The sequence below is a fragment of the Sprattus sprattus genome (genome assembly GCF_963457725.1).
Source record: "Sprattus sprattus genome assembly, chromosome: 19".
Lineage (NCBI taxonomy): Eukaryota > Metazoa > Chordata > Actinopteri > Clupeiformes > Clupeidae > Sprattus > Sprattus sprattus.
Genome location: NC_137917.1, coordinates 3,298,543 through 3,366,816, shown reverse-complemented (window position 1 = coordinate 3,366,816; position 68,274 = coordinate 3,298,543). Strand labels below are relative to the sequence as shown.

At 43.1% G+C, this 68,274-nt stretch overlaps 2 protein-coding genes across 2 annotated transcripts in view; one reads left to right on the top strand and one right to left on the bottom strand.

Moving 5' to 3' along the window:
- Window positions 1-12,173: 12,173 nt before the first annotated feature.
- On the bottom strand, window positions 12,174-41,931 carry emc2 (ER membrane protein complex subunit 2). Its single transcript, XM_080857507.1, has 11 exons — window positions 41,891-41,931; window positions 38,991-39,104; window positions 36,588-36,652; window positions 34,940-35,025; window positions 32,876-32,933; window positions 24,930-25,015; window positions 24,530-24,589; window positions 19,781-19,862; window positions 19,277-19,387; window positions 16,980-17,084; window positions 12,174-12,656 (listed from the first exon to the last, which is right to left on the bottom strand). Exons 1-11 carry the CDS (start codon window positions 41,928-41,930, stop codon window positions 12,570-12,572), a joined length of 894 nt encoding a protein of 297 aa, XP_080713633.1. The 5' UTR covers window position 41,931; the 3' UTR covers window positions 12,174-12,569.
- A 17,151-nt stretch (window positions 41,932-59,082) lies between these two features.
- eif3ea (eukaryotic translation initiation factor 3, subunit E, a) overlaps window positions 59,083-68,274 on the top strand; it is a 51,330-nt gene continuing 42,138 nt past the window's right edge. The window contains exons 1-3 of the mRNA XM_080857613.1: window positions 59,083-59,182; window positions 59,733-59,850; window positions 66,869-66,986. Of these exons, the coding sequence (XP_080713739.1) occupies window positions 59,093-59,182; window positions 59,733-59,850; window positions 66,869-66,986 (326 nt within the window). The 5' untranslated portion in view covers window positions 59,083-59,092. The remainder of the gene's footprint in view (window positions 59,183-59,732; window positions 59,851-66,868; window positions 66,987-68,274) is intronic.

The following is a 68,274-nucleotide window of genomic DNA, read 5'->3' as shown; positions in this document are numbered from 1 at the left end:
AGATCACACACACACACTCCTGTTAACACAGTGTATTATGTACACAAATTCTTACTTGTCAAGTGCTTATGTTGTGGCTGCATTTATTCAAAATTGTCCCACTATGTGCTCCAATATTTGTACATATACAGTTCATACGTACATGCCACACATATTTGACCACGTTTTGCCCATTCATGCCAAATGCTAACACACATGCTGTACACACAACTGAATTCCTAGTGTGTTGGTTAAGAAGACCCTCACCATGTTGAGAGCTAGTGGTCCTCTAACAAAAGCACAAAAGGTTTTATATTGTAATATAATGGTCACAATGTATGCCCATAGGTCTTTAGATGTACTGAGGTATTACTTCCATTCTACATTTTCTTTACTTTTAATAGTTGATATTAGCACGCATGATCATGGTGGTAAAGTCTTAGTCTAGGTTTGTCTGTCACATAGACGTATCTGTTTTAAATATCTGGGCACGCTCATATTATCCTGCTTACGTATGCTGGGCTAGCAAATATTTAGTTTAATGTTGGAGTTAAACCATCAAAAGAATAATTATCCAATCAAAGATGAATCAACCTACAGAGTACCAGAGGACACCTTCAAAGATCAATACCCATGTTGGCATGTGTCTCTGGCTGATCCCGGCTCTGAAGATGAATAATTAAGGCAGTAATTTATCCGATTGGGCACGTGGTGCTGCTAGCTCTGTTGTAGAGACGGAGTGGAACCCATCACTATTACCTTGTCTGTTTGTGGTTACAACTCAGCCATTTCTCCCTCCCCACAAACAGATGGTAGCGTCTGCCGCCTGCCAAGTATTTAGTGAAAAGAGAGAGTAGAGACCCACAGTGTGTGTGTGTTTGTGTGTGTGTGTGTGTGTGTGTGTGTGTGTGCGCGCACACAACCAATATTTTAGCATTAATCTCTTGAGAAGCTCAAGAGAAACAAAGTCCGCATCCCTGTCAGTCTGCAACCTTTTCTCTTGGATCAGGCAGACAAGAGGAGGAGAGGTGAAGGCCTCAGGGCTCACTGGCCTGGTATAGAAATAGACTGCAGCATGAGAGAGAGGGGGTCTGGACACATCTGATCAGGCAGCAGCAGCACGTTCTTATTCTCCTTTCACGTCTTCCTTCAGACTGAGCGAATTGCCGACATAATAGGCGATGACAGGGATTGTATCGGTGGGCCAGCGTTAGAAGCCATCCGCAAAATCTCAACGCATGACATTAAACTATAAAAGCCTTTTTTTTCTCTAAAAGAGAACAGCTGTAGCTGTAATTTACCGAGAGATCTTCAGAGCAGAACACGTGTGACAATTTGATGCAATCGATCTATCTTTTATTTGACCTGCACAACTGAGCAAAAATGGGCAGTCATCTTCAATACATTCAGAGTTGTTCCTCTGCAAAAACACACAACATAAAAAGGTCTCTCTGTAACCCAGACGATGATCGTCTGACAGCACTGGCATGGCGCACAGAGAAAACAGCCAGCGTGACCGTACAGTCAACTTCAACTCTTGCTCTGTGCAGTGTGTGTCTCTCAGACGTGAGGATGATCAACTCTTGCTCGTTTCAGTGTGTGCCTCTCAGACGTGAGGATGATCAACTCTTGCTCGTTTCAGTGTGTGTCTCTCAGACGTGAGGATGATCAACTCTTGCTCGTTTCAGTGTGTGCCTCTCAGACGTGAGGATGATCAACTCTTGCTCGTTTCAGTGTGTGCCTCTCAGACGTGAGGATGATCAACTCTTGCTCGTTTCAGTGTGTGCCTCTCAGACGTGAGGATGATCAACTCTTGCTCGTTTCAGTGTGTGTCTCTCAGACGTGAGGATGATCAACTCTTGCTCGTTTCAGTGTGTGTCTCTCAGACGTGAGGATGATCAACTCTTGCTCGTTTCAGTGTGTGCCTCTCAGACGTGAGGATGATCAACTCTTGCTCGTTTCAGTGTGTGCCTCTCAGACGTGAGGATGATCAACTCTTGCTCGTTTCAGTGTGTGCCTCTCAGACGTGAGGATGATCAACTCTTGCTCGTTTCAGTGTGTGTCTCTCAGACGTGAGGATGATCAACTCTTGCTCGTTTCAGTGTGTGCCTCTCAGACGTGAGGATGATCAACTCTTGCTCGTTTCAGTGTGTGTCTCTCAGACGTGAGGATGATCAACTCTTGCTCTGTGCAGTGTGTGCCTCTCAGACGTGAGGATGATCAACTCTTGCTCGTTTCAGTGTGTGCCTCTCAGACGTGAGGATGATCAACTCTTGCTCGTTTCAGTGTGTGCCTCTCAGACGTGAGGATGATCAACTCTTGCTCGTTTCAGTGTGTGCCTCTCAGACGTGAGGATGATCAACTCTTGCTCTGTGCAGTGTGTGTCTCTCAGACGTGAGGATGAATCGGCTTCTATGCCTTTCGGAAGATCTCTCAAATCACGGTCCAGAGCTGTTTAGATCATATGGGTGGACTTTATTTAACCCTTCTTCTGTGCGTCTGTGTTCATGGTTCTTTTAATTAACAGTGGCAAATAAAGCCCTGCTTCAGTATCTGCTGCATGGCGGAAGCTCCTCAATGTGGAGAACTAAATATCTTACTGGCACATCAAGCCATGCATGGCCATAGATCTCCTGGACATGTGGATGACATAAATAACACAGTTGTTGGTTTGAAAGCCAGGGGAGCAACTATCTGAGCTATCTCCAAATGAGGTAAACGCAACCAACTGCTATCATTTCAACACAGTTGGTAGAATGAAAACCGCACTCTCAAGCTTTTCTCTTTTAACAATAAGACCAGTTTATTTAAGTACAGACGCGTTTCGGCCTTACGCCATCGTCAGTGTGTGACTCATTTCAACACAGGCCATTTGCCACATCATTAAAGAAATCCAGGGAGGGAAGATGAATTACTGGCAGCTCTCTCTCTCTACTGGAATGATAAAATGCTTTCCTATCTTTCTTTTTTTTTGTCAAGTCATGACTGAGAGGACTGTGTCACTCTGCATGCTTCCAGATGACTTCCACTAGTGGGAAATGTCAACAACAACGGGAGACGAGGAAGGAACGTGGAAGGGATCCTGTCACCTCCATGGTGGCCGTGGAGACTCTGAACTTGGCTCTCGTCTGAGGTCTGTTTTGTTTACGAACTGAATGAAAGCATTGTTTGGAAGACTCGGGAGACGGATAAAAAAACAGTTATCTGTTGTGAGCATTCAAGATGAACACAAGCCTTGCACCTGAAACCAGAAACACAAGCCATCTCAGGGAGAGAGATGGTCTTAGGGGGAGGCAGGGGGATAGGGGGGACATGCTGTAACATGAGGACCATTCATAAAACTCTGCCGGAGGCTTGCAAGGTTGTGACACCGCATTTCCCTCTTTTTAAAATCTTCTTTCCTCTAAGCAATTTGAGGTTGAAGATAACTATAAATAATAATAATCTGTGTGGTTGTCGATGCAACATTCACCGGCTCAATTGCAGCCAATCCAAACCCAACCCACCCTTTTTGTGATTAGGTCTTGGGCATTGTGTGGGGTCGGCCGCACGACATTCTGGCTGAGAAACCAATCTGCAAGGGGGATCTGCGGTCTCCGAGGGACGTGGCTGGAAAGAACAACTGTCTATTCAGGCTGGCTCAATGCTTGCCTTGCTCGTCTCTCTCGGATAATTTGACACGTGCCACGCACTCTGACGGAGCGAGCCGACAGTATGTTGCTAACTGGGGTGGATGGTAGGTCAGCCTGGCAAAGGGTAGGCAGGACTCGCGTTCGCTTGGGATGTTCTCCAGTAGACCAAAGCACCCGGACAGAGAGAGTGCATTTATTCATTTCACTATATCAGATACCCCTCTCTTCATGACCGTACCTGTTCCTGTTCAAGTAGGAGTACAGTCAAGCCAAGAGGACCTGTGCATAAACCGCTGATAAGAACAGGGATCGCTTTCATCATGTTGGAGTGGTGTACACAATTTCACGGCACTTGAACTAATTAGCCTAAAATATGACAGTTGACAGCTAGATGACAGCTGGTTCCTTTTGGGTGAACAAAGTTTTATTTTTACAAACCACCACACTGAGTAGAATTTGAACATTATTTACAGACTGTAACCGTGAGCCCACCACTACACTCACTAAAAAAGAACATATTGTGTGAGTTCTTCAATAAGGTTACAGCCCTTTTGAGGTTTCTCTCAGACTGTATTGGTATTTTTAGAGCGATTCATTTCCCCGTGTTTTTTTTCAATTCGAACCCCAGCCATGGCTGTTTTAAATCAATTACAGTCAAGAAATTGCTGCGTTCTTGAGCAGTCAATATTCTGTGGTATTACATGAATGCCTGGACGGCTAGGTAAATGAGGAGTAAAAAACCCTGTTTCAACAAACACGTTGTGTGTTTTCCATGGCATGCACTCTTCTTGGAGGATCATTTCTTATGAAAACAGATTGTTCCAAGAAATGATGCACTTCGCTTTTTTAATAACAAAAGCAGCATAAAGACAATGGATTATTGTTCAGAGAGTTCAACTTAGGTTTGTGTAGGGAGAGTGTGTGTGTGTGTGTGTGTGTTTTGAGGGTGGGGGATGGATTCAGGGAACCTTCTAAAATTGTTAATGTTAAGCCTGCTTTTCTTCCCTTGTCTTGCATAGAGGCAGACAGGACGACATGGAAAAAGGAACCCCTCCCACATCAAACCCTGAAGAGCTACTGGAACAGATATTACCAGTCTGGACATATTTCATATTTAGGCTTATCTGCCTGGCCATGAAAGAGAAACATTTTTGATCCTCATCTTAAAATGCATCATGTAAAAGAAAACAGATGCACTTTATTTCAGTAAAGAGCAGTAATGAAGCAGGTACACATGTACCTGATTCAGTAGTGTAGGCCTGAACCACAAACATCTCAAACTCCAGCCATACATACTGTTTAAGACCCCTTGCAATGAAAATGAACTAGGCTTCTAATGCAAATAGCTCTGGGAAGCTTTTGTTGTTTTCTATGGTTATTCCACATCTCTGAACGTTTGCCTGATATCGTTTTCTACGGCCTACCCCCTGTCCCATACTACAATAGGTCATGTTTCTTGTAGTTTCGGGTAGGCATTACTGTCATTTTAACAGTCATGACTTGAGATTGTGATTCAATCCTAACTCTACACTGGATATCTATGTCCTCATATGTCTGCAGTTTCCCTGTTCAAATACTTGGAAAGAGCTGCACAGCTTCAGCCTTGATCCAGCCAGAAGAGAGGGGTAGGGGGACAGACGACCACAGAAAAGATGCTGTGGTTTGGTACCATCTTCACTCCAGCTTAGCCGCTGCGTGTGAACCGCTCTGCATCCAACCAAACCCCACTTCATTAGATTTGAGATATTCCGAGATTATACCGCTTAATTTGGTGTGCCGAAATGAAATTCACATAATGGGCTCTGAAAAAAAACGTGACGCATATGCAGTGACTTGCTCGGCGGTTCTCTTTTCAGCCCTGGTTAGACACTCTGGACACAACGTTAACTTCAACATCCCACCAGGACAATTCCAGCACGTCAATTGATAAAGGCTTAAGCTAGAATGCATCATACCGGACAGTGCAAACCAGAGTTGTATGACATATATACTTAGTATGTATTTTTGTGTGTGTGTGTATGTATGTAAGTCCAAGTGTGTGTTTGTAACGATGTATGTGTATGATCCCTTGCCCAAATGATCTGCCCTGCACCTTGATTAAATTCCCAGAAGGGATCGGGCTCAGGCAAACTGCTTCTCATTCAAACCACTTTTTCCTTCACGAGGCAGCAATCTGTGACTGGGCATGGCAGATTTACCACCTAAGGCCTCATCCATAGTTCTATCCAGGGGTTCTACAGCTTCCAGCAAGTTAGATTTAAGACTTGTAAAGACTTTTTTTCTATTCAGAATGAAATGTAAGACCAACTTCACAATGACCAAAATTAAAGGAAAGAAAAAAGGGACAACTTTTAGGGACAACATTGCCCAAATTGTAACATAAAACATGACATCTTTGGTCCAGTGAAAAAGTTAGATGATCTACTTCAAATGGCGAAAAAAAATTGAACACCTTCTAAAGTGGAACACATGGAAAACAATAACCTAAAATAACTTCAAAATCATGATTTATCAGTAAAAAGGCACAACTGGCTGAGAACTATAATTCTCATGCATATCCCATCCATCACTCTGACAGTCATGGAGAGAAGCTTTCTGTGAGCTTCTTTACCATTCAGCTGCAACTGTAGGAGCGAGTAAAGAGAATCAATGAGTGAGGCTAAAATAGCAGTGCATCAACACCATGCTACAATATAAAATAGAAATAAACGACATGCACCTTCACGTTTGAGCCCATTTGCATTTGAGTGGGTCCACTACTGCATTATTAATAGAGAAAAGAGTTATTGCTTCAGTGAGTGATGGGCGGTCTCTAGGTGAGGGGAAGTGTGCATTTAGATGTACAGAAGTGCACAGAAAAAGTGAAGCTATTTACAGTCCAATTACACTGACATTTGCAGGTATTAAGGATAGTTAAGTTAGGTTGAGGCTCTCATCAAACATTAAACAAAACGTGTCCTTGGTAACATCCACAACAAGCTGATCTGAGATGTTTGGCTGATCCAAACTTACTGATAAAGGCAGTCTTGTCAGAACTGCATGCAAACATTTTGGCAATTTCAGACTCCAGGAACGTTACTCGGAATACGTGTCCTACTCACTCATTTGACTTGTATGAGTTGTTTGCAGCTGTGAACTCGGTGTCCTGCATAATGTTCCACATTCGGCCAAGGGGGGGCTCATTGATGTAACGGTTCAGCCCTGCCCGAAGTCCAGCGTAGCTGCTAACGCTGTACTGCTCCCCCTTGCTGGTTCTGACAGCTGCGTACAGTTCCCGCAGTATTGCGCCGAATTCTGATTTACTGATGGTTATTAGATTAATCTCGATCTTCCTTTCGCTTAGCCAGGTTTTTAGGCAGTTAACGGCCCACAAAGTTTGTTTTACGGTGTTGGCTTCATGTCTGCTCCTTTCGCTGCGCTGATGGAGAGGAACCTGGACACAGCGCTCTCCTCCCGCTTGAATGAATTAGGCCTTTCATTTTTCTCGTCATCAGACAATTCATAAAATAGATCAAATGTTATCTTTGATAAATCGATCTCCATTTTTTTTTTCTAATAGCAGTCCTACTCAATTTTTTTTAATAATGGAATTTGAATTAACGGTAATTGCTAAATTGTATCAACGCGCTATAGAATGTTTCATCATTAATTTCAGTTAATTAACGGTTATCGCTACATTGTATCAACGCGCTATAGAATATTTCATCGCGGAGTGATTTTTTATTAGCTGTGAAAAGTCCCGTCCCGTAACTGTGGGTATGTTGATGAATAACCTATAGTATGGAACGTCTCTCGTCCAATCAGAAACAGCTAAATTACGCTCCAGAACCCAATTGTTTTATAAGACTTTTTAAGGATCCGTGGGAAGCCTGCTATCCATACCCAACCCCCTCAGCATCTTGCCAAAAGCAGACAGAGACGGATGGACCCTGGAACTCCAAGAGCACACCTCCTTACCACTGCCAGCTCACCCTCAAGATCACCTTGGGTAATTCTCCCAATCCATCCCTGGTGTGGCGTTTGCTTGTCTTCACCCATTTTTTCCCCCTCGCCGCTCACCCTCTGAAATGAGAAACAGCTCAGGCGCTGAAGCGTCTATTGCGAGACACCCCTTAATGCATGATGGGGCTTTTTCCTTCGTGCCCTTTCAGTGCTGCTGGCAGACACCGTGATTGCCATGTGGATTACCAATGATATATACTGTAAATGGTGCCGGGCCGACCCTGAGCCCCGTGGGAACGGCTCGCCTTGAGTAACACGCCGCGGCAGAACGTTACTCTGTGACCCATGAGCCTCGGAGGGCTCGTCCAAAAGCTCACATTTTCCCTCGTGACGGACGGAGACGTATGGAGGGGAAATTTCACAGTGCAGTTCTGGGAAGGCTGAGAGAGGCTCCCGAGGTTGCTGACTGATTTAGGGCACTTCGCTGGCACGGATTGCTTGTAAGGCAGAGGTGGTTGGGTGCCAAGGGGGGAGGGGGGGGGGCAGTGGAGAGGTGGAGGTGAGGCAGTCCCAAGCTCGAGGCATCCCATTGGCGACTCATTGACTTCTTTGGCTAAGTCTCCCTGTCGGGAGGCTCCTCTGCTCTCTGTAAGGGCCGAAGTAAAAGCCAGTGAAAGGCAAAAGGTCCTACCGGTGTTGTATAATCTCCTTGGGAATCGAGGATTAGAGGCAATGCTAAAGACTAATCCCCAGCACACTGGAGAGAGCTCTTTACATCCCATTAGAGCTCTCTCAATCCCTACGTTTCAACGGTGGTGTTCACCTGATGATAGCGGGCCAGTTCCTTGTGAGAAGCTGTTGAAGTAGGCAAGGTGAATTTAGCCAATTCATCAGATTAATTTACACCCACCTGCATCACAAATGAACAAGGGCATGCAGATATAAGGCAATTCATGGTCAACCCTTGAGATGACTAAACAAAAAAGAATCCCATAATATACAGCCGCGGAAAAAATTAAGAGACCACTTCAAAATTATCAGTTTCTCTGGTTTTACTATTTATTGGTATGTGTTAAAGTAAAATGTAAATTTTAGTTTTATTCTATAACCTACTGGCAACATTCCTACCAAATTTCAAATAAAAATATTGTCATTTAGATCATTTATTTGCAGAAAAATGACAATAGGTCAAAATAGCAAAAAAGATGCAGTGTCTTCAGATCTCGAATAATGCAAAGAAAACAAGCTCATATTCATTTTTAAACTACACAATACTAATGCTTTAACTTAGGAAGAGTTCAGAAATCAATATTTGGTGGAATAACCTTGATTTAAAATCACAACTTTCATGTGTCTTGGCATGCTCTCCACCAGTCTTTCACATTGCCGTTGGGTGACTTTATGCTACTCCTGGCGCAAGAATTCAAGCAGCTCGGCTTCTTTTCATGGCTTGTGACCATCCATCTTCCTCTTGATAACATTTCAGAGTTTTTTTATGGGATTCAGGTCTCGAAATTGGGCTGGCCATGACAGGGGCCTGATCTGGTGATACTCCATCCACACCTTTACTGGCCTGGCTGTGTGGCATGGAGCATTGCCCTGCTGGAAAAAACACTTCTCAGAGTTGGGGAACATTGTCAGAGCAAAAGGAAGCAAGTTTTTCGTCCGGGACAACGTTGTACTTTGCCTGGCTGAGGTTTGTAAAAGACCATAAGGATTGAGCCAAAGCGGACTGGAGGGTCTCCTAGTTCGTCTTCTCTGATGAGTCCAATTTTCAGCTTTGCCCAACACATGGTCGTCTGATGGTTAGACGGAGACCTGGAGAGGCCTACAAGCCACAGAGTCTTGCACCTACTGTGAAATTGGACTCATCAGAGAAGACGAACTAGGAGACCCTCCAGTCGGCTTTGGTTCAATCCTTATGGTCTTTTACAAACCTCAGCCAGGCAAAGTACAACGTTGTCCCGGACGAAAAACTTGCTTCCTTTTGCTCTGACAATGTTCCCCAACTCTGAGAAGTGTTTTTTCCAGCAGGGCAATGCTCCATGCCACACAGCCAGGCCAGTAAAGGTGTGGATGGAGTATCACCAGATCAGGACCCTGTCATGGCCAGCCCAATTTCGAGACCTGAATCCCATAAAAAAAACTCTGAAATGTGATCAAGAGGAAGATGGATGGTCACAAGCCATGAAAAGAAGCCGAGCTGCTTGAATTCTTGCGCCAGGAGTAGCATAAAGTCACCCAACGGCAATGTGAAAGACTGGTGGAGAGCATGCCAAGACACATGAAAGTTGTGATTTTAAATCAAGGTTATTCCACCAAATATTGATTTCTGAACTCTTCCTAAGTTAAAGCATTAGTATTGTGTAGTTTAAAAATGAATATGAGCTTGTTTTCTTTGCATTATTCGAGATCTGAAGACACTGCATCTTTTTTGCTATTTTGACCAATTGTCATTTTTCTGCAAATAAATGATCTAAATGACAATATTTTTATTTGAAATTTGGTAGGAATGTTGCCAGTAGGTTATAGAATAAAACTAAAATGTACATTTTACTTTAACACATACCAATAAATAGTAAAACCAGAGAAACTGATAAGTTTGAAGTGGTCTCTTAATTTTTTCCGCGGCTGTATGTACGATTTATCAAGTGATGCCCTGATCACTCATCAGTTTAATGAGTAGAAATGTATTAGTGGATCAAGTGACTAAAGTTTGTTTTCTTACAAAGTTTTCCATATTGCTTTGCAAAGTCATGAACAATGCTATTTTTGTGTCTGTCAGCAACCAAGGTCTTAAAAAGTTGTCATAACTTTAAAACATGTTTGATGGTTGTGGGTGCAACCATGAAGTTTTACCTCCAGACTACAGATGGCGGTGTTGCATTAAGTTGTGGTGTTTGGGATCTATCATTCACACATCAAAGTGATTGACATGTTCTTTTACAGACCATTTACAAGCATTTAATGACCTTTACAAGAAAAGGCCCTACTTTTGGTTCCATCCACTGGTTGTCTAGGAGACCGTCATCCACAAGTAAACGATACCCTTCCTCAGATCTAACATCCTTGATGGCTCCTCAAAAAGCTTCACTTCAGCTCAGCGGTTCCTGTAAAAATAACCACACTGTCAGCTTCCCTTCAAATGTACCTCAGCTTTCATTGGTTACGCAAGTTTGGAGTTAAAAATCAAATGCAGACACATCCAAGGGCCGGGGCATTAAAACTGATGAGCAAATGGCTCTCTCCGCCTCGGCTTTGAATTCTCGACCCTCTACGACCCCCTCCCAGCCCCCTTCATTTTTTTACAACAACTGGGTGTACCACTAGAAAAGAGCCGTAAAGTCAGCGCTCAACTTTTCCACCGGTCTCAATGTGAAATGAGACAATTGCCGCGACTTAATAAACAAAAGGAGATGGAAGTAACAGCTGACCCAGTACGTGTGAGCGAGAAGCAAGACATTCATTTAGCTCAACCCTATCAACAATTACCAGCCAGCACTGTAGGAAACCAGACGTCCCTTTTCACGGCCACATGCACCTCGCACTCTCTCAGTCCTGTCCTATTCCTCGTTTCATTGCTTTTCTCTACATATTCTTTCTCTCCATTTCCTCCCCCCTCAACTCTACAGTTGCTCTGCAGTTCTTATATTTGGTTCTTTACCCTCTGTGTCTTTCTCACTGTCCATTTTCTGTTCTTCAGGTCTTCTATTTGGGTCTTTACCCTCTGTGTCTTTCTCACTGTCCATGTTCTGTTCTCTGTGTCTTTCTCATGGCCTGCACATCTCCATTCTTTTTTCCCCGTCTTGCGGTACTCATTTGTCTCGGCCCATTTTCTAAATGGTCCCAGGTTTATGTAGGGGATTTGCCCGTTTTAATTAGTGGCAGTGAGGCGGTGCTCTGATTGGGATGGTGTTTCTGTAATTGAAGGGCAGCAGTCCCAGCTGGATGTGTCAGAGACGCGAGAAGCTGGGCTCTCACATGCAGGCCCTCCCTTCATTTTCTTTTTTTCTCTTCTTTCTAATGAGCCTTTACTTCTCGGCCACCCCTAAAGTGTTTCAGCAGATTCTTGCACTGCCTTTGGGGCGAAATGGAAATGGGGGCTATGCCAGTTCACACACACACACACACTCACACACTCACACTCACACTCAGTCAGACACGCACTCACACCCACCCACCCACCCACACTCTCACACCCACCCATACTCACACAGAGTCTGCTGAGGAGGCATTCTATGGAAGCAGTGATGGCGTAGGCAGACATTATTATCATCTTCATCATTATCATTACGATAAGTACTTGCAGCGCTGGCTAGGTGGTCTGATACCGTTGTTCCCTTTGGATGGAAGAACTGCATCCAGCTGCCTGACCGCCACTCCACACAGCCTTGTCTCAACTGACAGCATCTGACGCACTAGGCACTGGGGGGCCATGTCAGTTGGGCAGGCTCTGCCAAACACCCAGACAAAAAGCAGGGTATAATTAATAAATAAATAAATAAATAAAAAAAGAAAGAAGAGGAGCAACCTACAACATGCGTAAAAGAAGATTCCTTGTATTCAATTACGCAAAAGGCCAGAAAAAGTTTTGCACATTCCACAGTTTATTTTTTAAAATCATTATTTTATTATGTTATTTTCTAATATAACTCTCTTTATTTAGACGGGCAGTTGACCGACCCTGGGGTCGGCCACGATAAAAAGGTCACATCATTCAGACAAAGGTCAAACAGGTCACACACTCGCAGCCTCTTTCTTTTAAATAACATTTACAGTCATCTATTAACATTCTAGTCCCTGATTTTGCACTGTGGGGAGTACTCTACCGGCTTCTGCTGTAGAAGACCTAACAAACCTTACAAAAACAAAACGAGAGGGGGGAGCGGGTGCTGGAATGGCTGACTCCCACCTCCCAATACACCGTGGTGATGGAGGGTGGGTGCTGTACAGTAGGAGCTGCCTTGTAGAGATGGTGTAGCTGACGGAGAGAGGAAGGCCCTACAGACTGCAGGTTCAGGACATGGTGATCTGCATGGACTCCAGCATCTCCTCCACCGCCTTCATGGAGCACTTGCTCTCCTTTGCCCCGCGCCCTGCCAGCTGAAGAGAGAATGGGGGAGGGGGGAGAAAGGGCACGTCCAGGTGTTAACACAGCTTACTCAGGTGTCAAAGTTCAAACTAAGAGAGGGAGTACACAAAAGGGAAGCAAGTGCACATACACATACTGCCACCAAATACTGAACGCTCTCTTATAAAGATAAACTGTTAGAGCTACACAACCAGAGAGAGAGAGAGAGAACGAAAGAGTGAAAGAAAGGAAAAGAAAAAAAGCATACGAAAATCCCTCCGTTATGTAAAGAATCCAGTGCTTAAAAACATGGCATTTTCCCTTCCTGTGTGTTTACTCGTCCATGACTGAGGCAGCTCAGGCCGTCTGAACCCACGGCTTAATTGACCTAATCAGAGCAAAGGAGTCATCAGGTATTTTCTCGCTTGATTTGTTCGTGCGTGTAGGCGTTTTTTTTTTAAATGTGCTTAATGAGTCACTCCCTCTCGCCCCCTGGAACTCCAAAACCTTCTCTTTCAGTCCACTCATTTACTCTCGATCCTGGGGCAGGAGGCCCCATCCGGTGTGACTCATCTCCACTGCCCCTCAGCATTCATCCCCTCAATTAAAACAGGACAGCCCCGCCAGGCCAATAAAAGGCAACCACGACAGCCGTGCACACACACACACACACACACACACACACAGACAAACGCCTAACCCACTTCTCCAAAAACAAACTATTTTCTGACTCAGGGAGGTCTTCATCTTCTACACTGTTGTTTTCTTTTTTTCTTGTGGCTTTCGTTTTCAAAACGTGGCCACATTTCAAGCTTGAAAAATGACTCATCCAGATAAAGAGGGGACATCGGAACAACTTTCATGGACTACACCATCCGATTGATCGGTATGTGTTGTCCAGGGATTGGAGAGAGGATAGGCGAAGGGAAAGACAGAGAAAGGATGGAAGCAGGTGAGAGCGTTGCCATGACGGGCCCTAGAGCCTTGTTCCACTGAGTCATCAGCCCAACGGAGTGAGACAGCACAGCACAGCAGCCGAGACCACAAAGAGCCTCTTCACAGGTGGGGGATGAGCCTCATTGGAGACACCCAAAGCCCTAAAGCCACCTCATTGCATCTTCCCCCTCAAGCCACCTCATTCCCTCCCTCCATCCATCCAGAGGAAGCGACCACAGCTCCTGCTCTAAACGCTCCTGTTCTGGCCTTGTGACTCCTGGCCTGCTGGCTCTGGGGAGCCGTTAGTCCTCCTTGCCATTAGGAGCACACGAACATGCAGTAGCCCATCATTTAACCATACACAATCACCTCTCCTGTTAAAGGTCAGGCAGGAGAGGCCAGACATAAACACACATAACCATTCCGTGTGTGTGTGTGTGTGTGTGTGTGTTTGTGTATATGTCTTACACTGTTGCCATGGTTAAATGTGTTTGCATGTGTGCTGGCGAGCGGTTGGCAGGGTGATTGCGGTGTGACTCACCCATAACCAGAGGTGGCAGACGGATTAGGGGACACACAAGAGCAGGGTCGAGAGAGGCATCCGGAAATAAACTATTTCTCTTTCCCAGGAGCCGTGACACAAGCCTGTGGCAAATAATTCAACAAGATGCACTGCTACCGCAACTCCTAGTTATTTACTCAACAACCCTTCAGTAACACCAAGGTTTACCAAACCAATGGAGCGCCCAAGTCTCTAACAACCACCACCACCGCCACAGCATTCTCCTCCACACTCCCTTCCACTGCCTGCTCCACAAGTGTTCTGCTGTGCAGCTCCCAGTCCGGGGGCCTCTGTTCCAGCTCCGCTCCATACTCCATTGAGCTTCCATGGGCCTGAGAGGTTATCTGATGAGCCCAGAAGAGCAGCGGGAGGCTCCAGGTCTAACCGGGCCTGACCTCCTTGGGGTTACACAAGACACCACATTTTCCAGGCAACCTCGTCTTACAGACAGTGCTGGTGTCAACTTCGTATTACAGACAGTCACCGTGTCACGGTGCTGAGAGCCCTCATCAGGGGAAAAAAGGACGGGTTGAAAAAAAGAGCAGCTTTTTTTTCCTTTTTGCAAAGTGTTCTGTTCTGTGCAACAATCCTTTTCCCTTGGTGAGGTGCATAACTTGATTTGTATGCATACTCACAATTTCAGCATGCAAACCCCGCCCTCTTAACCACACGTCGACAGAATGAGCCAATAAACCATACTTGATTTCGACTGAAGGGGAGTGAGAAAGTGCAGATGAGTGATCGAACAGTGCGTGCAGCAAGGAGTGAGTGGCTTTTTAAAATGTTCCTCGTCATGCACCTAGCTGCCGTGACCTCCGGATGACCCGTCATGGCTGCCGGCCTCTGCCACCTGCCTCCCTATGCGTTAAGTTCAGGTATGATAAGCACCAGGTACGCCGTGAGAATTCACCGCTGACACGACCAAAAGCCTTTAAAGTCACCATCAATCAGCTCGCACCACTCTGGAGTGACAGGCACTTCACCTTTAAGAGCTGCAAGGCTCATTACTCAAAGCGTCTGACTCGCAACCGCTGCAGGCCTAAGATGCTTCATGCCGACACGGTGAGCCAGACTCCCTCTGGGCCAGCGGCACTAACGCACTGTATTTCTCAAGACAGAGTGCTGTACAGTCTACTTACAGGACAAAGCAGGCATTTCAGACAAAAAAGCACCATGTCTTAAGACTAGCTAGCAGTGTAATTAAAGGTCAGTTTTTGATGTGGTTGTTCAAGTTGACAAGACCGCTTATGTAACTGTTCTTGAACTGCGTCACTGTGAGTAATCCCAAGAGGTGAAGCACAAGAATGCATCTGTACATGCACCTTTTTGGGTGTTCATGTGCTTTCACTGCATTGACAAGTTAACTGATCTCAGTGCCTGACTGTTCCACCAGCCGGCTCTTAAAGACTGAAGATCAATGTGGTTCCACACAAATCTTCCTCGTATTCTCTCCCTCATGGACAAGGACATTGCACACTAGCAGCTCTGAGTCCTGCACCCCCCACCCCCACGTCTACTTGTGTTTTTGATTAATCAAAGTCTTGTCTCATGTATCCACACTCATGCATGTGGAAGAGCCTGGGATGGTGCGTTTACATCCAACATTGTTCCAGGGTTCTGTCTTGATGCAGGGAATTAGTGTGGCTTTGTGAAGGATCAGAGGCCAAGGGAGACGAGAGGGGGACGAGAGGGAGACGAGAGGGGGAGAGAGGACTGCTGCAACTCGACCACCTCTGGGATGCTAAGGCTGGTCACATCAGTGACAAGGACTGAGAAAGACAAACAGAAAGCCAGAGTGCTGGAGTGAAAGCGAGTTGGGTGTATGTATTTAGACACCTCTAAATGCTTGGAGAGATGGCACTGAAAGATTAAGGCAAGCACTCAGGAAGGAAGGAGGGAGGGAGAGAGAGAGAGAGCAAGACAGAAATCTGTCTAAGGATCCTACAGTGTGGTGTGAGACTGCTGTGTTGTGTATTGATGTATGTGTATTTAAGTGTGTGTGTGTATTTAAGTGTGTGTGTGTTTGCCTGAGCGCTCCAGAGCAGATGAGTATGTGTGATGGAAGAGGTGGAGCGCAGGGGATTTTTTGATGTACTGTGCTTGCTGACTAAGGACCCTCTTATTATGTGTTTAACTGTCAAGGCTTAAATAAGCAACGTCTATCGTTTATTGGCAGTTAAGATTTCTGTTAAATGTGCATTTATGCTGTGTGTCATGGCAACTGCGTAAACCATGTTTTCTCTTAGCGATACCATCTGAGCAGCACCTCAGTTTTTCCCCTCCCTCCCTCCCCTACAGTAACAGTCTGTCTCCATCAGCCCCTTCATCCCTCACTCCTTCTCTCCACCTAACTCTCCAACCATCAGCGGTGTACGAGCCGCATAGTTTCCTCTCACCATCTCCTGACGCCTCTATAACACACACACACCCACACCATGCACACACACGCACAAACACACACGTACAGGGTGATGATTCATGCGGGCGGAATCGATAGCTCTAGTTTTACATGCAAACATAGAAAACAGCTGTGAAACACAAGGACTGGCCCTGTGGGCTTAAGTCAACACATTAGCTGAAATGTACCCAAGCGAGGCCCAAACACAGCCAGCAGCGCGGAATGAACACACAAACACACACACACACACACGCTTAGACACAAATACACTTCTACGCTCATGCACGCAGACAGACTTACGTATACTCAAACATACACACGTGCACACAGCCAAACAACAAGCACATGCCGTGTTCTATCACAGAGCTGCGTCACCACCAGTGATCATCAGAGCCTTCAAAGAGGGGCCCTGTGATTGGAAGGTGTCAGGGGAGGCTTGACAGGCACTGGGGGACTCACCTGATAGGCTCTGTTGATTTGACTGGCAGCCCAGGCGGCATACTTCACATTGTCCTTCTTCACCTTGGCGCTGACTTTTGGGCTGGCTGCAAGATGACTGGCAGACTACACCCAGGGAAGGGGGGTAGGGGAGAGAGGGAACAAAAAAGTATTAGAGAGAGCGTACATATGAAAGGATAAAAGAAGAGAGAGAGCAGAGAAAGAGGTAACCGAAGAAAGAGGACTACAGCAAGGGAGACCCAGAGGAAGACTAAGTTTCGCACATGAAGAGGGAAAAAAAAGTAAAGAATATGCGGTAAACCAGCAATAAAAGTGTCATCGAGACAAACGCGAAACCGCATCAGCTTGGTCGTCATGGCAGAAACGGCATGGCAAAGAATCACCCAACTACCCCCTCCCCCAAACACACACACACACCACCTACACACTTGCCCACCACCAATTCCCGCAGCAGCACAAGGAAAAGCGGTTTACGGGGAGGGAAAAATTGAGCGCACTCGCCGACTTCAGAAGGCAGAACCCCTTCCTCTTCACTTTCTGTCTCCTTCTTCCACCCCCTCCCATCTCGTTCTCTCACTCTTGCTAACCCAGCATCTATTAATGCTTCCAAATTGGTGTAACACCAGAGATAGCTGGTGATGACAGGCCTGGAGTGCGTCTGGGGGGCGGCACGCCGCGGCGATGTGAATCATGCTCTCCGCCTGGTGGCTCTCCTAACCGCCCGCCTACCCGCCTCACAAGCCTCCCCCTCCCCACGGCTCTGCCAACCACAAATCCACTCGTACTTCATGATGTGGGACTGTTGTGTGTGTGTGTCTATGTGTGTGTGTGTGTCTATGCGTGTGCTGGTAGTGTTCCCCAACTCCACATTCTGGTCCAGGCTCAGCTTTACCAGGCAAGGAGTACCCAGAAGAAGGCCAGGCGAGCGGGCAGCACATGAAAGCCACACACACACACACACACACACACACACACACACACACACACACAGAAACCTAGTCAGTGCCAATAGAGGGGACCTCTTCTTCTTAGACTTGAACGTTGGAGAGGGGCAAAGAAAGAGGCAAAGAGAGTGTGAAAGAGTGACTGAGTGAGTGAGCGAGATACTGAGAAAACAGAATATGTTTCAGCATGTGGATTTAATGGCACAAGGTTTTCTTCTAACCCCTTTTCTTTATCCCGACGTGAGCTATAAGCTAACAGCGCTGCCCTAACTGGCACTTGCTGCATTGGTTTCAACAGCTCGTGCAGGAAAGTCTGCAGCGAGGGGGTCTGTGTGTGTGTGTGTGTGTGAGGGAGATGGTGCCTCTTCTAGTCAGAGTCAGAAGGCTTAAAAAGGGGGTCATGAAAGATAATCACCACTTTAATTGACCATGGCATCAGTGACCCAAGCCAGGGGGTCAGATCTGCCATGACAGTCCCTCTGGATAAAGGGTCTGCTATTTTATAGTGGGAGTCTTTAATTGATCCTACAGAGTTGAGTGGCAGCTTTCCAATGCGAGCTGCATGTGCATTTCAAACACACAACATGAGCCGAGGCATTTGGCCTGTTCTTATGATTTTCTAACGGCCTGGGCTTTGAGGAGAAGTGTAGGTCTGTCTGTGTGTGTGTGTGTGTGTGTGTGTGTGTGTGTGTAGAGGTGGAATGCAGCACACGTGTGTCTGAAAGAGACTGTGTGCTGCTAGGCCCTCACCCCTGCACTGGAATAAGAGCTAGCGACTGGGCCGTTTGTGTTCACATGTCAGGCCTCACTTACAAACGATGCATTGGCGTTAATAGACAACTTCCTGTTGAAATAAATAGGGAGATGAAAGGAGCGTTCAGTGGAGGTGCAGTCTGGGGACCTGGAGAGAGAGCCCACCCCTCCACTGGACGGGGCCCCAGCAGCAGCGGCCCATAACTGCTCTCGGCCTCTTTAACAGCTCCTGGTTTATTTTACCTGGACCGTAAACACAGTCGAGAATGTAGCGGGGGTGGTGGGGGAGAGACCGTTTTGGGTTTAGGTTACAGAGAAAATACCTGTGTTTTCCATGACCGACAGAGAGAAGGGGAGAGAGAATGTGTGTGTGTGTGTGTAAATGTCAGTGTGTATGTGTTTATGTGTGTGTGTGTGTGTGTGTGTGTGTGTTTAAAGTCTGGCTGGCTGACTAAGCAGAGACTACTCATCCTCAAATACAGAAAAAAAAAATCACAATGTTCACTCTATCCACCTCATGAAAAATGTGTAGTGCACAAACACAGGGGCAGGCTGTTTGTTATCCCAACACCAACCCGACCGGAGTGAGGCCCAACTCACCATGTAGAGGCCGAACAGGGCCCGCATGTTTCTGTTGTTCAGCTTCAGTGCCTGGGCGAAATACTTGCGTGCCAGATCCAGGTTATCCATGCCCCCCTGGGTGTACTTCACCTGTAGGGTCACACCAGGCAAAGAGGGGCGTGGGAACAGTTTGTAATAAATACAAGGATATCTCTCCATAGGTATGACGGTTAACAACACCACAAATACATGACATTGCATGCAAGACAAGTTATGTGCCTATGAATTGACAAGTTCATTGAAACGCCCCCTCAATTTGTTTGACAAATTATCCTACAATCACTGAGGGAGAACAGTCGTTTAGGCACGAAAAAACAAAACCCTTCCCTCGAGCTTCTGTAAATTCAATTTGGCAAAGTCGTGACGTGGATATGCCACAAGACACCACAAATTTCCTACGGTGACCACAGTCAGAGAAACGGCTAGTTCAACACCTACTCAGTCACAAGTCATTATGGCGGAGAGCATCGACCTCGACCATACCTCGGCATACTGCTCACAGTACAAGTGGTTGTGCGGGTTGGTCATCATGAGCTCTTCCAGGCAGAAGGCGGCCTTTGCGTAACTACGGGAAGGGAAGACACAGGAGAACAAAGGATTGGTTTATGACACACAGGAACAACTCTCACTTGAAGGTCACAGCAAATGAATCCCTACTACTGTGTGCAACCACTAGCAGTGTCAGCTCACAGGCGGAGTTTAGTTCAGTGGTGCAGAGCACTTAAGGGATGCTTTCACAGATCAAGTCTTATGCTAAACTAAATTTGGCTTTGTGTTTAACACCCGTCAAGGAAAGCAGCCTTCGATATCTATAATTGGAAAAGAAAAAAAGAAAAGAAGAGGAGCATGCTGTGAAAAGAAAAGGCGCTCGACGTTTAACGCAGACTTGTGGTGGAACCGCGGACGCAGCAGGCAGGTTGACATCATCCCGAAGCCGTCTCCGACCCATTCCATCATATCCTCGTTCCTGGGTGTTTACAGGGAGCGGGGCGGCGGGCCAGGGAAGCTGCTCCGAGTGTGAGATCTCCACCACATTTTGAGACGCACAGCATCAATCTGTCTACCTTTTTTTTCCGTCTTCTCTCTCGCCTCCCTCTAAACCTCTTTCTGCCTCTCTCTCTCTCTCTGTCTGTCTCTCTGAATTCACAGAGCGAGCATCGTTCCTGAGGTCACTATTGAGCGCAGGCGGGCGGGCGAGCGGGCGGCTGCTACGTGCAGTCTTCTCTGGATGAGATCTGAATTCACAGAGCGAGCATCGTTCCTGAGGTCACTATTGAGCGCAGGCGGGCGGGCGAGCGGGCGGCTGCTACGTGCAGTCTTCTCTGGATGAGATCACTGCCGCGACAGACTGCTGAGCTGTTCCCCCTCACACTAATCTGCAGTCCACCATGCACTTACACACACACACACACACACACACACACACAATATCCACACTGAGTGCACACAGATAAATGCACATAATATACAAAGTATACATATTAACACAGTTTCCCCTTCGAGGGTCAGACTGAGAGACACCCGAATTTGGCATTAACCCGTTTCTCTGTGTTTTTGCTTTTGTTCGTTCGTTTGTTTTATAGAAATAAAAAAGTTTTTATAAATGCCTCAAGCGGTTAAGTTCAGATAGAGATGAAATTGAGATTGAGCCATTCGTGCAGATCTGTTACAATGGTTAGTGGATAATATTTAAAGAGAGAAGAATTCTGTTCGAAAAAAAATGAGGGTATTGTGCTGTGGGCCGCCAACGTTAGGCTTCCCAGCTAACATAGCATTAATACTAGCTTCACTTATTAAAACCAGAAAAGTTCTTGACCTATTTTGTGTGGCGGTCATTTAATCATGCAGTTGTGCCCTCTGGGCAAAATGTGGACAACAGTGGTTGAAACGCACATTAATTTGCATTTTCATTTGCCAAATGGTCACAAATATGGTGAAGTATTGCAAAATATTTGGAAGATATGCCAGATCCACTACTTTAATAGCAATACACAAGTCACAAGACATTGTGAGTACACACAACATTAAAGCCCCCCGACACACACACACAGAACTGTTGACTTTATCTGACCAAATATCCACTTGACAGAAAAACCATACACTGTTACCATTATATCCAGAGACTCCCCCTCCACCAGCATAAGCTCACGCATTCACTCACACGCACTACCCAAAATGACTGACAGCATCTGAGACCCACTGACATGGAGAGGCCCTTTCGCTCTCCCCTCAGCTCCCACTGGCCTCCGTCCTGTTCCGTTCCCTAAACCACAGGCCACGGAACAGCTATCGAAGAGGGGGTGGAGGTAGGGGTAGAGAGAGAGCGCTTCGCCTGGCACTCGCCTCGCCAGGCACCACGGCTGGACCGTGATCACGCACACATCTGCATCCATAACGACCTCGCCACGTCTGCAAAAACGGCGCAGAGGGGGAGGATGGAGGCATTCCAGCGCGCTCGTTTGTGGACGCTAATCTGACTGCAATCTTATTGTTGGCAGGGCAGGGAGAGACTCTCAGGGGGTAGGGTTGGGGTGAGCTGAGGTGGCGTAAGGGGTGGAGGGCGGTAGAGGCTATGCTCTGACGCAAATGGCGAGAGGGAGCGCTGGAGCGATGGCAGAGGCGGCACTGCTGCCTCGCACGAGATGAAGAGGCTATCGGTCAGTTTGGCGCGCATCTGACAGACATCACAAGCAGGAGACAGCACGAGGCGGAGGGAGGGTGGGAGGGCAGATTAGGGTGGGCCACTGAATGAGCAAGCATGAGAAGGATAGGGGAGAGAGAGAGAGAGAGAGAGAGAGAGAGAGAGAGAGAGAGAGAGAGAGAGAGAGGTAGAGATAGGGAGAGAGAGAGAAAGAAAGAAAGAAAGAAAGAAAGAAAGAAAGAAAGAAAGAAAGTGAGTGAGTGAGTGAGAGAGAGACAAGCCTAGGCCAGTCGGAAGGTTGAAGGCTGCTTACAATTACCACTTCCTCTCCATAAAGACTTTCAGATGGTGCTGCTGCCACCAGGGCCCAGGCTGCAGTGGAGGAGAAGCAGACTCCTGCTGTATCGCCACCACCACCACCACCACCACCACCAGCAGCAGCAGCAGCAGCAGCAGCAGACAGGGCCTCCCAGCAAAAACAGCCCCTCTACCTCTCAGCAATAGGAGCACCCTCACAGTCATCACATGCCAGCTACAGAGCAGCGATGTGAGGGGCACACAGCCAAGCAGGGCCTCAACCACACAGCACAGCAACGCCTCCATAACAATGTCTATGGCAGCACACTGAGAGAGCACAACCTCAGCCTTGTCAGAGATAGCACAGCCTCTCAGACGTGGAGCTAAAAGCCCCAATAAAGATTTAGCCTCCAAACGATCATTCATGGCACACTGCTCATCAAGTGACCTCTTTATTCACCTCTTCTCACTCTCTCCTTTTCAACCCTGTGAGGGGCGAGGCGGGACAGGGGTGGAGAGACTCGTTTCCCCTGGGCTCAACGACAAGTCTGTATTTTCTGTGGGTGTGGACAGGGTGACACTTTACCACCTTAACCCTGTGGGAATCTTCTAGAACCGCTGCCCACTCAATCACTCCCTCCCTCCCGAGGGGAAAAATACGAGTGATAATTCCGAGGCAGGCCGGAAGAGGAGAGTAAAGGAAAAGAATGGGTGTCTGTGACACAAGCGAAAGCGATGAAAAGCAAGCGGGGGATGAGGCTGACCCGTCTTCATATAGGGGGGCGTTGAGAGTGAATGGGGCCATATTGGCAGAGCCTGGCCTAAGCGGTCAGATAATCCGCTCACCCCTGGATTTCCTCCTTGGCCGTGGCAGCGGGACGGACAACAAAACATTACACATCCAATAAGATGGGCCCTTCTCACCGCACTCACACATTCCAGCTGCCACCCACTCACAACCAGGGCGACCCTAGGACCCATTCACTCCCTCATACACACATGCACAAACAAAGAAATATATAATCACATACAAAGGTATTTACAGACCTGTCTCTCTCAATCACACAGATAGATTCTTATGCATTAAGTCATGAGAGAATCTCTCCAACATAAAACTCTCTAAAGAGTCCAATACTCAGTAGAGGCGTGCGCACGCACACACACACACACACACACACACACACACACACACACACACACACACACACACACACACACAGAGGGAATTGGGAAAATCCTCCAACAACTAAGCCCCAAAACAATTACAGAAGGGAGGGGGGTAAGGTATCTAGGGGTTGGGGTAAAGGGGGAAGTATCCCAAAATCATTTTCTAACAAACGTTCTGGTCTGGTAGACAACTATCCTGGCAACAGAGATATCAGCGGGGGAGTGGTTGACGGGGAGGGGTGTGGAGGGGAGATCAGGGGAGTTTCTTTTCATCCCAAACATATGAGTGGAGTCTTAAGAGAGCAAATCCTATTAAAACACCACTCTGTCGGACAAAGAAAAAAGGCTTGTTGGCGACCCCAAGCTGGGATAGGCATTTCGCCGGCCCTCCAAAGTGGTCCTTAGACCAGCTGAGTCAAGCGGCCATCCTACTTGAGGACCACAGACATGGGAAAATATTACCTGAGAGGACACCAAGGGTTTCAAAACAAGCTGTCTTAATGCACTTAATGTAACCACCTCTCCAGCTGAGCGAGTGAATGCCATGCAAGGGGAGTGGTGGGAGAGGCCAGAGTCTTAAGATAGTCAAAGGTATTTCTATCTACAGTATATCAACAATGGGTTGCAAAGGCCGGGAAATTTGTAGCGAATATGTCATCTGTTGTCATTATGTTATTTTTTAATTGCAAATGAGGTGCTTCTGGTTTGCGGTCCAAATGGTTTAGGCATGTGAAGGCAACGGTTACAGATCTGCACCATGAAACAATAACATCAAATTACCAGATTGTGGCAAATTAATTGTACTGTCTAATTTTGCTTTAGGTTTAAATGTTGATTTAAACAATAAAACTGCACATGTATTGCAGCTGGGTAGTGGCTGACATTCCGGTTTTACTGTGCACACCGTCAATCACTGAGCCTTAAAGTTTTTGCATGACAGACCCATCACTTGGTCCTGAAAACAAGTGGAACCAAATCAGAACCCACTCCTAGAAAGTATGGAACTTGCCAGTCACTCTCCCACGGTCACGGTTAGGTATATTTACCACATGACTGTGAGAATGAACAGGGGCATCACTGATTAATGTCTCAGATAAGTGAAGCTGTTTAATATGAAAGCCCATTACTCATGCTCGTTGATGTAGAGTTCCGACAGCTCATGCCACGCTTCCTGGTCTCCAACAAACCTGAAAAACAGAAGACAGAGAGAGAGGGTGAGAGAAAGAACAAGAAAAAGTGACAGAAAGAGAGAGAGAGAGAGAGAGAGAGAGAGAGAGAGAGAGAGAGAGAGAGAGAGCACTTAAGACACTGACAATAGAGGGAAGTTACACAGAAGGCCCAGGTCGAGGGCACACAAAGTGAATGCAAAACCCCTTTTAATTAAAAAACGAACAAGAGAAAGGACAAGGGTTATGGAAGGGGGAACTCTGTGTGTGTGTGTGTGTGTGTGTGTGTGTGTGTGTGTGTGTGTCTCTATGGGGGTGGTAGTGGTGGGGTTGCCTCCAAATCCTCTTGTAAAACACTCACTGCTCCAAATACTCATTGAGCTCGCGGATGGCCTCGGCAGTCTTCCCCTGGGCTTTCAGGATGGAGATCTTGCGCTTCCTGGCCGCCTGTGGAGGGATAGAGAGATTAGCACAGGATTAGAAGCCTCAAGTCTCAAGTGTTTGTCCCAACAGAGGGAGAAGAGAGAAGAGGGGAATGATGAGAGAGAGAGAGAGAAGGGAGGAAGAGAGGAGGGAAGATACAAAGTGTGTAAAAGTGTGAGAGACAGAAAAGGGTGGGAGGGCTTTGTCTGAGCGATATTACTATTTCAAGTTGTTTGGGGGGGGGGGGGGGGGGGGGGGGGGGTGCTGGACTGTTGGCAGGCTTGAAGAGGTTTAAAACAAGGGGGGGGTCCCCCTCCAAACTCACACCACCACTACTCCCAGACCCTCTGCTCCCATTCTTTCTCACCAGGTCTCCTAAAGATTCCTTAGGGGGCAGTAAATCCTCACGCTGGACTACCTCCCCAGGTTTTTCACTACACACACGCACACCACCAATATTACTCTCGCTCACACACACACACCGCAGGAGGCCCTCTCTATGGCTCTGGCCACACAGCACAGCCAGAGTGGAGTCAAATCTTCAGATTAGATTCAAATTGAATGTCATAAGAATGGGTCGTGATCTTCTAAACAAAAAATGATTGAGCCGTGCATTACTTGTAATTCATGGAAACAAAAAGCCATTAAAGACCAGAGTGCCATGAACGCAGCCCTCGAGCTCTCACTGCTCCGCGTACCACGACACCATTCATAAATAACATCACACTAGGCCTAGCCAGCAACCGCCGAAAAATGGCCGCCTTGATCTAGCGTTTGATGTAGAAGTGACCTTAAGGCGGATTAGATGCTCATCAATCTGAATCAGCAGGCATTACGGTGGCCTCTCTGACGCTGGCTTTTTCCAGGAGTGTGGGAAGAGCAGGGGAGTGGGCACTCTACTGCCACAGATGTTATTTCTGCCACTGTCATCTGGTAGAATGGGCCTCCACACACACACACACACACACACACACACATACACACACTAAGACACACACACACACAGACAGGCCTACGCACGCACGCACCATTTTCTGTACCCTCCTTTTCCTACCTTCATGTGCTGCATATCAGAAATTGCCGCAGAAAAGCGAATTAATCTGAGACGGCTCATGTTACCATGGAAACAATAAACAAAGCTAGCTATAGTAGCTGCTGCGTATCAGATATGGCTAACAGAAGTTGACACTTTTCTCAAAGAAGGTCAAGTATAAGTAGTTAGTAGAAGCACTATTCCAGTATTTCAAAGAGAATGAGCTGTGGGAGCGCAAGAACAGTGAGCGTCTAGCAGCAATTATCATAGACATATATCTATAGCGTATTGTAAGGTTTAGCTTACATACTATAAAACAGAACATCTCATGGAGGATGCTTGCTAACGCTATTTCAGTTATGTTAAGTGCAGTGTAGTAAATCAGTGAATTATCAGAGTAACCTGTATTTTCGTTTGTTCTGAATAGTAAACCTCCTCCACTTAGCATTCTTCAAACAAAAGATTGTGGAAAAATATTTCATATGTTGAAGTAATTTGCAGCCCAGTTTTTCTTGAGTTATTTTGCACTTGCAGGTGCTTGATTGCTATTTCGAGTTACTTTTAAAACTTTATTTGCACTTTAATTTGTATTACTATTATATGTATTTATTATGATATTTACATTCAAATTCATAATAGCTCCATTTAACAAATAATGATACTACATACTATAATGTGCCGGCATTGTCGCCCCATATTGCCGTGCGGCTTCGCATACTTTTCTATGTGTGATGCACTAGCGCTCAACGATGTTCCCTAACAATGTTCCTTACTGTTCTTATTGCATGTCGTTGTTCTGTGTTGGGAGTGAATTTATACAGGTGTGTGACGGTAACACAGTCTGTTCGAGATAACTTGTACCAGGGCATAAAGCCCGCGCCATTTTGACACTGAGTTGTGTTTAGTATTTAGTAATGAAAAGCCATTACAAATATAACGCACTGATTTGTTACTAGAGCTGCAACGATTCAAATTCCAACATTTTGAATCATTATTTTAATTTGCTATGGGAAACAATCATTAGATTAGTCGATTAATCGAAAAAATAGTCGACAGATTAATCGATTACCAAAATAATTGTTAGTTGCAGCCCTAGACCAAACCTTACATCATTGGCACTAACACAATCATGGGAACTGACCACAAGGGCCATGATTACTTTTACATAATAGAGATATTTTATTTGAAAGACTTGACTTAAACTATCAGTGTGCAGAGCTGCAAGTATTTAGTGTTTATGCACATATGATAGTCAACTAGTAAAAAAAGTTATGTTGTGCATTTACGCTTTCAGCAAGACTGAACAAACTATTAAACCCCGCTGTGTGGCCACATAGTACAATTTGGTCTATGGTATATAGAATCTAGAGCATCTTTTTAATATGAAGAATGGGCTTAACCAACTCTGCTATGCAAAGTGACAGCCAGTCATAAAAACACATGCATCCACAAACACTGACAAAGGTGCAAGAGAGCAGCTCAGCTTGGCAACACACACACAGTCTTAAGAGTTGCATCTCTCCGTCTCTCTGTCTGTCTGTTTCTCTCCATCTCTCTCCCTCGCTCACAGACACAAACATGCATATGCTATCCGTTCTAAACTGGGGCATACTACCCAGTCTAGACGATCACATACTCAGTAGGGTGCAAGTTGGAGCTCTGCTTGAAGCCTCCCTGCCTGTCCGTTTGTCTTGTCTATGTGCCTCCTACTCCAGCTGCTCTGGCCGTCCTGCTGCACAGCAGGGAGGACAACACTCCAGCCTCTGTCTGGGCTTAGCCATTACGTGAGGGCTGTTCAGCTGGCACGCAGCAGTAAATCAATGGGTGCTGGCGATTATAAATAAAACTTTGAAAATGACTCTGTTCCAAAGGTATGTGAGTAAAATGGCAGTTAATTATATCTAATTTGTCACTTGGGGGCTAAGGTGACATGGGAATGCCGGCATGCTGGAATTTGCGTTCAAAGCGGCGTTGCGTGCATTGGCTGAGTATACGTTTAGACCTGACAAAAGCGATGAAGGGTGGTCTTCAGAGAAATCCTTGCGAGCACTTCTCACATCCATGCCGAATTTACAGAGTGTCCCAGGAATGAGGAGAAGGGGGAGAAGAAGTGAAAAAAAATATCTCGTCCACACTTCCTTGCTCTTTCCCCTTCCTGCCACTCATAAAACGCAGATCTCCACTAAAGATTTCACCGGAGAAATTTGTGGGACGTTTGCACACGGCGGGTACGGATGCTTTTGTGAGATTGCTGAATTTATACGCGCTTCGTGCTAAATTACTAACATGTGGCACGTCCCTCCTCCCTGCTGCTGATAGTGAGTCAACAACAGCCAAAACCACTGCCTCTGTCTGCATCTTACACTTGCCCTCTTTCTTCTTCTCTCCTCTACCTCCCTAGTTCACTCCCTCATTCTCCCCTTCTTTCTAAAAAGAACCACTTGGGACTCACTCGAACATATGGAAGTTGGTAGCCCAGCGAGTCACACGGCACTTTATTAAAACACGGACCGTTTCCAAACTGCCTCACTCTCTTGCGCGCTCTCCCCTCTTTTCTCTCTAGAAGAGTGATGGAGTGGGACCTGGCAGAGTGGTTAATCCTGCTGTTGTCATGATCCTTTTTTAATTAGCGTTCTATGGCGGCAGCACACACAGTGAGGACCCCACCACTGAAATCACCCTTGGCTCCCGTTTAGAGCAGATTACACAGGACACCTCACACTCTCAGGGAGGTGGGGGGGTTAGCTGGTGGGCTGGCTGTGAGTGTGTGTGTCTTTGTGTGTGTGTGTGGTTGGGGGGGGCCACCACAATCGCTCACCATCTCAACAAAAACTAAAAAAGGAGAGTAGAGATGGACCAACACATTGGCGTCACCTCTGGCTGAGCTTTTGTTTTACTGACATCAGAAAAGAATGAGATCGTTACTATTGGATGCAGCCAAACATGCATTATTCTCCCTCGCTCTGCTGAGCCACAGACCCCTGAAAGCTGGTAGAATGGCATCGTCGCTTTAAGCAAGCCAACTTGATGGGCCTCATCCACGTTCTTTCTTTGATGTTTAGAACTGACCAGAACACCAAAATACAACTAGGAGAAACTGTAAATGACAGCATCATTACATCAGATATTTGCTGCAGTGACCGCTCTCCACAACGACGAGGTGTAATGGTAGCCAGCGGAAACAGTGCTGTGCAGTGAGTAAACTTTACTCCCCAACACCTTAACACACGTGCCAGCAACAGACACTACTAACCGTGGGATTAAGCATCCCTGCTAGCACACCCGCCTTCCATGTCCAAGGTTACGAGTTTGGTTTGGGACTGTGCTTGTCTACACAAGACAGGTCACACTGGTGCAGTGACCCAGATGGGAGCGACGTTAGGGGAGGGTGAGTGTAGCGGTAACCAGCAGGTAGATTGCTGAGCAGTGAGCGAAACTCACTCTGAGACACCTAAGGAGACGTCCTAGCGACTGGCGCTTGCACGCAGGGGTCAAATTGCCAGCACGCTCGCCCTCCCATATCTGAGGTTGAGGGTTCCGAGTCCGGTTTGGGACTGCGCTAGTCTACACAGCGCAGGTTACAGACACGCAGCCATCCAAACCACTTTCATTATAATTATGTGGAGGAGTCAGAGCAGCCAGACGCAAGCTTGACCTCCATCCAGCGTGGGGGTTCATATGAATGGTGTTACTGTGCTTTTTTGACCTTTGCAAATTGCTATCTTGTCTCACACACACACACACACACACACACACACACACACACACACACACACACACACACACACACATTGCATGCAGCTTACCCTAGGTCAACCTCAGAAAGATTCCCAGAGCCCTCAATTGCTTTCTCCTAAAATGGCGTGTTTATTCAGTCCAATTACCACTTAAAATGAGTGCCTTGGAATTTGATGTGTCAACCAAAAACCATGTGTGTCATTTGGGTTTTGAATAAATAACTCATTAAAGGAACACCTCTGCAAAAACTAGTTAGTCAGTGTGTGTGTGTGAGACAAAAACGACTACATTAACCTGCCGTGATGGCACACGTGGAAACCAAGTAGATCGAAAGTGGAGGGAAAAAAATGTATAAATAAATAAAATGTATTTACGCAAGCAAGGGAGAATTTTGCCAGATCATTGCTGTAGGTATTGGAACATAACAAACTATGGAAGGGGGCTAAGAGTTCGAACATTTTTTGGACACCGCCATGGCAGAGAAACCTTGAACAATTTTTTGTTGATTCAACAATTCTGGTTAATGGGTACCACATCTATTCCACAGCCTGTAATTACAACAGCTCAGTTTCCAATCTGAGCGCGGGATGCTGGGATGCCTCACAAGTCCTCACAGTAGTGGCCAATTTTCCGCCATCTTTTTTCTGCTCTCACTTCCCCCCCCCCCCCCTCTCGCATAGTCTCTGTCTCTCTCAGTCATTCTCTACTTGTCCACACCTATGTTCTTCTCCACATAGCAAAGGGAAAGAAAGACACACACACACACACACACACACACACACACACACACACACACACACACACACACACACACACACGGTTGAAGAGATAAGCCCTACTTCACACACATTTACACACACCCACGCAAGTGCACACCCATTTCTCTGGTCACAGACAGGTGACCTAGATGATGTCAGCCTTACTTCCCTCCCACCGCACCCTCTCCCCCTGTCCGACCACGGAGCTTTGGCTGGTGGGAAGAGAAGCCCAATCTGGCCCACAGCATGCCACCGTCTGCAGTTTGTTCCGTTCCCAATCCACACCCCCAGGTTTATTTCTAAGAGGGGGGTGGAGGAGGGTGTTGGGTAGGGTTCTGCTGGATCTTGATGGGGGCGGTTGCCGGTGTTTGGAGGGGAGGAAATGGACCCATCCCACAGGAGGGCATCCCTGACATCTGGGCCTGGGCCGGGTTCTGCCTGGGTGGTACCGGCAGGCCGACCGTGAGAGCGCCCGGTTCCCACGAGACGGCGATTCTGCTAGGGCATCCTCCCGAATCACAGCCCTCGCTCTTGGTTGCTCTACTCGTGCTTGGCCTCTCTCTCTGTCACTACGTTCTTAATTTTTGCTGAGTGGCCTAAATAAGAATCTCCATCTGCTGTGGCAGCTGATAAGGTTAATGGTGGCAACACGCTGAGTCTGGTCATATATTACCTTGACCAGATTCAAGAACTGTGTTAGTCACCTTTTATTAGTTAATCACCATCGGTTTCAAGTTTTAAATAAATAGGTAAATCTCATTATAAAAAGGTATAGAAACCTTTTAAAAGGATTACTGGGAGGGGGAAACTATTTTGAAAAGCACAAAATTACTGAAAGGGCTTACATGCCGAACTTCCATTTGAACACATTTTCATATCTACCTGTTTTCAGCAACGAGTGGGCTTTAGAATGAGCAGATTTATCTTGGTGTAAGGGAGGGGAGCGTAACTATACTGCATTGTTTTGATGGTATCTGTTTGCTGCAGCCGCCCGCTCCTCCCCAGCCAGGTTTGCACAGTGTTCAATGTGCTTGCAATTTAAATAGGGCCATGGGAATAGGGAGGGTGTCCTGGCGGAGCAGCACCAAAAACAAACAAAGCAGCGCTAGCTCCTCTGTCTCCCTTCTTTAACCGAGTAAGACTGATGGAACTGCCTGGGTCCAACAGCAACAGATAGTTAAATAAATACGGATGGTAATGATAAAATGAATGTGTTAGCAGGGAGAGAATGGGGTGCCTCTGTGCTGCTGCAAGTGAAACACAGATGATGGACAGAGAAAGAGGAGAGAGAGAGAGAGAATGAGAGAAGAGGTGACTGCATCAGTGCAAACGAGCGTTTATTGACTTTGTCAGCAAAGCCTCCCATTTGTTTGAAAGAGACAGTCGGTGAGGTGCACAGCGCTCACAGGGTGTCCACAGAACAAATGTCTAGGCTTCGTCTGTAGCACTTTGCCAGCCCCCGAGAAAATGTTTAATAAATCTAAGCAAGTCCATGTGTTGCAGCCGGAGCAGCAAAAAAAAACAAAAAAAAAAACTTGTTGCGCGTCTTCGGGGCCGGTGCAAGCCAAAACAAATAAGGTCATGCTTTCTTTTGAAAAGCCCCCTTTAAAACATTTATTTTCTTGCACGGCCACATGTCCTGATGGAAACAATTAACAGCAGGTACAATGTGTTTCAGGGTGATGGTGGGGTGGGAGTGGGGCGGCAGCGGCAGTGGTGGTGGAGGTTTTGGCATAACACACTGGCCTGGACGTGGTGTTGCAAAACGTCAGCCTGAAATCTGATATACATTAGAGGGTAAGTGCGACCGGATTGCGGGCACACAAACAAAGCACACACCTTAGGGCAGTGGTGAGGGCTTAGGGTAGACTCTTTCGAATCCGCAACATAGAACAGAGAGGGCAAGGCTGCGACATTTTAAAACTATTAACGCCTGATGTCCCACTAAATTCCTGTCAAGACACGGACAGTAACTGGGAAGGAAAATCCCAAGTCCAACCGAATGGAGGCGGAGATGGGATCGGGGAACGACGTAAATCACAAATTCTTCAAAGACAGAGCATTTATTTTTGCCTGGGTTCCACACGACACGTCTGATACTACTGAGAGCGATAAATCACTGGGCTTTTCGGGTTCCCCCGAAACACTTGTCAGTAGTGTGGGCGAGTGCCTGATCAGCACTGTGGTTGAGGTCATTCAGAGGGGAAGCAGAGTTTAACTAAACAAATGCACACCACTGATACCGAAAGCTCTTCAGCACATTTTAACGAGTCTTAAAAAAATAGGCGAAACCGCAACCCCCAAGTCAAAAAAAAAAGTAAGTAATAAAAATAATAACTTTTATTTCTGGCTTACCGTATTGGTCTGATCGTCTTGTAGTATTGAATCGTACAGCTTGTTGGCATCATCATACCTTAAAAAAAAAAAACACACACACACACACACACACACAGAGAGAAAAGGAATGTTTTTTAAAAGGACTGCTTTCTTTTCCCCCCCTTCCTTTCTTTAAACAAAAAGCAGATCACTATCTCACTGGTCATGGGAAATTAGGTGGTGTGCAAATCACACGACAGTTCACGGCAATCAAGCTCTTGTATACAGGGCGGCCTGTTTCTATGGCTACGGCAGAGGTCTTGTAAAAATCAGCAGCGAGGAAATAAACAGTCATTACTGGAGCTCCGCTCGGATGGCCGACGCTGGGAGATGCTTCTGTAGCCTCTCAAAAGTCGTCTGCCGAAGAGCGCCGCAAAACGGCGCAACCAGCACCATGCTGATTGGCTTACTGTATATGCAATGATTACTCCCCTTTCGCTTTGATTCACCTTTTTAAACAAATCAGACTATGTTTGCCTCCACAGATTAGTGTTACTTTGTAAGTTCGGGCATCACAAAGCCATAGTTAGATAAGAAAAAGAACATAATGGGAAGGGTGGAGGATAAAAAGGGGTAATAAAGACAAATTACAATGACAAGTCATGAATTGTGTAAACACAACTTACAAAACTGTAATCTGTTGTTGGGATGGGGCCCGAGGCATGATGAAAAGGGAAATTGTGGGAGGAAATCCCAACGACAGCGCTTTGAATAGAAAAGTTATGAACTGTACAAAATGAAATCACGCAGCAAATTCAGACCAACGAGAGGTAGAGGAATTATGGCCTCCTTGTCACAATGAATAAGCGGGGAGGGCTGAGTGCATCCACTCATTTCTTATGATTTACCCCACGGGTAATAACAAGCACTGTTGTCTGTTCAGCCAGCCAGCCAGCGGCTCGGGGCTAAGTTTGTGATCAAAACTTACGTTGCTTGTTTCTTTTGGCATTTTTTTCAGCCACAACCTACAACAGAAGCCACTCTGGTTCCCATTATCTCGCCGTAGTCCCATTTCCACTGCACCACCCCTTCCCCTCTTATCCTCTTTATTACTCTGCTATGGTGGTGGGGGTGATGGTGAGGGGGGTGGCTGATGGTGGGACCACTCAGATGGCATCAAGCAGTCACTCTTAGCAGTCGCTTTGATTGGCTTTATTTATGTTGAGACTCTTTCGGGGGCTGGCGGGGCCGTCTCTTAATGTGTGCGAGTGTGACACGTGTGTACGTGTGTGCGTGTGTGTGTGTGTGTGTGAGTGTGTATGGATGTGTGTGGTGGGCTTGGGGGCGGGGGGCTTCACTTAAACAGGACCTCCGTCTGATGCCAATTACTGCAGAATTTGCGAGTTTATTTAATCTGACTGTGCAGGGACAATCATGCTCAATTATCACATACACCCTCGCACGACTGATAGGCGAGTCAAAAACAAACAAACACATGAGCCTTATGTGTTTTATTTGCCCAAAATGAGAGGGTAACGTGTGTGTGATCTAACTAGGAGGGCAAATGGTAAGAAAAAAAGCATTGAAACTACCAAACTAAAGCTGACCCTAGGCTGCGTGGCGACTGTTTTCACAGGTCTCCCAGACGTCCTCTCTCAGCATGAGACAAAAACAGACACAGCAGAAAGGAGACACACAAAAAAGGCAAAGGGGGGCGGGGGGGAGAGAGAGGGAAGAAAGAAAGAAAACAGGACCCCTAGAATCCTAGTGGGAGCAACCACTTCCTTCCTGGGAATTCCTCGCTTAGGAAAAAAAAAGAAAAAAGCGAGCGCGGACGGCCAAGCACACTACTCCCTCTCTCGCCACACATTCTGCCAACAGGACGGTGGTTTACAGGATAAACAGCCCCCCCAAATTCCCACCTCGTCTGCCACTGGTGATCTGCTTACAGGCGTCTTATGCAGCCCCTCCACAATACACCCTTGAGACATATACACACACACACACACACACACACACACAAACACACACACACACACACACACAAATCCTAACACTCCAAGGTCCTGCTGCTAAGTTGGTACCGTAAATGGCCCTCCTTACCTTTCCAAAGCCTCAAGCCGCATGCCCGCTAATCGCTTCACTCTGTGGCTATCTGGAAACTGCCTCTTCAGTTCCTGTAGACAACTCTGCAAGTAACAAGGGAGGAGGTAGGTGAGGTGGGTGAAGTTGGAGAAGTCCTCGCAGTGAAGAGAGCGATGCAATACACGTGCAATACAAATACACACAAGTGGCCGACAGGAAAATGGGAATGACCACCAAAACAACAACAACAGCAAACTACATATTTGGTACTTAGGGGTGTGAAAGTATGGATACTGAAGCCCTATTTTTCTCCTCTAAGGGCCCAAAAGCCCTCCATCACACAAACTGGTGATAACAAGGCACTTGTGGTTTCAAGTCAATCCTGTTTGTCTTCTGCGGGAGTGCCGGGGGGAGTGTTGGGCTCCGCAACATTAAAAGTGATATTTCCAAGCACAGAGGTAGCAGAAATGTTACTGTATTACGTCACCTACTTTTCCATCCCTCACTGGTCAGCGGCAATGTTTTCTCACCCCCTCATCTGTTTATGGCCAAAGCTATTCTGCGTGATAAAATATCTACCCTAAAACGTGTCAAGTGATCGGCCTGACGTCTTCGGCTGAAAAGTTCTGAAAAAGTGGGCAGAACTTGAGAATTTTTTCCCTTTCGGAGTTCCACAATAAACAAGTCACCGATGCAGCTGTGGAGAGGAGAGAAGAGGATGTGGGGGTGGGAAATGGTGGAGGGGAGGGAGGGGGAGAAGGAGGAGGAGGTCGTGGCTAAGAAAGAAAAAAGACTGAGGTGGAAGGGAACTCACAATGCTACTCTGTGGGCACCCACAATTCCACACTGGCTATAAAAAGGGTAGAGACAGGATGCTCCCTTTACCATTTTTTTCCCTCCACTGGAGTGAGCTGCCCCTTTGTTTTTTTTTGTTTTTTTCACGCACTCGTTGTGACATGAGAGGTGAGGAATGGTTATCGTCACATCAAACTGTTTTCCTGGGCAAAATGGAAAGCTTACGCTTTGTGGCTGGACTCAACTGACCTACCCAGTCGTGGCCAGGACAGCCTCTCTCTTTGCTTTTTCTGATGTTTTAAATGTCCTCTGTCCATAGACCATAGAACTGTGCTGAGCCAGGCTATATCATACACTTCCAGTCAAGAAGACCACCACCAGCTACTCCTTCATGATGTGTTGTGTGCCTTAACTAAATTACTTAAAAAAAAAAAAAAAAACTACATGGACGCCAGTGTTGATGGTCAGTTGAGATGGTCAATACTTTCTAAATACCCTCAAAGACAGTGCGAAGGCTGTGAACGAAAGAAGAGGGGGGGAAAAAAGCGTAAAAAAAGTTGAGATCCACTCAACTCTGTGCAGGACAGAACGCTTTCAGTTGAGTCGATTTCTCAGGTTCTTCCACACCACTCCTTTGAGCCAATCTTCAGCAAATTGTTTTTCCAAAGTAGAGACAGGGCGATGTATCTTGGCAGGATAAAAATCATTTTTGCGTCTGGCAAACGGGGTGACAAACGCGGCCTTGACTGTGAAGGATGGCTTTTGAGTTGGGTGGGTAAGAGGAGGTAACTAACTGATCCTGAAGGCAAGGAGAAAAGGGAGAGAGGAAAGAAGAAGCAAAGAAAAGACGGGGGGAAAAAGGCACACTCACCCAGGCCAAATCATCCCGACAGCAGTCCAACGCTGCTATCATCACCTGCTCATAAATAATCCAAACTGGGCAAAAGGAGACATAAGAGAGAAAACGACACTATTTCAATATGGCGTCCCATATGGAAAACAAATTACATGTATACATATATATATATTAATATATATATATATATATATATATAAATATATGATGAATGAGCTTACAGGGCTGTTAACACATCTTAAATAGGAACATTAAGAGACATTTCTCCCTGTGCCAGAGAACTATGAGGAACATACAGGAGCGAGCTTACGCATCCATCAGGAAGCTATTATGAGTCACAACTCTTTTAATCAGCACAGATGTGTAGGCACCACACACACACACATAGCAGCAGACAAAGCCCAGAACTTGACGCAAGAAGATTCCCTGTGAAGGATTGATTTTGTTCTCCCTTCACACACACACTCACAGAATTATGGGAATGGCCCAGTGTGCAAGTCTCCGACACCATGACATGGCTGTGCTGAACTGCTACTGGGTGTAGGCCTAGGTTTCACCATGAATAGCCGTGGCATCATAACAATCGATCGATAACATCCTCGGTACTGTGCTACTAACTGTGGTGTTAAGTTATTTAATATCATCTTCGGAGTGACAGGACTGATGGCTGAAGCGATCAATGTGTGGCATACAAACATGTCCCCTTGTGAGGTGAATAGCTGAAGTTGGTCAACATCCCCAGTGTTAATAGCCTCACTGCTCTCTCCAAATGATCGCTGAGTCTCATCACAAAATGAACAAGGCCCTTCATAATTAGGTTCATTTTCACTAAGTGGATCACATTGGCATGCAATCAGCCAGCTGTACAGAACAGAGCCAATGATTAGTGTCGTCAGCTAAATGGATTCCAATTAGACCTGAAGGAATTAATGTTATGTGTTAGACAAGTGTGTTTTGACAGGCATGGCAACAAGTTCAGCTGAGTGCCTTCAAAACTGCTAGATGGGGGGAGGACAAAATAAAAACACAACTCCACTGAACAAGAAAACTGATACGCCAAAACAAACAAATGCCTGGTGTTTTTCAATGCCTGTTTTTTATGATTCCAACTTGTGCTTTGATAATTACCATCTTGTTTCACAGCCAATTTAAGAGCTGGTTTCAATAAAACCAAGCTGTGTAAAGCATTTACCCAGCTCTTTAAAGACTGTATGAATCATAATGACTACAAGGAAATTAGGTTTAAGCCAAAGCAGAGCAAATGCTCAGGAAATAAAAGAAAGGAGAAAAGTTGGGATCACAAACAGAACATTAACATATTTTCCCACCTTCAACACATGATTTCTATTAACTCAGAGAGGACTTGCTATGTCAACAGATATCATTTGCTCTGGCTGACAGTACAGTCAACTGTCAGAAGTGCCAGTGAAAGTTACAGAGGTGACACTCTGCACTTACATGTAAACGCAGGGACTGCCTCTTATCTAATGCAAAGCTTAAGTCCAACTCAATGTATGGAAAGCAAGATATGAAATGGTCAAATTTAGGCAATAAAATGGTTTCCAAACTTTGAGAGGAAAATCCTGATTAAGGAAGATGCAAGTGTTTCCTCTGATTTTTTTTTTTTTTTTTTAAATACCTTCCTGTTCAGAATGATGAGCCTCTTCTGCAAACTGTAATACCTGCACTGAACTTTGTTTCTTGGACACTAGATCTGTTTGAGTTCTAAGTCTTTTGTGTACAGTTGTCTGGAAAACTGTCTCTCCACCCATGGGAATTTGACTTGATCAAAAACTCTGGCAGTGTACATCTTGACTGACATGGACATGGAACAAATTAATCCATTCTCTGGACAACAGATCTGAAATTCCTCCCATCAAATTCTCTGGAGACGTTTTCAACATTTCAGTCATATATTTAAAATGAGCTCATGCTGGACTCAGATCACATCAGATTGTAAATATGAAAGGCATATGTCGCTCCCTTAAAAGGCCACAGCGTTCCCCGGACCATTCAAAAATCACTCATGTGTGAGATGGACTTGACTAAGATTTTGTTAACCACCATTTTAACATTCCAAGGCCGAGCTACCTCAGAATTCGTGACAAGACCACATCAATCTCTGGTAGCAACACAAAATAGCAAAACCACAAACCAGAGCAGTCTTGAGCGGGTGTATTGCCTTTTTAGTTATTCAATTATTGGCAACATTACACTCTTATCCATATCTGCCATTACCCACTAAATATTGAAGTCTAAGCCCTTCAATATCTGGTCTTTGATTGTCTAGAATCTAGACTCTAGATTCATATTGTGATGCTCATCTTTGAGGCACATTTTGGACACCGATCTCTAGTGGAAATTGTGCTGACAAGAAAGTGGGACAACTTGGATACCTTGTGGCTGTACTGTACTTACTATCATCTCCTAGTTTTGATGAATGTTCGTTTATTAGTTCTTCTCCTACGTCCACAATTTGTTCGCTGTTTCTGTAATTTTCGTCTCTCCATTTCCGAAGTTTGTCCCTCATATCTGTTGCAAAATAAAGAAGAAAATGAGTACACATCAATATGGACGCAGTTAATCATAAACACACAGTTTTTGCAGCGCCCACATCTTTTCGTTTAGTGTGGAAATTGATGTTGAATATAAGCTAGGGTGTAAAACTTGCAACTGTAGAACGAGAGTCGGTACATATGGCGAAGACTAGTATTGTAAGTATTTGACTTCATGCGGCAGCATAAGGGACAGTTTGATGGATGTTCCTGGGTGAGCAGCAGGCTCGTTGTGTGACGCAGTGTGATAAAGCGCTAATTAAACGGAGAGCCACTGTCTCATCCAAAACAATATTACTTCTCAGTGTATATTTACAGTGCATGAAATGCCCTGTATTGTTATTCCTAGGCATTTTCTTCTTCTTCTTCTTCTTACCTTTTTCTGCGATTAATTCAGCCCGAACCGTTTAACGTAGAAACTTCATTCAAACTTTGTCGCGTAGGTCTTGTAAAGGACACTTATGCTATGTATTTTTCACTTTTCTAAACTTTATACGTTTTAAGATATTAAATAAAAACGAATCTAAATTTTCCCATTGACTTACATTGGGCCATTATTACATCATAATAGGGTCCTTAAACTGGCTTGCACCTGTGCTCCACTGAGACCTTCGCCAAATCCAAGGAACCTTTTCTCTGTCCCTCTCAATTTAACTGTAACTAGGAACATTAAGACACCTTCCATTCTCTATTTTTTTCTCTCTCCATCTCTCCATCTTTCTCTCTATCCCTCTCAGTCTACTTTCTCTCACACTCAATCTCTCTTCACTCCATTTTTATCTCCTTTTTTCAATATTTTCACTCTCTTTTTCTCTTTCACTCTTGTTCACTCTTCTTTCCTTCTTCCACTCTTTCTTTCCTTCTTTCACTTTTCTTTCCTTTCTTCTTTCCTTCTTTCACTCTTCTTTCCTTTCTTCTTTCCTTCTTTCACTCTTCTTTCCTTTCTTCTTTCCTTCTTCAACTATGATTTCCTTCTTTCACTCTTCTTTCTTTTCTTCTTCCACTCTTCTTTCCTTACCTCACTCTTCTTTCTTTTCTTCTTTCCTTCTTCCTCTCTTCTCTCCTTTCTTCACTCTTCTTTCCTTCTTCCACTATTCTTTCCTTCTCTCACTCTTCTTTCTTTTCTTCTTCCTTTCCTAACTTTTGCATTTCATGCACTGGTATTTCCTTCAGGAAATGCATTTTCTAGTTTTAAGCGAGCTCTTTCTCGGACGCTACAGTATTGTTGTATATCAATCATCCAACATCTCATCATGCTAAATTCCACGTACTTCCCAGTGCCAGGAGATTTTTTTTTTTGCCTTGACATAGCCCTCTGGACCAATGTCTCGACCACACCAACACAGTAAAATCGACTTGTATAAATGGTTAGCGGTCTTTCGTGGTTTAACGATTAACGTTAGTTGAATAACCCGAAGACATACGCTAGCTGATAGTCTTCTCTGCAAAATGCCTGTCCCTTCGGTTACTGACGCAGCAGGGACTTTCGGTTATTACCTAACCTACTCATAATGCAATTATTGTAATGGTATATATACCATTACAATAATTGCATTATGAGTAGGTTAGGTAGCGCAGCTGATAATAACGGTATTATAGTAACGCGACCTATTATCCCGCGGGCCACCAAAAAATCCGCTTAACAAATATGTTTTTATCAATATAAATATTGTTTAATGAATCAACCTTACATGTTTCAGAAGTGACAGGTGTGTAGAACATGCACGAAGTCTTGTTTGACTCTCAGCATGAACATTTCTTAACGTATTTTCCGATTTGTTTTGTACAGTCGCGAAATGGCAACAAAGTTGGCGACGACCTATTATCCCGCATTGATGTAAAATGCCGTTGGAAATCAAGCTCAACAAGAAAAAGAATTTACACCGAACGTCGCGAAATCAAAATTCTACTATTTGTATCAGGCTGGTTTGTACATGCAGTATTACAACACTATCTTATACACTTCAATACGCTGTATATGTGCCATTTTTGCTACAAAGCTAATTTAAATACCCTTTTTGGGCAGGGACTTAAGTTTTCCGAAATCCGCGATCCTGGATGACACCAAAATCAATATTAAGTAACGTGTACCAGCGCTTGCGGGATAATAGGTCGTGCGGGATAATAGGTCGGGCTACGATAGCATTTCTGATTTAACTGTCAGCGACATAGCACAGCATCAGTGTGCCCTATTGGTTACTTGACTTTAGCAATCTCTCTACTAATCTGTTTCAGTGGCCATAGCTTTGGTTTAAATACGTTTGTATCGTTATTTGCTGATGCATCTTTTGCACGCTGCCAAATAAGAAGGCAGCTAGATAACTAGGCCTAAACAGTCCATTAGCTACGTTAGCATAGCAAGCTAATTTTCAGCCGACTCGCGTAGGAGCTACCTACCGATATTTCTGTTAACAACACAATGACAGCATTATGTTTTTCAAAGAACTAGCTAATAACACTCTATAAACATTTTAAATTGTGTATTCAAGGCAGAATACGTCAGCTAACAGCTAACTTACGTAGTATTACTTCTACCTATCTGTCTGCTGTAGCACTAGCTAGCTAGATTGTCTAGCTTACGTTTGCTAGCAAGCAAGCACAAGACGTGTAAGCTAACGCTGCCTTGAGAGATACACCGCTGAGTACCAAATGTAAAACAAACAGAGTTGCTGCTAAATATCTGCGTGTTTTGTGGAAATTGTCTTCTCGTGTTAACAGATTTGTTGTAAGTTATGCAATAAGCACAACAAAGAGCTATTTTACCTTCCCAAGTGACATCGTACAGTTCCGACACAGACGCCATATTTTTCCAGGAATACGTACTTTACGTTATTGACGTTTCCGAGGTCAAGCGCAGAACATGTGCCGTAAATCAGGATTTGTTAAACCCATCTACACAGTGTAGTAATGTATTCTCGAACGGCAATGAGGACACATACAACAATGCTTTGTTGCAGTCAAAACAGCGATTATAAGTGTACTCACATCTTCTACTCTTACTCTCAAGTAGGGCATGATTACCTAAATAGAAGTGTTCATTGGTTGAAACGCCTACAGCCTACAACTGGCTGTCTTAAATGCAATGACTAACTGTCTGTGAACATTTTTTAATCAAATGCCATCAGAACTAAAGTAGTGAAATAATGATTAATTATGAAGGCATAATAGAGTACAAGTCACCCTAATTTTAAAGTGAATTCTTCACATATTGTTTGCTACAGTCTTTTTGATTAATTTGCCTATAAACACAAAAAAAGTGTATATAATAAAAAACTAAAAATAAAGGTATATAGAACTAGACGTAACGCAAACTGTTACAAAATATGACCGCCGAACTGTTCAGTAGGTTTTGGCACAGAATGAGTCATGGTTGTCAGTGTGTTTGTGTGTTTTTATGTGTTTTGTGTGTGTAAATTGGTTTGTGTTTCATTTTCAAGTATTAAAGGAATTATTTGTGATAGATTTGGTAATGTAATGTTTTGTGCAGTACTTTTTGTGGATTGTTTTGGTATATTTTTCTTTTGCAATGTAGTTTGTTAAAACAGGTCACATAAAGAGGTGTGGAAACAAAGTGAAGTTTCCAACCACCAACAGGTGGCGCTATAGGTGGTATCAGTCAGGCATATGTACGGGTTCGGGCCAGCGTCCACCCTAAGACATTTTCTCTGGATCAAACAATGTTCACAAGAGTTATAAGAGACTTTGTGTTTTGTGGCAAGCACTGGCAAGTTGGCAAAGTTTGAGGGTCTGCCACGCCCACACCTTCCGACTAATGAGAAAATCTTCTATAACTTTTAGTCGCCCATGGGTGAAGAGTAACCTGACCACATTTCAAGGCGTTACCATTAAATTTGTCGGAGGAGTTCGATCAGATGCGAGGTGTGCAAACGCTGTCAAAACGCATCTTCCACTCAAAAAGGCCGACTTCCTGTGGACCTGCCACCATGGCGTCAAGAGACTTTTTGGTGCGTCCATGCATGATGAAGACGTGTACCGAATTCCGTCAAGCTTCGCCAAAATAACCCCAATGCGCAGGGTTTTTTGCAATGTTCTAGGGGGCGCTACAGAGCCATTTTTCTCCATCCATGGACAAAAACTCTACCGAAGATGGACGGTTACAGGCTTGATGTCCCTGGCAAATTTGGTAATTTTTCGAGCACTTTGACATATCTATCTATAAATCCAGGAATCTCTGTGTGTCTGTCAGTCTGTCTAGGGCGTATATCCCTGATGGTAGTTACGTTTGTTATGAGATTTTGCATGTAGCTTAAGCATGTCATGAACCTGTGCATCCTTGATTTTGAAGATGTTTGAAATCGTAGTTTGCGAGATATTTGTATTTTACTGTTTCCCGTAGGCACTAATGGGTTATCGTTTCCCGTAGCAAGTCCCACTGTGCACCGAAATGACGTCACAATCGAACATATACGCGTAGCGGTATTAAAACTACTAGTAATGATTAAAACACCTCATTTTTGCTTTTTCATTTTTAACTAGGTGGCGCTATACATGTAATGACTGGTTATGGTATGGGTTGACATGGCCCCTTTACACAAACATACAACTTATTAAAATCATTCACAGATATATGTTTTTATTTCATCATACATAAAAAAGGGACAGTGAATCCTCAGCATCTGTCGATGGCACACATCCTCCCACATTAGTGAGATGTATCTTCTTTCAAAAACTCCTGACTGACACGATCCAACGGAGGACGGAGGAGGAGTCTGGCGCATGGAGATGTTATAGTGAGATTGACAGGTCAACAAACCAATCACACCGCTAGCAAGTTGTTAAGATTGTAGGTAGTAGCATGCTAACAGTAGCTAGGGGGCTCAAACACCTCGCAAATCCTCTCAGACTTATTTTTCAGTTACAATTAACGTTTTTTGACCTTGTACAGTGTCTATTTCTCTTTATTTATTTTTTAAAATCTAAGCAAAAAAATGTCAAACTAACAATTTATAGGTACAAACAAGACCAGCTATGGAGTTTGGTCCGCCATCTTTTATTTTTGATCTTAGCGCTCTTTAGACTTGAGCAGAAACAATGCCTAATGCCTGTGCTGTCGTATTTGCATGAAAGGTGCTGTGAGTGAACTGGTGCCCAGCTTGAGAGAGCTTGGGTAGCTGAATGTGTCGATTGGACTGAAAGATAACGTCTTCTCGATCAATTTATGTTCGCTACAATATGTTGGATTTATGTTAATGTAAATTTAAAGGGAATAAATACAATTCTGATTCGGAAGAAATTTAAATTTGTGGGGAAAAAAATTGGTTACATTTTTTATTTATTTTTTTTAAATATAAAATAAATACAGAATCATTAAATATAGAATAAATACAATCAAAGTAAACTGAAGCCAGATTTTTGTTTGGAAAGGGCATTTCACTTTTAAAATGTCTTGAATGAACACTGCTCCAGAGCAGGACCAAAGTCATTTTCTTTGTCAGTGATACAAAAAAATACCCAAAGCCTGTGTGCCGTTTGTGTTTTGTCAAGCCTTGCTGACCCACGGAATTGCAATTTAAAAGGCTGCTGATGGCAGTCAGTTGATATGTGGTTGGAGTTCTGTTTGGAACCCAAAACAGTGTTGTGACCACACAAAACAGCCAAGCGCTGTCCTTTCGGGATAAAGGACATTTCCCTCCCTGCCAGGAGAGTGTGCTTAAGGCCAAAGGCCCTCTCCAACCTGCCCTGCAGACCAGATTTATGAAGCCAACAGGAAAGAGGATGGATGAGTGTGGTGGCAAATGGCCCTCTCTCCCCTCACAGGTTTAAAGCTGCTCTTTATTATTTTCAGAAAAGAGGTGCAGCTGGATGAGAGGAAGCTAAGAAAAACCGAAAAAATCTTCCAACAAGCGTTCAAATGTTTAAATTGGAACACCTCTCCCAACCAAATGTCAAGATGGAGAGATCAATAGCAACCGGCTGAAAACCTAAATTGTACTCTTTGACTTCTGCTTACATAGGTTTCCATGCCATTACTGTAAACCTCACACATGGCACACGTGGAGAAGACATATATTCCCCTCATAAGCTTAGTCTTAAAGGAGAGAGCAAACAGTAGGCATACTGTAGAGGCATTTTTAAATTTTGTTTCCTGACAGAGGCAATCAAAGGCAGACATCGGCAAAATGAACAGTTATGGACTCTAATTTGGGAGGGAGTGGTGAGGTGTTTTGTGGTTTTAACCAGTTCCTGTGCCATGCAGCTCTCCTTTTTATTCACCCGTGCCTTTCGATGGTGGAAAATGAGGACTGAGGCAATTTGCAATCCTTCACCTTGTTTGAAACCAACACGTGTGTTTGCTTTGAAAAGTGTTCCTGACCCATGGAATCAGTTTTGCCTTTTGACAAATCACTCTCCGCAGATGACTTCAGTGCACACCTTGTTAAGGTGAAGCACCTCCATATCACCTTTGCCCTTGCTTGTGTCCTGAATGACAAGTCAGGGGAGGCAACATAAAATGAAACACACTTTTCAGAACACACACACACACACAGCCTGACCAAATGCCAAGAAAAATATCCAGACCTCTGCAGTCCCCCTGTGTGTTTGCTATTGATGTTGCTTGAACTGAAGATCAATGGTTCCCTTGACACCTTGTGTAATAGTGTGATTGCTCATAGTGGGGCAGTATCTTACCACATGCACTACATCAGGTCTTGCTGGATTGGGTGTAATGGCTGCCGTTCCTTCTCATTAAATTCAATTTAAACAAGGGGTTTAACAACACCATGCACAGGATGACTTTCAAAAGCCTTTGCTGCTTGTGCCGGTATGTGTGCACAGATGTGTTCGCCCTCCCAAGTAATCTCTACAATTAAGGGGTTTAGGCATTAACAGGGTGGTTGTGCATGCTTTAACACTCTCAGCACTTGAGTCAACTCCTTGATGCCTCACTTAAAGTTAAAGTGACATTGAATGTGTAGGTTCACATACACTATTTTGAATATTTGAAGCAATCAGAACATGAAAAACAGTGAAGGATGATTTTTATTTGCTCAATTGTAGAATCGCAATATTATAGCATACAATGTTTAGTTGTCTTCTGCTTATTGGCTTGCATACTTATATGTTCATATTTGTGTTACATGTTTATCATAGATTTCACCATGTGCAGAAAAGATGTCAGAGACCTGGACGGAGGTACCTCATTAAAGTTGACAAGCTGAATACCTTTTCCGGTGGCAAATGTATCATTTTTAGGTTCAAGACACCATTGATCTGTGCCAGTCTTGAAATGGAACTCATTTTGATTTGTGAAACACTTCCTGAAACGGAATGGACCAGGCACTGGTAATGCTCCTCACATGTGGAAGCAATGGAAACTGACATTCACCTCATCTGTAACACTTATTTAAAGGTCTTGATTCAACTGCAATTACGGATCCATAACACAGAGTTTTAGCCGTTATGAGAGACTTCATTCAAATGCTTTATTCATACTGTCTCTATCCTTACAAAACATCTATGACAGCAAGGTATAAAAACAAAACAGTATGGTAATGAAGCATACTGGGTCTTCTGAAAGCATAGCAGCCTAGTAGAAATGAATGACGACGAAAACCATCTTTCGGTAAGATTCCCTGTTTGGTTCCCTTGAAAAATAAGTCACTGTTGACAGACTTCTGGAGTTACAGTGTCCAGAGCACTGGTGGTCTGACCTGTGACCCTCTGCTATTGTTACAGCTTGGAGCATGGAACACTTACTGTACAGCCTCTCTGGGGATCTGCAAGATGTTGGGGTTAGTGCAAAACAGAAAATCAGTCCTCATATCTCACTTTTATAATCAGGTTTGCTTCTTTGCTTCATTGTTTTGAAAGACATTTTTATAAGCATCCCCCTGAGTTATACAAATATGTGCACAAATAGATATTTGTTCTAAAAGTCCAAGCATCTGATGAATAATCACATCCTATCCTTTTCTCAACTGAAGGCATTACTAAATAGCATGATCTGGAGTTATCATATTTCACCTTACTCTTCCAGGAAGAATGTCCAGGACCACAGATTTGGATATTTTGGTGCATTCTTTGTAATGTCATGTTTTGTAAGAAAATTGCAGGGAGGAATAAAGCTATGCATATCATGTGGGGTAAGTTTGGAAACGGGGAGCTATGGGGCTTGGGGTGCCTCACTGATCCACTTTTGGTTGGGAAGGATACTTTAAAAGCATGCCTGGGAAGGACACACACAGCTATCCTCTCAGCAACAAATTCAACACATTTCAACAGTAAATTAATTAGCTTAATTAGGTTGCCCATTGTGATCCCAATATTCCACCTTTCAGTGGAAGGAAATTGCAGTAATTGAAGCCATAAAGTATGGAAAATTAAATGTAACACAACCAACATCAACAACAGCAAATAAACAACAGAGACAGGCAGTTTTTTCGCTCCCTCTGACACGGGGATATAGTCGCTCTTACTTCTTCTGGACGCATGGACACATGTGCTGTGCAGATGTTCTCGGTGGACATGCAAAGAGGGGAAGAGAGTGCTGTGTGAGTTTGCATTGTTTTCTGGCCCCCTGGCTCCGTCGATAACCCAGGTTCGATGCCATCTAATACGACAGTGATGATGTCAGCATTGGGCTCTGGATCAGGACTCTGGAGGGCCGGTGATTTATAACCTGACAGCGCCAACGAGCGAGGTGGTGCATATCTAATGGGCTAGGTTTAAAAGCATCATTTAAATTCATAATAATTCATTTGGCTTTTGGGGAGCAATGTTTGACTCTGCAGTATCTCGCACAAAGGCGTTCATCTTCAGAGGGTATCGATTTGTTTGTGGACTTATTGGAATACTAAGTAGCCGTATAGCACCGTCTGCCAGTGTCTGTTGTCCCATCTAGAAGCCAAGACTAAAGAAAGAGGAGGGGAAAGTTCTTAATCTAGGGTTGACCAGTCTTTCCACTTCTTCCATTCTGTTTTAGTGTTGAATAGCTTTTTCTAATGAATGATGGAATAAATGTCATGGCTTTGGAAAGGGCATAGAGGAAAGCCTTCATCAGTTTTGTATGGACCATGAAGCCCCGGTATTTCCACAAACAGGGATTTTATTTAGGAATTAGAGCAGCAAAAATGGTATAATTACAACAAAGAAAGTTTAACAAGATTCCACTCCTATACAAACTTATCCGCCTCAATTAGTTTAGCTGTTTTTCAAGGGTCCTCTCCCTCCTTTATTTACCGCAGTTGTACACTTAGGTCTTGGTGGGACCTTCTCATAAATGCTTCAGTCTCTCACAGGCTGCGCTAGAGAGGGGAACCTTGGCACCATGAGTCAACAAAGGTACAGAAATATAGCACAGTTCCACGAACCCACCCCTTGCATGCAGAGATCCAGTTGGATAAATAACAGTAGGGGGTCTTCTCAACTTAACAATAGCTCACCACAGCTATTTTGGCGCCTGCAGGGCACTGTTATACCAAATAAGAGGGCACAGTGCCAGCCAGCCATTTTTTGCCATTTTTGTTTATTTATTTTTTGCAAAGCAACAACTTCTCTTATCACCTCTTCTGTTGTTGTACCTAGGCAAGGAATGTTAGTCCACCATATTGAATCAGTCAGAATGGTCACAGACAGGACACATACCTAACATTTGTATTCAGAAAGGGACGTCATTGTTGATGAATGATCTCTGCTATGAGTCCTGGATGGGTTGCATGTATGAATGTGTGTGTATTTCTGTGTTTGCCTCAACTGTTGTTTATCTAGACACGCTCAAAGCCTTTATTTGATTTTATGTGGTGTGTGTGCACATATGTATTGTAAGTGGGAGTGAGAGAAAGGAAATGTTGTGCGTGCGTGTGCACCCACATGTGTGTCTGTGTGTACATGTGTGTTTGTGTTTGTGTGTTGTCTGTGTGTTTTGGAATGGAATACTTACTTGTGCAAGTTATTATTTGTGTGGCTTTGCCGGCCACTTTCCTTGGTTGGGATAGTTTGGGGAAGCGTGTGGGTGAGCGTGGACTTTGTGCATTCTGGAGCATCTACATTGTAGAGTTTCCAGACAGAGAAGTAGTAAAAAAAGAAACAACAACATCTGGGGCAATCAGGTCCTGCAAACGTTTTACTGTCAACCACAACCATTTCAACACATATACAGTGGCATACAAACGTTTTGGCACCCCTGGTCAACCTTTTTGTAACTGTGAATAGCTAAGCAAGTAAAAGATGACCTGATTTCCAAAGGCATGAAATGAAAGATGACATTCCTTTTATATTTTACAGTTTTTTACAATCGGATACACACTAAAATCAAAAGCGTAACACAATTATCAAAACCTTCACTCAAGGAGCAAAACAACGGCTCAGATCTGCACAACTATAAGCACATTTAAACATCACACTTTTTGCGAAACCATACACACAAGTGGTTTGCAAAGCACTAAACACACTTTTATGCTTTAGACACATACGTATGTCAAGATGTCACTTCCTTGCAATTCCAAAACACTGACAGTCAAAATACTACACCATGTGGCAATCGGTTGAACACAGCCATTAGGTGCGCAAACACATGATTGCTTACAGTTTTTTACGATCGGATACACACAATTTTGACTGCTTTGTTTTGCTTTTCAATCGCCTCACACAATAAGCACAACCACACACCCAATTAGCAAAAACATCAGATCCATTGCAAAATGAAACACTCTTGTAAAATCTATACACTCATTTAACAAAACCATATTTTGTTACCATATGAAACACACACATTGCATATACTGAATTCTGTTTGTACCACTTACACACTTCTGTTATAACCCTAAAACACTTTTAGCAATACTACTTCTCAGTGATTAAAGTAGTGTAAGTGAAGTACACAGAGAAAGTGAAAATACACAATACAGTAAAAACACTACCCAAGACCAATGCTGATGAAAATATTATTTACGTAATTTTCTCCATATACCCAAATCAATCAACATGTCAACATGGAGAATCACAACAAAACATGTCCCACTTTTCATGCTACTTCAGTAGTGTGCATAACACTGTAAGCTCAGCAAATATCAGACAAAGGTGAAAAGATGTTTCCAGTACAGGTTACAATTCCATTTACAGTAAAATGTACAGATTTGTCAGTGTCGCCAGTGTTGACTGAGAGACCTGATGGATATTACTGTATTGAAAATGGCATGGTCACCGATAATGTTTGCTTGATTTTCTCTGAGCCTTATAGCATTACGTATTTGCCAAAAGCATGTTTATGATCTCTCTATCTTGTTCTTGCGTGAATATGGGCCTGTCCTCCTTTCAAGTTTACAGTATTTGATACATTTGGTCTTCTTCTTCTTTGAGCAGATTTTCCTCCTGCTACAGGTCTTCCTCTTCCTCTACTTCCACCTTGACCTCAGCCTCATGGCATGGCCTCTGCCTCTTCCTCTTCCTCCTTCTCCTCCTCTGTGGATTCCCCCTCTCACCCTCACTCTTCTTCTTTTGACTTCTTCCATTTTGGTTGAAGACAGATTACAGTTACTCATCTGCTGCATTTCTATAGTGCTTAAACCTGTTTGTTGTGTCTACAATTAAGCAATCATGTCTGTGGGCACTTGATGGCTGTGTTTATATGACCGGCTCATAGGTGTGGTAACTTGACAGAGTGTTTTGGAATTGCAAGGAAGTGACCTCTTGATATACGTCTGTGTCTAAAGCATAAAAGTGTGTTTAGTGCTTTGCAAATCACTTGTGTGTATGGTTTCGCAAAAAGTGTGATGTTTAAATGTGCTTATAGTTGTGCAGATCTGAGCCGTTGTTTTGCTCCTTGAGTGAAGGTTTTGATAATTGTGTTACACTTTTGATTTTAGTGTGTATCCGATTGTAAAAAACTGTAACTGTAAACACACCAATCAGGTTTAAGCACTATAAAAATGCAGCAGATGAGTTCACCTACAGTACTGTGCAAAAGTTTTAGGCAGGTGTGAAAAAATGCTGTAAACTAAGAATGCTTTCAAAAATGGAAGTGTTAACAGTTTACAGTTTTTCTCAATCGCTTTGGCGAATTTTTCCATTCACTGTTTACTTTTTCAAAACAGCTCACACACAGCCCTTAACTGAAGCTGAAATGACCAAAACACTATATGATGGTTGCAGAATGACACTACCTTCTCAAAAACTTATCACACACCCATCAAAACCAAACAATTCCTTCAAAACCTACAATTTGTGCTCAATTAAAAATGTATGTTTTCTCATTTATTTAACAATGGATAGCAAAACTCAAAATACAGCTTTCAATATTAACCTATGAAAGCATCACTTCAACTTTTGTGCAACACCCTCCCAGTATTGACTATTTTACCACTGACAACGTACTACAATTTGGGTTTTGTACTGACCACTCTTACTTAAGGAATATACTGTCAGAAAGTATTCGAAACCTGCACATTTGTATACAGTAAAATTTAGTATTTCTGTTTTTGTATTGCTAAACACTATATCATGATGATATATATGATTACGTAACATTTGTTCTACTGTGCACAAAATGGCAAAGATTCTGACACAACATTTTTACAGTATTGCAGTCCTTTTTCCACATTACATGTATATTCTGTATGTCAAAATGAGGTCAACTCTGTTCTGCAGTGAACAATCTCCCCCTGCCACCAGTTTTGGCTAGTGTGTTGATTCTGTAAAAATAGTGCAATAAGCTGTAAATACTGTAAATTTACGTAAAGTAATCAGAATTCGACCGTATATGTTGTAAATAACTTTAGTGAAACTACAGTATACATTGTATTGTGACAACATACTTTACAAAAGTATAGAAATTGTTGTTGCCAAGAGTGCAAATACAGTGAAACACAATACATTATATTGACTGTGAAGGCCAGCAAAGTGTCATTGTCATTGCTGAACGTACAAACAATTGATGCCACAGTATGACAGCTCAGGTTTGAAAGAACCATTTGGCCAGCCTCTCTCATGGTGGTCATGATTCACTATAGATCAATGACTCTTGCCCTACTTTCATTTGAGCATCTTACACGAATGCCACATCCCCTGACAGGGGCCCCTCTACCTCTACCACAACCTCTTCCTTGTCCTCATCCTGGTGGCCTATTCGATACATGCTAACTGTAGTATCAACTTCGATCTATTGACCCTTTTTTAGAGGTTGAGAACTGCTTGATTAGTTTTGCACAGAGAGTTCACACAGGTGCTGACGATATTTAGAATATAGAGAGCAGTGCCAGTAGGCTGCTACTAAGTGTCTGCAATGTGTTGACATGGTTATTCAATTAGGTTTTGTGTCTTTCTCTGAGAAGTGTGTAAACTGTTTTGAAAAGTGTGTTAAAACTCAATGAAATTTGTGTGAAAGCAATGAGAAATGGTTAACCCATTCGCCAGAGAAGACTCTTGCTGTGCAAAGAAGATGTGAGCATTAGATGAAGTTGACCCATGATTCGCTAAATGCCTGAAAACGATTGGGAAAAACTGTATTTTCATCAATTCTTCATAAATTAACAAAATGCAGTGAAGGAACAGAAGAAAATTCTAAATTAAATCAATATTTGGTGTGACCACCCTTTGCCTTCAAAATAGCATAAATTCTTCCAGATACACTTGCGCACAGTTTTTGAAGGAACTCGGCTGGTAAATTGTTCCAAACATCTTGGAGAACTAACCACAGATCTTCTGTGGATGTAGGCTTCCTAAAATTCTTCTGTCTCTTCATGTAAACCCAGACAGACTCGATGATGTAGAGATCAGGGCTCTGTGGGGGTCATACCATCACTTGCAGGACTTTCTGTTCTTCTTTAAGCTGAAGATAGTTGTTAATGGCATTGGCTGTATGTTTGGGGTTATGTTCCTGCTGCAGAATACATTTGGTGCCAATCATACGCCTCCCTGATGGTATTGCATGATGGATTAGTATCTGCCTGTATTTCTCAGCATTGAGGACACCATTCATCCTGACCAAATCTCCAACTCCACTTGCAGAAATGCAGCCCCAAACTGGAAAGGAACCTCTACCATGCTTCGCTGTTGCCTGCAGACTCTCATTATTGTACCTCTCTCCAGCCCTTCGGCGAACAAACTACCTTCTTCTACAGCCAAATATTTCTAATTTTGTCTCATCAGTCCAGAGCACCTTCTGCCATGTTTCTGCACCCCAGTTTCTATGTTTTCGTGCTTAGTTCAGTCACTTGGCCTTGTTTCCTTGTTGGGGTAGAGCTTTTTGGCTGCAACTCTTCCATGAAGACTACTTCTGGCCAGACTTCCCTGGACAGTAAATGTCTGTACCTGGGTACCACTGGTTTCTGCCAGTTATGAGCTGATGCCACTGCTTGAAATCTTCCGATTTCTAAGGTAAATAAGCTTGATGTGTTTTTCATCAGCTGCATTAAGTTTCCTTGGCTGACCACTGCGTCTACGATCCTCAACGTCTTCTTCAAAAGAGCATGAACTGCACATTTTGAAACCCCTGTCTGCTTTGAAATCTTTGTCTGGGAGAGACCCTGCTGATGCAGTATAACTACGTTGTGTCTTTTTGCTGTGCTCAGTCTTACCATGTAAATAGATACAAAATAAACATTTATTGTTTACATTTTTCAAAGCATTCTTAGTTCATAGCATTTTTTCACACCTGCCTAAAACTTTTGCACAGTACTGTATCTTGAATCAAAATGGAAGGAATCAGAGCGAGAAGAGTGAGGGTGAGAATCCACGGAGGAGGAGGAGGAGGAGAAGGAGAAGGAGAAGGAGAAGGAGAAGGAGAAGGAGAAGGAGAAGGAGAAGGAGAAGCAGAAGGAGGAAGAGGAAGAGGCAGAGGCCGTGCCAGAGGTAGAGGTAGAGGCCGAGGTGGAGGGAGAGATAGAGGAAAATGAAGACCTGAAGCAGGAGATTTGACAGATGACATGCGCGCCACACTTGTTGACCATGATATTGCTTGTGATGTGGACGAAACTCTCTGGCCTGATCCAGCTAGGAGGAGGGATAATGTTTAGAATTTTCTGTAAAGTATTTTCTTTTCTTTTTTTTTTTTGGTAATGGATAGAAAGAAATGTTGTGTTTTTCCAAAAGCTTGTGTTTTGCAGTTACAAAACTGAGACTTGTTTAGTTGTTTTGTTATTGTTAACCATGTTCACCGATTTGGGTATATGGAGAGAATAAAATACTATTTTCATCAGCATTGGTCTTGTGTAGTGTTTTTACTGTATTGTGTATTTTCACTTTCTCTGTGTACTTCACTTACACTACTCTAATCACTGAGAAGTAGTATTGCTAAAAGTGTTTTAGGTTTATAACAGAAGTGTGTAAGTGGTACAAACAGAATTCAGTATATGCAATGTGTGTGTTTCATATGGTAACAAAATATGGTTTTGTTAAATGAGTGTATAGATTTTACAAGAGTGTTTCATTTTGCAATGGATCTGATGTTTTTGCTAATTGGGTGTGTGGTTGTGCTTATTGTGTGAGGCGATTGAAAAGCAAAACAAAGCAGTCAAAATTGTGTGTATCCGATCGTAAAAAACTGTAACTGGAAATATTATCCTCTCTTCCATGAGCTCATTCAACACCTACCAACTCGAATGTTGGTATAAAAATTTACATTTAGATGAATGCTCCCTTTGCTAACATTAGGCATAGGAGACTTAAAATAAGGCACACAATCAGCAGCTTCATCAAATTACAAACACAGACAGGTCTCTCATTTACTGTGGCCTAGTAAGTGTTTCCTTCAGTGTAACTTCAGTGTGCTAATCACCTTAGCACTCACAGTTTCCCCCAAGTATCCACCAAGCCACAATTAGGAATGATTCACTGTTGAACACAGCTGCTCCTTTTTTTACTGGCTCTGATTGAGGAGAAACGACCTGTGAGAGAGAATTAATACAATTTATTTAGATCGGATACACACAATTTTGACTGCTTGGTTTTGTTTTTCAATCGGCCCACACAAGAAGCACAACCACACACCCAATGGGCAAAACACCTCAGATCCATTGCAAAATGAAACACTCTTGTAAAATCTATACACTAATTTAACAAAACCATATTTTGTTACCATATGAAACACACACATTGCATATGACTGAATTGTGTTTGTTCCACTTACACACTGCTGTTATAAACCTAAAACACTTTTAGCAATTCTACTTCTCAGTGATTAGAGTAGTGTAAGTGAATTACACAGAGAAAGTGAAAATACACAATACAGCAAAAACACTACACAAGACCAATGCTGATGAAAATATTATTTACGTAATTCTCTCCATATACCCATATCAGTCAACATGTCAACATGGAGAATCACAACAAAACATGTCCCAGTTTTCATGCTGCTTCAGTAGTGTGCATAACACTGTAAGCTCAGCAAATATCAGACAAGACCAGTACAGGTTACAATTCCATTTACAGGAAAAAAAGATCAGAAGAGACCTGATGGACATTACTGTATTGAAAATGGAATGGTCACGATAATGTTTGCTTGAATTTCTCTGAGCCTCATAGCATTACATATTTGCCAAAAGCATTTTTATGATCTCTCTATCTTGTTCTTGCGTGAATATGGGCCTGTCCTCCTTTCAAGTTTATTTGATAAATTTGGTCTACTTCTTCTTTGAGCAAATTTTCCTCCTGCTTCAGGTCTTCCTCTTCCTCTACTTCCACCTTGACCTCAGCCTCATGGCATGGCCTCGGCCTCTTCCTCCTTCTCCTTCTCCTCCTCTGTGGATTCCCCCTTGCACCCTTACTCTTCTTCTTCTGACTCCTTCCATTTTGGTTGAAGACAGATTACAGTTACTCATCTGCTGCATTTTTATAGTGCTTAAACCTGTTTGTTGTGTCTACAATTAAGCAATCATGTGTTTGGGCACTTGATGGCTGTGTATATTTGACCGGGTGTGTTGGCTTGACAGAGTGTTTTGGAATTGCAAGGACGTGTCCTCTTGATATACGTCTGTGTCTAAAGCATAAAAGTGTGTTTAGTGCTTTGCAAATCACTTGTGTGTATGGTTTCACAAAAAGTGTGATGTTTAAATATGCTCATAGTTGTGCAAATCTGAGCCATTGTTTTGCTCCTTGAGTGAAGGTTTTGATAAATGTGTAATACTTTTGATTTTAGTGTGTATCCGATCGTAAAAAACTGTATTTGATAAATTTGGTCTTCTTCTTCTTTGAGCACATTTTCACCCTGCTTCAGGTCTTCCTCTTCCTCTACTAGCAATTGATCCGGAATGCTACTTTAAATATCAATTTTAAAGTAACACATCTATTATGCCGGTTTTTAAAAGTCCTAGGAAAATATCTCCTTTGCATGTCATAAAAAACACATTCTTAGCACAATTTACTTTAAAGAGAGATTCCAACCAGTGTAAAATGACTTGAGAGTTACTCACTGGGTACAGTATTTCAAACATAATAGTGAATGAAAAATGAAAATAAGAAAGAGCATTTCTGCCACATTTTCCCTCCGATTTTGTGTTTAGAGGATAGTCTATTCCACTTGCTTGGGTTTTCTTGCACGCTGCTCCTAAGGGAACCTTCATTGGAATGATTGGCTGGTTGAAACAAGAGAAACCAGAGAAATCTGGCCTCAGCATAATTTTCTCTTCAAATAAAAGATTCTTTGTCAATTAGAATTAAACTTGCGGTATTTAACCACGCATTGCCTTTATTGGATATATTTTTAACAAAGCTTGACTTTCCAACTGAGGTTGCCAATGGCATGATTAAAAAAAATTGAATATGCACTATACTGAACATTTGGTCAAATATTCTTGTCCTTTAACTGTGTCACAAAGATGAGATACCTACGTGACCAGTGCAACTATGGTGGCCTGGAGTGTTCCTCTGTGGAGGTCAAGAACATGAGACATTTACATTCATCCCTATAATGACCCCAAATATATGATCTAATCAAAGTATGCCAACCGGAGTCATATCAGTGGTTAACTCTTTTGTAAAAAACATCTTCGTTACCTTCAGAGAGTGGTGCACACATGGTCTTTATCAAGCAGGAGGTCAAGGATGACGATGAAGAAAAAGAAAAAAAGTTTTACTTCCATCATGTAAAAGTACTTATAATCCACTAAAAAGTGCCCGTTTTCATAGTGAAATCAGCCCATTTAGTAATAGCTGGTAATTTCCTCACATTAAGCCATGAATAATAATTTCACAAGCATTTTCATGGACAGCCTCCCAAGTTGTTTAAGTGCCAGCTATAGCTATGCCAGATTCTGTGAGGAAATCAGAAAATATTTTTGTCAACGCAGCAAAACACCTATATTTATATTTGCATGTGTAAATGTGTGGTTAGTTAATAGTATATTACTTTATTGCATTTTATATTGCATCTTATCAGGCAAATAATGCAAAGATACATTATATTATATTAACAGCACTCAAGAGGGTCACAATAAAATCTACTGATTGACTTACTAACTGTAAATGTCAGTAAATGCACACACACACAAATATACAAAGACTTGGTACTACACTGCAAAATACAAACCCTTGAAATATTTAGCCTTTAATTTTTTCAGAAAACAGACATAGAAGTTCATGTACATGTCAGGCCCTGCTCTGAGCAAAAACAACAAGACGTCATGCTACTCAGTGCAGTATAAAATATGAGGATGTGGCTGTGCCAATTAATAAAACAAAAACACAATTAATATTTCACTGTTGAAGCACCATGTCTGCACTCATCTGCACTACATACTCCGTGGAAGTATCCAGTATCCAGTGGAAGTGTCTCTTTTTACCTCTCTCTCATGCCACCCCCCCCCCCCCCCCCCCACCAAACCCTCCTCACACACACACACACACACACACACACACACACACACACACACACACACACTGTCTCTCTTGCTTATTTTAAGAGTTTGAAAGCATGCTGACATCAAACCACAGCTGGCTGTATCAAAAGCACCCAGTAAAACAGAATTGGCCATGGTGCGTAGCCTACTACGTGTTTATGACTCATTTCTACCTGCAGTCAGATGGGAGGAAAGGACTGCTGTAACAAGGGCTACGTAAATAGTTTTTGGGATGTAGGACAGCGCAGTGTGGTTGTCAAGCAAACAGGGTACTAGTGGAACCTATTAGAGATGGGCCATTTAGTGGCTGATATTAGCTCTTCATTGCCGTGTATGGCTGACATATGGGCATATGAGACAGCTTTGGGAATGAGGAATAAAACTGAGGCGTCTTTTGTTAGCAAGGATGTCAACAGCATAACCGACCATCATACACGAGTATCATATTTCCAGATTCCTACTATGATAATTGAAAGGAAATATTTCTTCAAACTCAGTCAATTTGTATTGTACAGTTGTCTCCATCTCATTGCCTAGCTTTGCTGTGGGTAGCAGTACAGCTTGTGTTCCAGAGGGAGATCATGCTCTTTAGGCTATATGAACTCTTGCTGATACTTGTCTGCTGGAGACATTTCAGTGGGTTCTGGAAGAGACCCAATGCAAAAAAATGCTACAAGTTCACTTGGCAAATGAACTCCCTATTAAACATGAAAGCTTTTATTGTATCAGCTAGGCTATACACTGAAATTATAGGGATTTTGGAAAAAGCTTCACAGTGCAACTAGCCTCTTATTTCATTTAAGAGGAAAGGTTGACAAAGTAGCCTAATCTGTATTCTGATTCTCATAGGCCATCTGTTGAAAAACACCAAGCTGATAAACAAAGTTAGGTTACAAGCGTGGTTAACACACAGTTATAAATTGAACAAAATGGGTAACCTCTGTGAACGTATAACTTAGTATTAACATATTTACAATATATAAATTTGGTCGAAAATACTGCTCTGTTTGTTAATATTAAGTCAACTCGTAGGCTATTAACTCCAGATGAGTTTAGGGATCAAAGACAACTAAGCCAGTTGAAAAAACGTCCTATCAAGTCTCCCTGAGGTGTTAGTCACTTCCTCCAATAGTGCTACGTCAGTTTTTAAGACCTTCCCCCCACAACATCCAACATGGCCGATTACGACCTGACTACAAGAATTGCTCATTTCTTGGATAGACATCTGGTTTTCCCCTTACTGGAATTCCTCTCCGTTAAAGAGGTGAATATGATTTTATCACATGAACATAACAAGCACTTTCGCGTCTTGTATTTGGTCTTGTTTGCTAATATGTCAAGACACGTGACGGCCAGTGTCCTGCTCAGCGTTAGCCGAAACATGGGGAGCTAGTTAGCACTAAGCTAGTGTGGCATTTGTTAATGATGGCATACTTCAGTACACTTTGCAACGCTTCTGAGTGTGGATTACAACTGCACAAGTACTACCTCTATTAAGTCGTATAGGGTCTTACTTTTGATATCTAAGTTGTGCGGCATTGCTGGGTGAGTTTCTGGCATGCGTAGACATTGTTATTAGCACTAAGCTTACCAGTGGGTTAGCAAGCTACCACAATCTGTCAGCGGTCTAGACATAAGTTCTTGGTGTTTTGGTCATCGCCATTGTTTTTCTGTTCTATGTATTCTTCACGTATGTAGGCTGTTTTGTTAGAGATGTGCTTTTTGATGTGCATCTGTGCCTGTGTTAAAAAGTCACAGAATTGTTTAACAACGCATGAAACAGTTTTAACTAACTCAATGTCAATGTCTTTCAGATTTACAATGAAAAAGAACTTCTACAAGGGAAACTGGAGCTTCTTAGTGACACCAACATGGTTGATTTTGCCATGGATGTATACAGAAACTTGTACCCTGAAAAGGAAATCCCACCAAGTTAGTGTTCTGTGTGCGTGTGCGTGTGTGTGTGTGTGTGTGTGTGTGTGTGTGTGTGGGTGTGTGGGTGTGTGCGTGCGTGCGTATGTTTTTATGTGTGCATGTCCATCTGTGTCAATATATTTGCATCGCACAGACACATCATCCATCTGCTTGTCTGTCTGTCTATCTGTCTCTTTAATTACAGTGCATGAAATGCCCTCTATTGTTATTCCTAGGCTTCTTCTTCTTATTACAGTGCATGAAATGCCCTGTATTGTTATTCCTTGGCTTCTTCTTCTTCTTCTTCTTCTTCTTCTTCTTCTTCTCACCTTTTTCTGCGATTAATTCAGCCCGAACCGCTTAACGTAGAAACTTCATTCAAACTTTGTCGCGTAGGTCTTGTAAAGGACACTTATGCTATGTATTTTTCACTTTTCTAAACTTTATATTTTTTAAGGTATTAAATAAAAACGAATCTAAATTTTCCCATTGACTTACATTGGGCCATTATGACATCATAATAGGGTCTTTAAACTGGCTTGCACCTGTGCTTCACTGACACCTGCGCCAAATCCAAGGAACCTCTTCTCTGTCCCTCTCAATAGACCCTTTCGCCGTTGGTAAACAATGCTCAGCGTTCTAGGTTGCGCACGCATTCTGGGGGCAAAAGAAATGGCTTAAGTAATGTTAAGTTCATACCTGCGTTCGCTTTATCCTAATGATCTCGGAAGTTACGTTAATAAATTGACATTAAGTTATGGAATCCAACTTCCCGATCCATATTCGATCACGGATTAGATAGTTGACCCATCAAAATGGACAGATATGTATACATACTTAATAGAAAAACCCAGTGTTTACACAAAAGATACATTACGATCATTCAAGTCACTCGATGCCTATAACTACGTTGTCTGCGGGCATGTCCACTCCAGGATATTAAGTACTGCGACCTCAATGATGATTTCTGCGTCCTAAAATCTGAGGTGCTACCAAGCCAATGACAAGGAACAAAGACAATAATGTATAAACCATGTGTTTTTATCAACAAACCCACCAACGCTACCGCTTCACGTTAAATTGCACATGCATGGCAGAGTAAGTCGACCTTATCATAAACGTTTCATCGTCAAGGTTTACGTGTAGGAACTACATAACCATTGCAACCAGGAGACACAACTGTAATGTTAGCGAATGAGGGGTGAGAAGCCCCCCGCTAATATTTACACTCTTTTAAGTCTCCTGTACGTCCAAGCCCAAACCTATTCTTGAGGTTTCAAACATTTTCCAGGCTATTTGGCATCTAACAATAAAAGCCTTGTAACTGTTATTTATGCTACAATACAACTTATATTTGTTATGATAGCCACATTTAGTATACTCATTTTTGTCTTATACCATTTTTTTTATCTGACATTGCAGGCTATAGGGTCTTGTTGCGGCCATGCAGCAGCAGTGCTGTTAAAGATTGAGCTCTATGTTAGGATGGGGAGGACAGAGGGCATCTTGTACATCAGGAGCATGTAAAACAACACAAGCCTGCATACAGTGTGAAAAGCCAGACTATGGTAAAATGATTCACTGTGTCCAATGTGACAGCCACTTCCACTACGGCTGTGTGCAAATTTAATGAAAGCAGTGAAAGAGGTAAAAAAGCATGAGCTTAAGACAAGGTTCAAATAGTTTTAATTTAATAAAGACAGTATAGTACATAGTCATTTATTTGTCTGAATATCATTTGTGGATTACATTTATCAGCAAACACAGTACATTCTATATTATTTGGAAACAACAGACTTGCAGAGATTTGTGAGGGCACCACACACATTCACTATATCATCTAGGAGGTCAACTTGTGACACTGGAATGACCGATCGTAAGATTTTAAAATTCTTCCACCGGCCAATAACTCTTTCTATGTGAATTCTTACAAGTGAAAGTTGTCTTGATGCGTCAACCTCATTAGCTGGTAGTTGTCTTTTTCCTTCGGTGAAATTTGGAATAAGCAGGGTGGCACCATATGCAGCAAGCTCTTCTCTAATTAAAAAAGCCCCTATCAGCTAAAATGTCATCTGTAGGCTCCAAAAGATCTAAAAATCCCATTGATTGGTAATCTGCTTGTCTGACACGGCCACCCGAACCTGGGGATAGAAAGGATATGGCCCCGGCGGGTGTAATGCCAACTAAATACTTAACTGTATTGTGGTGTTTATATGTAGACCATGTCTGGGCCTGGGCATTCAAGTTACTAGGTCTGTCAATAAAAATCTCTGTGCACTTTTGGGCATGTTCTTTAAAACAGCAGTCTGACTTGGCCACTTTACAAGTGGTTTCAACATTTTAGCCAGAAGGTAACCAGGTTCTCAAAATGCATGATATTGTGCTGTTCGATACTTTAAACCTAAATGCTATGTCAGTGTTAGTGAGACCCAATCTAAGTTTCATAAGCACAATCAGTAGGTGATCTCCCAGGGTACGTACAGCCGCGGAAAAAATTAAGAGACCACTTCAAAATTATCAGTTTCTCTGGTTTTACTATTTATTGGTATGTGTTAAAGTAAAATGTACATTTTAGTTTTATTCTATAACCTACTGGCAACATTCCTACCAAATTTCAAATAAAAATATTGTCATTTAGGTCATTTATTTGCAGAAAAATGACAATTGGTCAAAATACCAAAAATGATGCAGTGTCTTCAGATCTCGAATAATGCAAAGAAAACAAGCTCATATTCATTTTTAAACTACACAATACTAATGCTTACACTTAGGAAGAGTTCAGAAATCAATATTTGGTGGAATAACCTTGATTTAAAATCACAACTTTCATTTGTCTTGGCATGCTCTCCACCAGTCTTTCACATTGCCGTTGGGTGACTTTATGCTACTCCTGGCGCAAGAATTCAAGCAGCTCGGCTTCTTTTCATGGCTTGTGACCATCCATCTTCCTCTTGATCACATTTCAGAGGTTTTTTATGGGATTCAGGTCTCGAAATTGGGCTGGCCATGACAGGGTCCTGATCTGGTGGTACTCCATCCACACCTTTACTGGCCTGGCTGTGTGGCATGGAGCATTGCCCTGCTGGAAAAAACATTTCTCAGAGTTGGGGAACATTGTAGAGCTAAAGGAAGCAAGTTTTTCTTCCGGGACAACGTTGTACTTTGCCTGGCTGAGGTTTGTAAAAGACCATAAGGATTGAAAAAAGCGAACTGGAGGGTCTTCTAGTTCGTCTTCTCTGATGAGTCCAATTTTCAGCTTTGCCCAACACATGGTCGTCTGATGGTTAGACGGAGACCTGGAGAGGCCTACAAGCCAGAGAGTCTTGCACCTACTGTGAAATAGGACTCATCAGAGAAGACGAACTTAGAAGAACCTCCAGTCCGCTTTTTCAATCCTTATGGTCTTTTACTAAATGTGATCAAGAGGAAGATGGATGGTCACAAGCCATGAAAAGAAGCCGAGCTGCTTGAATTCTTGCGCCAGGAGTAGCATAAAGTCACCCAACGGCAATGTGAAAGACTGGTGGAGAGCATGCCAAGACACATGAAAGTTGTGATTTTAAATCAAGGTTATTCCACCAAATATTGATTTCTGAACTCTTCCTAAGTGTAAGCATTAGTATTGTGTAGTTTAAAAATGAATATGAGCTTGTTTTCTTTGCATTATTCGAGATCTGAAGACACTGCATCATTTTTGCTATTTTGACCAATTGTCATTTTTCTGCAAATAAATGATCTAAATGACAATATTTTTATTTGAATTTTGGTAGGAATGTTGCCAGTAGGTTATAGAATAAAACTAAAATGTACATTTTACTTTAACACACACCAATAAATAGTAAAACCAGAGAAACTGATAATTTTGAAGTGGTCTCTTAATTTTTTCCGCGGCTGTATTTCAGTAAACTTTTCTACATTGACTTTTAGTTTTTTCAATAACCAGTCAAAGATTATAGTAGTTATTCCTGTGAGAAAAAGAAACTGTACACTGTTATTTCTGACTGAGTGGTAAGAATACTTGTTGTTCTGAAGCTCTTCTATTAGCTTCTTGTTTTCATTTTGAATTTCACCAAACTCTTGGTGCAGGCTCACATATTCAACCTGAATCTGTTCATACATGTGCCTGCGATTGTCATAATCTTTCTTTGGGCACATGGCATCCTCTTCCAATGGGGCTCATCTTCAACTGTAAGACATTAATGTGAAGACAGGAATTATAAGTTTTACTGACAACACATGTAAAACACAAATAATGAGTAGCACAAGTACATTTTACATGTTTGATTGAATTGAAAAGGGTGTTCTCACCAGGGCAAAGATCTGTAGTCAATAGGGAAGGTGATTTAACAGATCTCTCAGATAGCAGTTTATTCCTTTGAAAATCTGTAAGATTAGATTGCACATAATAGAGGTAACTACTGACTGCCATTTATCTCAAAGCTTGCAATACAGAGCAGGCTATGGATAGCTACCTTGGATAGCTAGCTTTGATGCCATAAGTTAACATCACCTGCTCTAGGTTGCAGGCACTGTTGGCTGCTAACTTATCAAGAGCAAACACGCCTTACCTCTCTAATTTAGCTTCAGGTCTCTGGCGAATGGACAATGTTAATTGAGGCTTCTCCTAAGAGTAAATTAAGCACAGACTCAACCCACGATCATTGTATGCATTGTATCATTGTATGAAATTAATAGATGAATGTACTATGAACTAGCTAACATTAACGGTTAGCTAACGTTAATGGTTAGATATCGTTAACGTTAAGTTAACCTAAAATTGCAAGGCTAATTTAGATATGGATAACATTAGCTATCTAGGGAGCTGTTTTGGCCAACTAAGCTATCTCAGATTTAACTTACACAATTTCAAGTCAGCTAACATAAACAAAATTCACTTACCGGATATAAAATGTGACCCACATATGCGTGCATTTTTAATGATGTCTTCAGTCCAGTCCACTCGTTTTATAGCTTGCAGCCACAATCTACGCCTGTTTGCATTAAACAGTCTTTTCCCCGAAGGAATGCGGTAGAAATTTAGACCTTTTTTTTTTGTTGACCTGTTTTGGCATCCCACAACACAACAAGGTGGCATTTTTTTAACGAAGAAACCGAGACGAAGAAATCCTTAGCTTTATCTGTCCAAAATCCTCTTGCACTGTCACTAACTATGGCTAAAATTGCCGCTTTTTTGCCTCCAGAATGTGTGCGCTTAACGTTTATGACGTAGGTCATAAAAGGGTCTATTTAACTGTATAGGAACATTAAGACACCTTCCATTCTCTACTTTTTTTTCTCTCCATCTCTCCATCTTTCTCTCTATCCCTCTCAGTCTACTTTCTCTCACACTCAATCTCTCTTCTTCACTCCATTTTTATCTCCTTTTTTCAATATTTTCACTCTCTTTTTCTCTTCCACTCTTCTTTCCTTCTTCCACTCTTCTTTCCTTTCTTCTTTCCTTCTTCCACTCTTCTTTCCTTCTTTCACTTTTCTTTCCTTTCTTCACTCTCCTTTCTTCTTTCCTTCTTCCACTCTTCTTTCCTTTCTTCTTTCCTTCTTCCACTCTTCTTTCCTTCTTTCACTTTTCTTTCCTTTCTTCACTCTCCTTTCTTCTTTCCTTCTTCAACTATTATTTCCTTCTTTCACTCTTCTTTCCTTTCTTCACTTTCTTTTCTTCTTCCACTCTTCTTTCCTTTCTTCACTCTTCTTTCTTTTCTTATTTCCTTCTTTCACTCTTCTTTCCTTCTTCCTCTCTTCTCTCATTTCTTCACTCTTCTTTCCTTCTTCCACTCTTCTTTCCCTTCTTCTTTCCTTCTTTCACTCTTCTTTCTTTTCTTCTTCCTTTCCTAACTTTGGCATTTCATGCACTGGTATTTCCTTCAGGAAATGCATTTTCTAGTTCTTTTTACCTTTTTCTGTGATTAATTCAGCTCGAACCGCTTAACTTAGAAACTTCGTTCAAACTTTGTCGCGTAGGTCTTGTAAAGGACACTTATGCTATGTATTTTTCACTTTTCTTAACTTTATACTTTTTAAGATATTAAAGAAAAACTAATACAATTTTTCCCATTGACTTACATTGGGCCATTATGACATCATAATAGGGTCATTAAACTGGCTTGCACCTGTGCTTCACTGACACCTGCGCCAAGGTTCCAAGGCTCCTCTTCTCTCTGTCCCTCTCCATTCAACTGTATAACTAGGAATATTAAGAGACACCTTCCATACTCTACTTTTTTTTCTCTCTACTTTCTCTCACACTCCATCTCTCTGCTTCACTCTTTTTTCTCTCCTTCTTTCAATATGTTCCCTCTTCACTGTCTTTATCCAGAGCCACTCTTCACTCTTCTTTCCTTTTTTTTCTTCCACTCTTCTTTCCTCTCTTCTTTCCTTTCTTCTTTCCTTCTTCCACTCTTCCTTCCTTCTTCCACTCTTTTTTCCTTTCTTCACTCTTCTCTCTTTTCTTCTTTCCTTCTTCCACTCTTCTTTCCTTCTTCCATTCTTCTTTCCTTCTTCCACTCTTCTTTCCTCTCTTCACTCTTCTCTTTTCTTCTTTCCTTCTTCTTTCCTTTCTTCTTTCCTTCTTTCACTCTTCTTTCTTTTCTTCTTTCATTCTTCCACTCTTCTTTCCTTTCTTCACTCTTCTTTCTTTTCTTCTTTCTTTCTTCCACTCTTCTTTTCTTTCTTATATCCTTCTTTCACTCTTCTTTTCTTCTTTCACTCTTTTTTCCTTTCTTCTTTCCTTCTTTCAATTTTCTTTCTTTACTTCTTTCCTTCTTCCACTCTTCTTTCCTTTCTCCTCTCCTTCATTCACTCTTCTATCATTTCTTCTTCCTTTCTTAACTTTTGCATTTCATGCACTGGTATTTCCTTCAGGAAATGCATTTTCTAGTTCTCTTTCCATCTCTCTTGCATGCACCAATCACTTCAGTACTTATCTTTGTGATGTCCTGTCCCTGATGAGCACATTTTATTGATAAGGTTGTGACCCTGTTTTTTACATTTGTAATTAATGAATAATTGTTTTGGCTTGTAGCCCTGAAGGAGAAAAGGACTACAGTGGTGGCTCAGCTAAAGCAGTTACAGTCAGAGACCGAGCCAATTGTCAAAATGTTTGAAGACCCAGAAACTACTCGACAGATGCAGTCCACAAGGTGAGACATTTTCCCTCCTCTGACAAGGTAATGTGATTGTAAAAGTTTAAGTAGGCTAATAATACAGTTCATTTTTTCCGTTATAAGCTGACTGTAGCGTGCAATCTAAAGTAGAGTTTGAACAGCTCAAGTCATTAGCAGCAATGTAATTATTGACATTGGACTGCTCTGTCTTTTGAAATGACTGGAAAACATTTGTTGCTGTTTAATTTCATAATTCAAACACAGTTTTAGAAATGCTGAACAGCAGAAGAGGAAAAGAAAGCAAAAGCCAAAACATTTATGGCTGCATTTCCGTCTGAACGAGGCCTAAGAGGCATTTCATTGAAGTGGTGATGGCTGAATCTCACTGGGGATATGTAATCAAAGCACTGGTGCATGTTGCAGAAGAATTAGCCCAATTGAGTGGCTTTACAGTTTCCCTCAGCAAAGTCAGCATGTGAAAGCTGGGAGAACTATTAGGCCCCTGTGGTTAATGCTATTAAGTCAATTTTTGGTGCTGATTTTGCCGTAATTAAAATAGTTTGGTTTTCATCCTCGGCTTGGTCTCTTGGACAAACTCATCATTTCATCAGACACTTCCCTTTTTAATGCTTCGAATCCATCAATCAATTGGGAATTTTAACTTTGGGTTGAAAGCCTGCTTTCTTTATTTCTTTACTTTTGCAGTGGTATTGTTCCGATAAGTGTGCCTCATTTTGAAATTCGAGTTTTGCAATTGGATCGGAAAGTTCTGCCCTGTGAGTTTCTGTTGGTCAATTTTCTAGCCAACTTGCAGCTCAAGTTAAATTTCAGACATGGAGGCTGCATGGCTGCTATTTTCCTATTACACAGGGATTCAAACTTGATAGGGCTGGATTTGTAAAACAATGCAAAACTCATCACAGGTCATAGTAATCCTCTCAATTTCCCAATCTAAGAGTCAAGAGTTATGTCTGATTTGTCATACTGCTCAATTATCTGCTAAAGTTACTTTCTGTGTTGTGGCACAGACCTGATTTGGACATGTAGTGGAGATTGTTACAAGCCTAAAATGGCAGGGGGAGGTTAAAAACTCAAATCTATTCTGATTCACAAGGGATAGCTCGGCAATTTAACAGGATAACGGTTTATGTGCAGGGTTCTGTTTTGCTCTCTGAGTTGCTTAGGGTAACTTGAGCTTCTTGCTCAGCGCTGTTATTTGCCAATAGGCCATCAAGTGGAGTTTAGAGTTGTGCTTAATATGTCATGTTCCACTCTTACAATGCGACAATGCCTAAGATGGATTTTGATTTGAATTTTAGATTTC

Excerpts from the sequence above, each read along its gene's own strand:
- emc2 (XM_080857507.1), bottom strand. The coding sequence starts at position 41,930 with ATGGCGTCTGTGTCGGAACTGTACGATGTCACTTGGGAAG. Across the intron at positions 36,653-38,990 it reads ATCAAAACTAGGAGATGATA|TTTGGATTATTTATGAGCAG; the intron begins GTAAGTACAGTA and ends CCTTTTGCCCAG. Across the intron at positions 12,657-16,979 it reads AAATCAACAGAGCCTATCAG|CTGGCAGGGCGCGGGGCAAA; the intron begins GTGAGTCCCCCA and ends TTCTCTCTTCAG.